Genomic DNA, 72,089 nt, shown 5'->3' on the forward strand with positions numbered 1-72,089 from the left:
TGTCAATCGGAGCTATAGATCTTGAGATATGATCAAAACATTGAAGAGTGGTCAAATTTCTCAGCACCATTTCTTTTCATTCTTTTAACAATTCGTGTCCCATGCTTGTTAGTTGCATTTTTCTTGTTTTTCTTGTGGGTTCTACCCACTTTAGCACTAATTAGTTTCCTACACATAATTTTCAACATTTCATCAAAGTAGTGCCATTCTTTGAAAATTATGCATCAATTCAACATATTTAGTACAATTTATTGTGCTATAAATATAGATCGATCAGATGCAATAGGAGATTCTGAGGTCTCCAACTAAGATTCGGAGTTTCCTGGGTCTAGCGGGTCCGAGATTGCGGTTCCTTTGACCCGACTGACCAAGAAGTCGGTGGCCTTTCGCTGGGGGCCTGAGCAATAGGCAGCCTTCGAGACTCTCAAACAACAGGTTTCGAGAACCAGGTTAGAGCTCCAGTTAGGACTCAAATTCAGTTGAGTTTTAAGTCGAGTGCATGTTCGACCCAGTATGGACAGTGTTGTAAGACTACGGGGGTTGTTGTAGCATTCACAAGCGATCAGATAGTATGGAAAGTGTTGTAAGACTACGGGGGTAGCCGTAGCATTCACTAACAGTCAGTTAGCATGGAAGGTGTTGTAAGACTGCGGGGGTAGTCGTAGCATTCACTAGCGGTTAGATAGTTCTAGGATGTTGTAATTCTACGGGTGTAGTTGTAACATTCACGGGGTTGGCAGATAGTAATATAGTGTTGTAAGTCTGCGGGTGTAGCCGTAGCATTCACTAGGTTGGTAGATAGCATGAGTGCGTTGTTAGGATGCGGAAGAAACAATAGTACCAACCAGTTCGGATGCAGCAGCGAGGATATGAAAATCCACGAATTGGATTTGGAAATTACCCGAATGGATTAGATCTATTTGAACAAGTGATAAGACTGTAGGAGCGTCACTACAGTTATGAGATCAGGGAAGCAATGGACTGCTTAAGGATGTGTGAGATAAGGCTACCATTGGTCAGGTAGCAATCACTATTAGTCTTGGATTTGATGATGACAGGATATGACGCATGAACCTGATTGGTTAGATCATAAAGTTGTTAGAGTCGCAGTGGCATGATAACTAGTGGCAACTAGTTCCAGAGAAGGATTTCGTTCAGAAGTCGTGTGAGGCAACTAAGTGGGGAGTCCTTTGGCTTTGCATCTGGGTCGGAACCCGGTATTTCAAATGGTTGGTGAACGAATTGAGACCAGGGAGGTCTCGGTAGATTTTGGCAAGCAGCCATGTGGCAGCATACTGCTTCAAGAAGTTCAATGTTTGGACAGTTTTAGCGATTGACAGTATTAGTATCTGCGTTTTAGGTTGCAATTTCAGACGAAATAACAGATTGCTTGGGTTATGCTAAATGACCTGCAGGGATAATTGGGTATGTGATTTCAGTTTTCTAGTGGGAGCCTCAGGTTATCAGAAGTTGAGTAGTCAGTTGAGGGATAAACAAACTAGATTCAACGATAATGATTCAGTATGAGTGGTCTGTCAGGGATTCAGAAAATCTCAAGACAACAGATTTCAGACCGAGTAAATGTTATCTTGTTGCGAGGAATTCGTTCATCTACGGATTTTAGGGCTTTGCGAAGATTGGCCACGACTACCCTGGGAAGGCTAGGGCGTGCCGAGGATGTTGACCATGTTACTAGAGTGGTTGGGTGTGTAAGGAATGGTAAAGAATGATTTCGAGGACGAAATCTAATTTAAGTGGGGGAGAGTTGTAACACCCGTTTATTTAATAAATAAATAAAACAAATTAATGAATGAGTCGTAGCCCTAAAATTAATAATTATATAGCAAGGTGCTGGTCTCGACGAGTTAACTGTTATAATTCTAGAAGGCGGGGGTTAAAGTGTAAAATCCGGACTTAATTTGTAAGTAATATTGAAGACAGGGGTTGCTTGGTAACAATTAGGACTTAATATGAGAGGAATTATGGAAGCAAGGGATAAAATGTAAACTCTGGATTTATATTGTAATGATTTTTGGAATCAGGGGTAAAAAAGGTAAATTTTGGACTCATTTCGAAAAGCTTAGGGATGGGAGGGACTGTAAGTGTCAAATCCTCTTGAAGTTTGTATGGGATACGGGTATTAAACTTGTCACCTTGCATCGCCCCCTAAGACTACCCCCATTAGCAACCCAACCCAACCCAACTTTTCTAATAAAAAACTAATTTCTCTTTCTTCCACCTATACAACCCAATCCAATCTAATTTTTTACACCCATTAGCAACCCAATCCAAACCCATTTTTATTTAAAAAAATATAACTTAATCTAAATTTTCTTTTACTAAAAACTACTAGAAATATTAAAAATAAATATTTTATTTTGAAACAAATAAATTATTTATTTTAAACGTAAAATTAAATAATATATATATATATATATATATATATATATATATATATATATATATATATATATATATATATATATATATATTACATTCATTAAACATACTTAATAAAATAGATCAAATAAGTTACAAATATAGAAGATGCAAACTACTAAATTATTCTTCATTGCTGAATTTTTTCCATATATGCACAATCAAATTGTTTTTTAGAGCGTTATGAGCTTCTCTATTGCGTACTTGTGCCCTGTTGGTCATATAATGGGATAGATCTCCAATTCGTTGAGTAGAGTATTCAAATGATTCTTCGTCTTCTGTAGTTATCAATTCTGATGGATCATAATAATGAAGGTATGTGTGTCGTTCATCCCCAACTATCATATTATGAATAATGATTCATGCAAACATAATTTTCCCCATCATATCTTTGTCCCACACAAGACAAGGGCGATGAAGAAAAGCAAAACGAGCTTGTAAAACTCCAAATGCCCGTTCAACATCTTTTCTAGCCGCCCTTGATGTTCAGCAAACAACTTGTGTTTTCGAAGTTGTGGAGAATTTATTGACTTGACAAAGGCAACCCATGAAGGATATATGCCATCAGTGAGATAATAAGCCATATTATTTTCTCGATCATTCACAGTGTAACTCACCTTTGGTGCTCGACCTGCCAAGACATCATCAAAAAGAGGAGATCTTTGGAGGACGTTAATGTCATTGCACGAACCCGGTCTTCCGAAGAATGCATGCCATATCCATAATTCCTACGATGAAACAACTTCCAAAATTATTGTTGTCCTACCGCTTCTACCTGCATATTATCCAGCCCAAGCGGTGGGGCGGTTTTTCCATTCCCAGTGCATGCAATCAATACTGCCTACCATACCTGGAAATCCACGTTCTTCTCCAACATCGAGCAGTCGTGCAAAATCATCTCTATTGGGACTTCTAAGGTACTCTTCACGAAAGCATGAAATGACACCTTCCACAAAATTTACAAGAGCATCCCTTGTCACAGTCTCACTCATTCTCAAGTATTCATCAAGTGCATCTGCTGATGCCCCATATGCCAATACCCTCATAGTTGCAGTACATATATGTATTGGTGAAAAACCTTGTCTACCTGTGGCATCGTGTCCTTGTTGAAAATATCGGTCATTGGCTGTAACAGCTTCCACTACGCGGAGAAATAGTGGTTTTCGCATTCGAAATCTACCACGGAATTTTGCTTCACCATATGTTGGGTTGTCAACAAAGTAGTCTTTCATCAAACGTGCCTCACCCTGCTCACGTTCCCGATCACAATACCTCCTTCTTGCTCTAGGATGATCTCTTACACTCGTGTTTGGCATGCCTATGAGTAACTCACTCATGATAACATCAAGTTGTCGATTTTGTTGAACAACTCGTGCTTCCCATTCATCATATTCATTCACATGCGATGAACCGGAAACATATGATGAGTTTGCATTATGAGACATTTTTCAAAGAGATTAGAAATGAAGAGTGAAATGAAGAATTAGAGGTGGGTGTTAAAATATGTAAGTGTTATACTCTATTAATAGAGGAAGAATATTTATTTTTGTTTGTTTTTTCCAATTTAAAAAAAAGATAATGTTAAAATAGTTTATTTAGATAAAATCCAACGATCCTATAAAAAGACGACACGTCACAAAATCTTATACACATAAGACAATGAAGGATTTTCTCGATGATAAGATTATACTGACAACTCTGTATTCAATAAAGATGACAACTTTGTATTCAATAAAATCATACTGGAAATGAGTGGTGTCTCCGAAAGATGATAATGACAACTGTGCATTCAGAATAAAATATCTTATAAATACATAATACATAATAAAATATCTTACAAATACATAATAAAATATCTTACAAATACATTAAAAGCATGAGATACAAATACAAAATAAAATATCTTACAAATACACTAAAAAATTGTGACAACCCGAAACTTTTACCCTGTACAATCAATCCATATATCCATATTTCACTTGAATCTAGTATCTTTTAGCAGAATTTTGGGTCCGCACGAGTGCTTTAGGCTTAGTATATCATAGATATGGACCTTAAGAAGGGTTAGGAAGGGTGTTGCCTCACAAAATCGAGCTAAACACGCCAAGAGAGGTGTGTGTGGCCGCACACCAAAGTGTGCGGCCAGCCAGCCGCACACCCAACCGTAAACCCCCCCTCCTGCCTCACACCCGACCCTATATATAGTAGAGAACCCCCTTTCATTCACTCTTGGCTGCACCTTCTCTCTCTCTACTTTCTCTCTCTAGAAACATCATCCAAGAACACCTAGAAGGCCTCCAAAACATGAAGAACTTCATCTTTCAGCTTGTTATAGAGGTAAAACACTTGAATCTAAGCTTAAAACTCATAGTGTTCTTCGTGTTCTTCACCCCTTGAAAGAGTGCGGCCGCTCACCTTCATCAGGCCACACACACTCAAAACATCCTCCAAAGTGAGGGTATGGCCTCTATAATCGATCTAAGACCTAGTTTGACACTTGAAACCCCTCACAATCGACATTTTGGGCTCAAACAAGGAGTGTACGGCCGCACACACCCTCTGTACGACCGCACACTCCAGTGTGCAGCCTCACACACAAGTCTGGCCGCATTCCCTAACCACGCACTCACTTTTATGGCCGTACACCCACTCTAGTACCCATATTTGGCCTTAAACTTGTAAAGATCACTAAGTATGGAACATGGGACACTTAGTCTTAGTGATTCCAAGTCCTTAGGGTGATGCCCCATCATGTTTAGTCATGAAACATCCTAGCTCTAACTCGCATATGTGTCACCATATGTATTTGTGTTGGATATAAAAGTCTTCACTACAGTTCAATACCTTTACGCATCAAATACATTCAACTAAACAACTCTATTTAACTATAATAGGTATAGTTAAGGATTACCACTCTATACTATTGTTACTATGATGCGCACTATGGTCAGTACAATTACCAGGCTATACGTGCTATACACTATGCGAAGAGAACACTATACACTATACTAAGGAAACACTATACACTATAAGGAGACACACTATAAACTACATCAAGAGAACACTACATAGTACACTAAAAGAATACTCTATACTATACAAGAGGAAATACTATAATAGAACGTGACGCACTATTTCTCTATACGACACATCGCTATGCGATCATTGGGTAACCAGCGCCTCCTGGAGGGAGAGCGGTCACTACGTGTATAGATCTATGCGGGACAGATTTTCCCCCATCCCGACTGCTAGCTACAGTCCGAGCCTACTAGGCCCAGGGATGACAAAATGCTACTACACTACTTGTGACCTGGAGAGTCAACCGCTATACCACTATCACTCAGTATGGTTACATACGAGCTCAAATTCAAATCTTAATTAAACACACTAATAATTAAAGGCAAAACAGACTTCCCGAGGTGTATACACATTTAATACTATCTGGAGTTTACATTCACTACTACATTTAACCGGCAGTGACGTTGCTGGGGTAAAACTCTATTCTTTCTTTATATGAACGTGCTTAAAACCTATATTTTCATTACTGATATTTTCACGAGAAAACTATTACATTTTCAAAGAATCAAACTTACAGATAACCTAGTCTTGGTATAAGACTACTTTTGCTGGAAAATATGGATTTTCTAGAGAGCAAACCACTTTCAAACTTTGATAACAGCCACTACACTACATGATTGTAAAAACTTTTTATACAAGCAATGACACTAAATACTTATGAAATCACCAGCTTTATGCTGATACTCGTTTTCAAAATAACTTGTATTCTCAGGTCACCACTAGGCAGGTACTGATGCAGCTTTTGCGAAGATGGAGCCATACAAGACTCATCTTTCTATTTGATTATACTTTTGGTGCCTAACAAATTACACAGAACGCGCTTGTATTACAATTACCATATTAATGCAATGGATGTTGTTTCTTGTTTTTACTATTATGCATTGTTATGATACTGTACATGACGTCCTCCACCCCAGAACGTGTTCTGCCGCTCTCGGTTTTGGGGTGTGACAGATTGGTATCAGAGCATTGTTTATAGTGAATCAAGTATATCAACCCATAAAAGATATACGAACTATAAACACTTCGGGACTAAAACACTCTGACCAAGAATATGTACTTTTAAATAATAAAATATTTAACTAAGTGTATATATATATATATATATATATATATATATATATATATATATGAATACAAAGGGTCAGTATCATACTACAACAGAACAAAAGTATTAAGATTGTTGAACAACACAATTGGGCTTAGAGACATATAGTCACATCTGGGCGGATGTAGCCTGATCAACTACATTTTCCTAGGAGTGACTAGCATGTGCCTAAGAGCGGTTGTGGTGTTGCAACAAGTCTAAAAACTTACCAACACTACCACAAGAACACTAACACGAGAATACTATAGGAGTATTCTGCATCTCTATAATTTACATATGTGAGAACTAAAAAGATCATTATTAGTAGAGCAATAGTTGCTAAGTGGATACATTACGGTTACATGTGATTTAGGCGTTATAGACTTAGAATCTATGATCTGTGATTTACTTCCTGTTCCTTGTTTGGTTGTGGATTTAGAGTTAGGGCCACCTATTCGAAGGTCTATTCTGCCCCAGCCGCATGTAATTATTATGCACCGTGCAAGTATTGGTCTGACTCATAATGATCATCTTATAAGTATCTTAGAACGTCTATTAACTATTCTTTCCCCCTTTCTCGCATAGATAGCATGGTTGGTTTCCACCTTCCTGGCGATCTGTACTATCCGAACCAAGGCGTTGGAGAATGGTTTGAAGAGGAGCCAGAAGATGATCACCCAATCCCTTTTGATGATCACCACGCTGAGGGCTTTTCGGATAGCTCCAACTTCGAACCAGAAGTCAATAACCTACCTCTAGTCGCTCCAAACCCTAACCCCCGTCCAGCATTTCCAGGTCCCACTCCCATGTGGGTAATAACCTTGAACCGATGGAGCAATGAATAAGGTCAGCCTTTACCTTTCAACGGGGACCGAAGTTTCTACAACATAAGAGAGGGAGGTTCAGCTGATAGGGTCTTGCCCATAATGGTCCGTAGGATTACTAGGAACATCGAACAGGGTCAAGCAACCATTGGCAGAGTTGTGGAAGTTAACGCCAACTCTCACCTTAACACTGTCCGTATCCGCCAACTAGAAGAAGCCATGAATAGGACGAGGAGGAATAATGAGGCTCTGTAGCAACAGCTAGCTGCATCCCGAACCGAAGTTAAGGAACTCCGAGCACGTCAGAGGGCTCATGAACGACATCTTCAGGAGGTTGTACGCCAACTGGTTGATCTGAGGGTTCGCCCAATGGGTACTCGTCGCCAGTAGAAGATGTCAACTCATCTTTCTCTTTTGTTTAAGGATTAGCCTTCTTATTTCTATGCTCTATAGAGCATTATTCTGTAAACATTCCTAACTCTAAAAGTACTCTAACTAGGCTTCTAGGCTGCCAACATTTTCCCATTATGGTTTGATGTAAGACCTACTACTAGGTCATGTTTCCAGAACTCATTTTACATCATTAATACCAGCAATATTGACAGTTATCTACTTCATGGGAAAGTCTATACTTTCGTATTTCCAAACTCTGTTGCCATGAATCTATCTAATATTGGGACGATGGCAGTTTAGTCTGTGAAACTCTCTCACCACATTACAAATGATTCTTACTATTGTTATCATCTTTATAAATTTTCAGTAAAAGATGCCTCCCCGTAAGCGCCCGAACAAAGGCAGACCTGCGACTCAAACTCCACCTCCACCACTTCCTCCCCCACAGTTCGATCTGGTGATGTTCCAGACAGCTGTGACTGCAGCTATAGCCCAAATAAATTCTGGCGATGCAAGTGGAGCCAGAATGGGCACCAACTCTAGACATGGTGAAATCCACGCACGTACGCAGGGTGCACCTATAAGGATTTCATAAGCTGCAAGCTAGCATTCTTAAATGGAACCAAAGGGGTCATTGCATTGTCCCAATGGATCGAAAGAACTGAAGCCGTCTTCGAGATGTGCTCGTGCCCCGAGGAAAGCAAGATTAAGTTCGCTGTCGCCACCTTTACAAAAAGGGCCCTGACATGGTGGAATGGCCATGTCAAATCACTCTCTTCGGTGACAGCCAATGCCATGGGTTGGGACACACTGAAGGACCTATTGATGAGAGAGTACTACCCTAGGGGCGAAGTTCAGAAACTCGAGGAGGAACTCTAGAACCTCAAAATGAAGGGGACCGACATAGTGGCTTATACGGCCAGGTTCTGTGACCTGGCAACTATGTGTCCCAACATGATCCCCAATGAGGGCAAAAAGATTGAACTATACATCTGGAGTTTAGTGCCCCCGTATCGAGGGAACGTTTTAGCATCTCACCCTACGACCTTTGACAACGCCAAGGAATTGACCCAAAGCCTGATTGATCATGAAACTCCCTCCACTCCATCAACAACCACGACAAATGCCACTACACCAACCAAGACAACCGACAACAAAAGGGAGCGTTGGGACCGAAAGAAGGGCAAGTCGACTCAATCCTCTTCCAAAAACCAATAGATGGTGGTTGTCCATGCTGCCACTACTCCTGCTGCCCCTGCACCAGCCAAAACATATGCAGGAAACCTACCCAAGTGCACCAAGTGCCCTTTTCATCATAACGGCCCCTGCCGTGAATTACACTGCACCAACTGTGACTGGAAAGGCTATACTGTCCGGTTTTGCAAATCTCAACCCAAGCCCCTCTCTCAGGTCCCCAGCTCGGGAGTAAGCCAAGCCTGTTATGGTTGTGGTGAGGTAGGCCACAATGAAGCAGTAGCAGACCCCACAGTAGTCATGGGTACGTTCCTTCTCGATAACTCTTATGCTTGTATCCTCTTCGATAGTGGAGCAGAAAAAAGCTTCGTAAACCAAAACTTTAAACACTTACTTAGACAATCCCCACAACCGCTAAAAGAAACATTCGTCGTAGAAATGGCTAATGGAAAGACAGAGAGTTCTAATAAGACATACATAGGTTGTACCCTCACGCTAGATAATCATTCTTTTCCAATCGACCTCATACCGGTATCGATCAAGAATTTCGATGTCATTGTGGGCATGGACTGGTTGAGTCTCCATCATGCTGACATCATGTGCGCCGACAAAGCCATCCGTCTAAATCTACCGAATAATGAAACTCTGTTCATTTACGGAGACAAACCCAGTACGAGTCTTCATATCATCTCATGTATTCAAGCCCAGAAGTACTTGCGTAAGGAATATCGTGCATTCCTTGCACACGTCGTCGACATGAGCTAGAAAACAAAAGAACTAAAAGACTTCCCCGTAGTATGCGTCTTCCCCGACGTCTTTCCAGAAGAGCTACCAGGTTTACCTCCCCAACGTCAGGTTGAGTTCAGGATCGACTTAATTCCAGGAGCTACCCCCGTAGCCAACTCGCCCTATCGTCTAGCACCTGCGGAAATGCAAGAACTGTCAGGTCAACTTAACGAGTTGCTCAGCAAGGGCTTTATAAGACCAAGCTTCTTGCCCTGGGGAGCGCCGATCTTGTTCGTAAAGAAGAAAGACAGATCGTTTCGTATGTGCATCGATTACAGAGAACTCAACAAACTGACGGTCAAAAATCGTTACCCTCTTCCTCGTATAGACAATCTATTTGACCAACTGCAAGGCACGAGTTACTTCTCCAAGATTGATCTGAGGTCCGGATACCACCAATTGCGAGTGCTGGAGGAGGATATCCCAAAAACAGCCTTCCGAACTCGTTACGGGCACTACGAGTTCATAGTAATGCCATTCGGACTAACCAACGCGCCCGCAGTATTTATGGACTTAATGAATAGGGTCTGCCGTCCTTACTTGGATCAGTTCGTCATCGTCTTCATTGATGACATACTTATCTACTCTCGAAGTAAGGAGGAGCATAACAATCATCTTCGACAAGTCCTGGAAACCCTGCGGTCGGAGAAACTATACATGAAGTTCTCTAAGTGCGAATTTTGGATCCGAAGAGTCGAATACTTAGGACACATGGTTAGCGAAGAAGGAATCCACGTGGACCCATCCAAGATTAAAGCTATCGAGAACTGGTCAGCACCGAAGACGCCTACAGAAATTCGCCAATTTCTAGGCCTCGCTGGCTACTACCGCAGGTTCATTTAGAACTTCTCCCGGATAGCGAAACCCCTTACCACATTGACTCAGAAAGGCGTATCCTTTGACTGGGGAGAGAAAGAAGAGAAGGCATTCCAAACCCTGAAGCGAGCCTTATGCACCGCACCGATACTGTCCCTTCCCGAGGGGACAGATGATTTTGTGGTTTACTGCGATGCGTCCAATCAAGGGCTCGTATGTATTCTAATGCAACGAGGTAATGTCATCGCCTACGCCTCAAGACAGCTGAAGACACACAAAGTTAACTACACCACACACGATCTCGAATTAGGAGCGGTTGTGTCGCCCTAAAGATCTGGAGGCATTTCCTGCACGGTACGAAGAGCACGATATACACCGACCAAAAAAGCCTCCAACACATACTCAACCGGAAGGACCTGAATATGAGACAACGACGGTGGGTTGAGCTACTCAATGATTACGAGTGCGAAATTCGTTATCACCCGGGTAAAGCCAATGTAGTAGCAGACACCCTAAGTCGGAAGGAATATTCTGGTCGAAGGGTCAAATCACTGATAATGACCATCCATTCTCACTTATCCACACAAATCCGAGAAGCCCTGTTGGAAGCCCTAAAACCAGAGAACGTGTTGAACAAAGCCTTGAGGGGAATGGATAAGAATCTTTAGAACAGAGGAGATGGAGTTTATTGTTTCATGGACCGGCTCTGGACCCCAAAGTTCAGTGGTTACAGGGAGGTTGTCATGAACGAAGCTCACAAGACCAAGTACTCCGTTCACCCAGGTTTGGATAAGATGTATCTTGATCTCAAGAAGTTGTATTGGTGGCCAAACATGAAAGCTGAGATCGCTACCTTCGTGGGCAAGTGTCTGACTTGTGCCAAGGTGAAGGTCGAATATCAGAAGCCCTCAGGTCTACTGCACCAGCCCAAGGTACCTGAGTGGAAGTGGGAGATGATTTCCATGGATTTCATTACCAAATTACCCAAATCTCCGAGTGGGTACGACACCATATGGGTAATAGTCGACGGTTAACGAAGTCCGCTCATTTCCTGCCAATCAAAGAAACTTTCAAGATGAAAAGACTTGCACGAATCTACATCCAAGAGATAGTTCGATTGCATGGTGTTCCTATATCTATTATCTCCGATAGAGATAGTAGGCTCATTTCGAGATTCTGGCAGTCACTGCAAAGCGCCTTAGGAACGAGGCAGGACATGAGTACAGCCTACCATCCGCAGACCGACGGAAAAAGTGAGAGGACTATCCAAACTCTGGAAGATATGTTGTGAGCCTGTGTGATCGACTTTGGTAAGGCATGGGATACCCACTTACCCCTTGTCGAGTTTTCCTACAATAACAGTTACCACACGAGCATCAAGGCAACTCCATTCGAAGCCCTCTACGGCCAAAAGTGCAGATCCCCTCTGTGTTGGGCTGAGGTGGGTGACACTCAGTGTGACATCCCCAATTTTCACGGCCAGAAAAGACTGATTTTGTTTATGCTTTATAAAAATCAGAGTACTTCATTTTATAAAAAAAATGTTGCGGAATTTGTTCCCAGAAAAACACGATGAATACGTTATCAAAGCATTTTCAAAGAAATGTATTTTATTCATTTTAAAATGTTTGGGATGTCATCGTCAATACAGAAACATAAGCATAAACGGAACTTACATTTATTTACACTAGTGATCTACATCTATTTAATCTCTTAGTGTAATGTGACTTCGTATCAACACCTGTGATATAAATAAACTGAGTGGGTCAGGTTGGGAAACCCGGTGAGTACATAGGGTTTTCAACCCACAATAATATAATTATTATGTTTAAACAATCAAACAATCAACCCAATTACCCATCCCCATTATCTTCTTTACTCTTAAGGATTTAACCTAAGAGTCATCTATCCTACATTCATTTATTCCGAAGTCCCTTACTTCCAGGGTTATAGGACTGGCACTAAATCCATAGCTGCCAATGTTCGTTCGTAAAGCACTAATTCCATAGCTGCTATAGTCTATTCATCGGGTACTAAATCCATAGCTACCAGTGTTTATCTAATAGGTACTAAGTCCATAGCTACCAATTCCTAACAGGTACTAAATCCATAGCTACCGGTGTTTGTCCAATAGGCACTAAGTCCATAGTTGCCGATGTTTATTAGGCACTAAGTCCATAGCTGCCAATGTTTACTCACATCATCTTTTATCTCTCATCATTCATCTACCCATCTCATACCCAACATATTCGTATATAAAATACGTATATAGTTTAAATCCTTTAAAAACATGTATAAAACGTTTATCCAGCATAGACAACAAGTATTCAGATAATATGCACACATATCACGTAGTTTATATAAAATATTTCATATCTATGTGTAAGATGAAAGGGACTATGCACTCACCTGAAAGGTGGTGACTCAGCACTCGAACAGCGCTTCGATACTCTCAAAACAATTTCCTTCGATAAAACCTAGTACCAATACCAATAGGGTTTAGTCTAACGATATCCGCGACAAATTAATAGTCTGACTATTATTATTATTATTATATAAGCATTAAATAACACTCAATATAACTCGTAATAATAGCCCAAATAATTATTTTAAGGACCTAATAACATTACTATAATTATTTGAAAGCTATATTAAAAGTTGTGTAAGCGTAGCTCACTTACAACGAATTTTATCGAAAACCGGAACTTTATTTGGAGCAGCGTTTCGAAATCGAAAGACTCTTTTTTCTCGGGACTCCGGGAACCTCGGGGCTTCCTTTAGGTGCTAGGTATTTTTCCTAGGGCTTAGGGGGGGGGGGGGGGGTTGGAACTCTAGAGAGAGAAAGAAACTAGAGAGAGAAGTGATTTTGGTGTGAAAATGCAGGCAGCCTCGGCCTCCTTTTATAGCTGCGAGGCCTCGGTTACGCTGGGTGTAATTCCGAGGTACGTTGGGCGTACTCTCGCATCGTACAACACGTGTTGCGGCTTTGGTGGGGCGACGTGGCTTCTTCTGAACCGAGGGAATACAACTATACGCGGGGCGCAATTCTTTCCGACGCGGGGCGTACTCCGGACGCTAGGCGTCTCTTCGCTACACTGGGCGTAACCCTCACACCAGGTGTCACCATCCGAAGCGAGGCTTTCTTCAGCGATGGACGGTTCCGAACGCGCCACGTCATCGATCCATGCATCAGCTTCGCAAATTCACTTTCCAACTTTAAAAATTCACAACTTTTGCGTACGACCTCCATTTTTGACGTTCTTTATATCCACGCGAAGGTGGGAATATACTATACAACTTTCGTTTAGATTCCGTCGGCTAATTTTGAAACGATTTTAAATTTTATATTATTAACAAGCTGTGACAGGATTGGTCCGTTAAACCCTCATAATTTCTTCATCCGACGTCCGTTTTCGCCCATCTTTTTCTTGTTATGCTAATCTTAATGAGATCTTCGATTCTCATTTAGGTCGTGTCGGCTAAAACCGCTCGGTCTATTATTCGAATTTCGGGCTGTACACTGCTAATCCGAAACTTCGAAAAATCATAACTTCTTCATACGAAGTCAGATTTGGGCGTTCTTTTTATCGATGCTCTTAGTTTAACATATTCTACGACTTTCATTTAGATCGCTAAGGCTAAAAAGTCCTTTATCGTAAATCCACTATTTACGCTTCCCGGTGCCGTGCAGGTTCCGTCGCGAAACTTCGACGGGTCATAACTTCTTCGTTATAACTCGGATTTTGACGTTCTTTATATGTACGAAAACCTCGTGACATATTATACAAATTGGTTAAGACTATTTATTATTAATCATCTTTTGTCGAAAAGTCGTTTTCGACCCCTATTGCCTCTAAATTGACGAGCCCGGATCTACGAGCGTTACACTCAGTTAGCTAAAGGACGAGTTCCTGAAAGCACTCTCAAAGGACGAGTTCCTGACAGCACTCTCACAGGCCGCATTCCCTAACCACGCACTCACTTTTATGGCCGTACACCCACTCTAGTACCCATATTTGGCCTTAAACTTGTAAAGATCACTAAGTATGGAACATGGGACACTTAGTCTTAGTGATTCCAAGTCCTTAGGGTGATGCCCCATCATGTTTAGTCATGAAACATCCTAGCTCTAACTCGCATATGTGTCACCATATGTATTTGTGTTGGATATAAAAGTCTTCACTACAGTTCAATACCTTTACGCATCAAATACATTCAACTAAACAACTCTATTTAACTATAATAGGTATAGTTAAGGATTACCACTCTATACTATTGTTACTATGATGCGCACTATGGTCAGTACAATTACCAGGCTATACGTGCTATACACTATGCGAAGAGAACACTATACACTATACTAAGGAAACACTATACACTATACACTATAAGGAGACACACTATAAACTACATCAAGAGAACACTACATAGTACACTAAAAGAATACTCTATACTATACAAGAGGAAATACTATAATAGAATGTGATGCACTATTTCTCTATACGACACATCGCTATGCGATCATCGGGTAACCAGCGTCTCCTAGAGGGAGAGCGATCACTATGTGTATAGATCTATATGGGACGGATTTTCCCCCATCCCGACTGCTAGCTACAGTCCGAGCCTACTAGGCCCAGGGATGACAAAACGCTACTACACTACTTGTGACCTGGAGGGTCAACCGCTATACCACTATCACTCAGTATGGTTACATACGAGCTCAAATTCAAATCTTAATTAAACACACTAATAATTAAAGGCAAAACAGACTTCCCAAGGTGTATACACATTTAATACTATCTGGAGTTTACATTCACTACTACATTTAACCGGCAGTGACGTTGCTGGGGTAAAACTCTATTCTTTCTTTATATGAACGTGCTTAAAACCTATATTTTCATTACTGATATTTTCACGAGAAAACTATTACATTTTCAAAGAATCAAACTTACAGATAACCTAGTCTTGGTATAAGACTACTTTTGTTGGAAAATATGGGATTTTCTAGAGAGCAAACTACTTTCAAACTATGATAACAGCCACTACACTACATGATTGTAAACACTTTTTATACAAGCAATGGCACTAAATACTTATGAACTCACCAGCTTTATGCTGATACTCGTTTTCAAAATAACTTGTATTTTCAGGTCACCACAAGGCAGGTACTGATGCAGCTTTTGCGAAGATGGAGCCCATACAAGACTCATCTTTCTATTTGATTATACTTTTGGTGCCTAACAAATTACACCGAACGCGCTTGTATTACAATTACTATATTAGTGCAATGGATGTTGTTTCTTGTTTTTACTATTATGCATTGTTATGATACTGTACATGACGTCCTCCACCCCAGAACATGTTCTGCCGCTCTCGGTTTTGGGGTGTGACAAACATACACTAAATTGCAATTAGTTTCCATAAAACTTAGACATTAGAAAACATTTCATGTTTTCTTCTTCAGGTGACAAGTGCTCCTTTTGTAGGAGTGTGTTCAAATGCAAACTCTGCATCTTCATTAGCTCCCTTTCATCTGTCTTTTGCTCCCTTTGTTGATCCAAGTCGAGTCTTTTTTCATGACTTCTACTTCACTATCTCTACTACGCCTCATTGCACGAAGTTCTGCAACAACTTTATTAGAAGACTTACTTTTTTCTTTTCTTTTAACAACATCTCTACCCGTTGGACGTTTAGTTGTTGAACCAGTAATATTTTCCCCTTCTATGTTGGATTGCACACAATACTCCCCTTCTTCAGTAGACCTTGATCTTTTTATGCTACCACCACTTTCTTCATCACCCACTTCATATTCAGGACGTGATCGTGTTGCATCATGATCTAGCTGTAAATCTCATTTTCGATGTTTACACATAACCTCATTAAAAACAATTGTGTCATTGAATTTTCTTCCACTTGTCTCATACAATTTATGAGCTTCGTTCTCAACATCTTTCATACTCATTCCACTTCTTCTTTTTCTATATGCTTCTCGGTAAACACCAACCCATTTGCCGGCACTTTCATTAAGTCGTTTATAACGACCTTTCATTTGAGCTATGTTCCTGTTACCAATCTTTCCTAGGTTTTCCGCCTGATTTGCATTAAAGCGATATCTTCATCAGCATCCCATTTATCACCTCTTGGATTTTTTACGGTATTTTGTGAGGTTTGAACATTTTCAGTGATGGGAAATTGATTGGGATTTGCGAAAAACTGTGAGGTTTCATAACTTTGAAAGTTTTGATAATCTTGAGAATCATCAAGATTTAAGACGAAATTTGGATTCATCTTATTAAAGAAATCAAAAGGGTTTAGAAATGAAAAGTTGAGATGAGATATGAAGTATATCAATATTATACTCTATTTATAGAGAAAATAAAAATAAAAAATTTAGTATTTTTTAAATTTTTTTTTATTGAGATAATATTAGATTTTTAGTAGATAATGTTTTTTATCCTAAAATATATAATGTTATCTAAAAAAATATGGGTGTATGTTTCTTACTTCAACACATGTAAAGTAGATTGGTGTGAGCTCTTGTGAACTTATGTTGGAATGCCGACCTAGTTCACCAAATTAACTCAATTTTTTTATCTAATATAGTGTGAGCGCTCGCCAAATAGACCCCAATGGGGGTAGTCTAAACCCCTAACCCTAATACTCTATGCAGCCGTCACTCTCACCTCACCCATCTCCGACGCCGCTGCCACCTCCGACCACTCAGCACCGTCAAACGACTCCTGTCGCCGATAATATCGGACACCGATGGAAACCGTGATCGGGCACTGCATCAGTCGAAGACTGAATAAGGAGATGGCGTCGTGGGTGTCACCGATTCATGGCCTCCAGCCGCCACCATTGTCGGGAACAAGAACCGATAGGTAAACCACCGAGATTTGTCGCCCTGTTGCGCTGAGACGGTGAAGATATAGTCGTCGATGTCTGCCATCTCACGCCACCTCTTTTCTTTATTTCTTGCTGCCGGTGTGGCTTCGTTCATGGTGATCCCCTTTTCTCAGTCACGAACACCGCCGCTGCATGACTCGATTCTATTACTCGAGTCGCTGCTTCAGCCATTGCAGACTGCCGTCGTGGAGCCGCTGTCATCGCAAATCACCGCTGCCTGCCGCCAGTCCTTCTACCTTCTACCGTCGTCGCCCACCATAGGTGGGTGTTTGGTTTATTTTTTCAATGGATTATATTATGAAGTGAGTGTGTGTGAGTTTTGAGTGGCTGGAAAACCTAGGAGGCCACCACCACCACCGTGAGGTGGTGGCTACTACCTCGTGTCATTGCCGGCCACCACTAAGGTGGTTATGTGTGTGTTTAGCTTAATGTGTGTGTGGGTTATTTGAGTTTGAGCATTTTAAATTGTAACCGGAAAGTAGAATAATGGAAAGAAAGTCAAAACCACCACCGGCCGCCGTATCGGGTGGCGGTGTGCCTTGTTTGGTTTGTGGCTCGTTTTGAATGTTTGGACAAAGGGACTAAAACCCTAATGGGCCTAACAAACCCTAATAGGCCCAATGAAACCCTAATGGGCCTAACAAACCCTAATAGGCCCAATAAAACCCTAATGGGCCCAAAGAAGCCCTAATTGACCTATAAGCCCAAACATGTTTAATGGGCCATATGATCCCTAATTGATCAAAAGACCTAGATATTGGGTCTAATGGGATAAGATGGGGTTGGAAACCCTAATTAGGGTTTAGAAAACCCTAATATTGGATTTATGGGCTTGGACTTATCGGGACCCACATTTGGGCCATTGGAATGGAATTGTGTACTAAGCCCAATTACACCATATGATTTATTTAGAAGAGTTATGGACTTAATGGATTAAGCGAGAAACACTTAAACCTAATCGTCATTTTATGTGAAACCCTAATTTCACTTGGCTTTATGTTGGGCCTTTCTATTGGGCTTTGGTGTTTGGGCTAATAATGGGCCATCCAAGATCAACCAATGGATTGAAATATTTAGATGGGCTTTAGGGTAAGGCCCATATGCGGGTGTGGGCCCAATTTTCCACAGATGGGCCATGGTTTGGGCCTTAATGGTTATATGATATTGGGCCATTAGAAATGTCAAATATTTGGACTAGACTAAGTAGTTGGGCTTTAATTATGACCATGTAAAGGTTTGGGCCCAATTTGGAAAATTGGGCAATATGTTGGGCTTTGACTCATAGTTGATTGTTGGGCCTTTAGATTGGATCAAGCTAAGATTGGGGTAAACCAGTGTTTTACCCCTAGCATGGACTTATGGTTATGTAAAGGAACCCAATTATTAATTGGGTGTTTTTTTGATGTTAACAGTTCGGGAACCTGTAATCCAGCAGTTGGGGTTGGGTTTGTGGGACTTCAACAGTGTGAAGTGAGTTACCTTCCAGTAGAAGTGGGTCTAAGGCCACAATGCCAACCCATCAGTAAGACTTATAGTAGAGATAACTGTCTTTGTGATAATTATCTAGTATGTTGCTATTTGTTATGATTATGTGCTAGTATGCTATGATGTTATTGTTGGATTAGTGTCTAAGTCCATAACTATTTTGGTATGTACTTGACCTGATGGTCCATGGTCCTTTTGGGTTGCCTTCACCAAAGCAACTTGATAGGATGAATTATGGAGAGAAATGATTAAATATGATTTATTAATATATTATGAGAATAATATATTAAAGGACAAATCATATTGTTTAATTAATATTAGTCAATAATTAATTGGTAATTAGTTTTGTGACTAAAAGAGATTAATTAAACTTAAGGGACTGGAATTGTAATTATAAGATAATTGTAATTTGGGCCATGGATTGCCTTGTATTAAGGAGTGGATGAATTCTATGGGGAAACCCATAAGGAAATCGTCCAAGGCCTTAAGGAAAGGGATCCATGGGTTGCTTAGGGCTTAAGCATCCAAATTAGGGTTTCCTTGTTAGATAACCCTAATAGCCTCATATATATATATATATATATATATATATATATATATATATATATATATATATATATATATATATATATATATATATAGATCCCTTATGACCTAAAAACGAGGCTAAGCATCCATCTAGGGTTTCACACGTTTTAGGGCAGCCTCCATCCTCTCTCCTCTTCATCCTCTTGCTCATGGTGTTTGTGAACCATTAGAGGAGTGACATTTGTGACTCTAAGCTTTCTAAAGTCAATACAAGGAGGAATTGGGATTGTTATTGCTATATAACAATCAATGAATGATCTAAACCCTAATTATATGTTATACTGATTATCATACTCTAGATCTAGGGTTTATAGTCTTGGATAAATTGCATATACAATAGAGAAACCTAGATCCAAGCATTAGGGTTTGTATGAGCACATAGGATGTTCTTATGACCAAAACCCATCAGTGGTATCAGAGACTAGATTGGTTTCTATTGTATTGATGCCTTCTATGTTGAAAAAAAATCGTTTTTTGTGGTTCTGCTTGCTGAACTCACCGAGTTTCTAGATGAACTCGCCGAGTTCATGCTGACTCGACGAGTCCATGCCTGACTCGACGAGTCGGCTGGTCAGAATGAGGGAAAACCAGGATTTCTTGCTGTTTTTGCTTAAGGATACTTGTCTTATCATATTAGATCAATATAAAACCGATTTTTTGATATATATGACTATATTCTTGATCTAATTGAAGATATTTATCAATTAATAAAATATTTGTTTCCTTATGTGATAATTGATTAATTATTTTGATTAAATTGGTAAATTGTTTTGCAAGAAATCATTAAATAAATCAAATATGGATAATTATGTGATTAAATGTTAATTTAGATTATTTTTTATTTGATCCTTACGTTATGAAATGTTTCATATTTTTCCCTTTAGGTTTTATAGTTTAAATTTGACCTCAAAAGTTTTTGTTGTTTTGAAATTTAAATAGTTGAAACCCTAATATTTTGAAAAAGGTTTCAAAACTTGCCCTCAAGTTTTGGAATTTAAATTTTGATTAATAGTTTAATTTTGATGTATATTTAAATTCTAAACCCTAATATTTTGAAATGTTTCAAAACTTTCCCTCAAGTTTTGGAATTTAAAAGTTGATTAAAAGTTTAATTAGGAATGTTAAATTCTAAAACCCTAATATTGTTTTGAAAAGTTCAAATCACACCCTTATGGTTTTATTAATTAATTAAGGTGTATAATTAAAAGAGGTTTAATAAATCCATAAAGTTTTGGTTTACAATTTAATTGAATTAAAAGTATAATTGTTAAATTAGACCACCTAGTATTTTGAAAAAGTATAAAATACACCCTATACTATATATAACATTAAAAGTCTAACATTATATATATGTATGAGTAAAAGTCAGTCTTACCGTTAGTAGGCCTCATTCACGAAGCTGGTCTATGAGGGGTGTTTAAGGAAATTGCCTATAAAATGGCGATTGAATGGGTATCCACTCTTACCCACTGCACTCTTGACTAGTGGAGGGTCGTTAGCCGAACGGGTATGATATGACGAAACCTTCCATTATAAGTATAATGAATTACAAAAGTAACTAAATGTTTTACGAATTCCCAATCTTAGTTACTTAGGCAAAAGTGAATTGATGCAATTCCATGAAATTACACTTTGTGCCCTTGCGAAGACGTTAGTGGAGCGTGTGTGGTTAACCGGCACACTAAATGGTTCTAAGCAAAGGTAGCAAAGGGTGACTCAATGTTTGTCATAGTTCGGTGGAGCGTGTGTGGTTTACCGGCACATCGAATAGGTGACTGTAACATGTGGGGGCACTATGTAGTTTGCATGGTTATTCACACCTGCTTTGTGATCCTCGGCATCCCAGTCACAAACTAGAGGGCATATCGAGATTTAAACATGTCATTGAAATGTTCAATGAATCTCAAAGGATCTAGGAGTTTTCATAGATTTAAAACTTAAATTTCTTTTTCGTTTTTCATGGTGGAAATTAATGAATCGTCATTCACTTACCTTCAAATGTTCTGCAATTTGGGTTACGGCATCCCTCTCCCGAGTTGTAGAATATTGTGTTGGGTCCTAGCCTTAGTATCTCATTTGGGTGATTTGCTAAGGACTCAAATCAATCAACTAACTTGAATTCGTTTTCTCCCATTTTGTAGATGTCAAAGTTCGACAACTATGGTCTTCCCAAATCCCGTGGAACAAGCATTCCACATGAAGATGGTATTCCACGATTTGATCGAGGAACAAGAAATCATGCTTCACTTCCTCCACCTCCTCTGATTGTTCTCCCTAACCCACAAGTTCAATGGCTTGAAAAGTTCAAAATCACTCAAGCCCTTTTGGCAAGTAAACATAAAGAAGGAAAGTCGGTGTGTGCACACGTCCTAGGGATGAAGTTACACATTGATAGGTTAAGAATGTTGGGATCCGTTGTCTATGAGAAAATGGTTGTTGATTGGGTTCTTCAGTCACTTCCTAATTCATATAGTGAGTTCGTAAGAGAGTACTATATGATGAACTGCGACGTGACCCTTATAGATCTCACCTATATGCTTATTGATGCTGAATCAGAAATGGTTTGGCGCAATAGAGAAGCAAAGTTGATTGGTGAATCTGCCTTCCAGACCTCTATGGATATAGGAAATGGCAACGAAAGACATGCTATGATCGAAAATTTTGATTATAAGAGAAAGGCAATGTCTGAAGTAGTTCCATGTGCTGTTCCAAAAGAGTCGATTTGCTTTTATTGCCAAGAGAAGGGGCATTGGAGACGAAGCTGCACTATTTACCTAAGAGATCTAAGAGATAGGAGAGTCAAAACGTATGGCTCTGCTTTAAGTAAAATCTATTAACTAACTCTTTTAAGCTCCTATTCTAGATTCTTAATACATAATGTGATAAGATTACAATTGATGTTTTGTAGGATCGTAGAAAAGAGAGGAAGCTTAAGGGAAGAAGTGAGCAGAATCTAACCGTGAAGGAATGGATTTCGATCGCATTACTTGAAGATTAGATTCTTGAGCTACTACTTAGAGTTAGAATAAGATTGCTAAGAAAGATGTATTAGCATAGTTTTTCAAAGAATTGCATTGTAAGGACAAATTTTTTTCCGCAATAAAATAAATTTTGATTTTATTTATTTATTTATCCTTGCAATGGCGTGTATGAAAAATTGATGTTTTGAATAATTAGCAATAATGGATTTGATTCTTAGTTATGTTATTTGTGGAAATGTCAAGAATTTACCAAATAGGGAGAGTTTCTCATCGACCAAGTTTCAATTGGACAGAAACTTGGAATCATGCAACTTGGTTGCACGATGAATGAGAAATTTCATATTTGGAAATTAGACTAATTCATTGACAACGTGTCAAATGAAGGACTAGGAGATCGAGTACACAAAGTTGTGTGTTGATCAAAGTCCACCATAAGAGTAACAAGATATTCGTCATGATTTACTAAAAGTTTAGTAAATATGATTATACTTATAAGATTAAGTATAATTCGGAATTGATTAAAAAGGTTTAAATAAATAGCAAAACGAATAAGAAGAATCAAGTAGGCAGAAAGATAAAAGTTTCTCCATTCTAAAAAGAAGGGAGAGTAACTTTTATGCTTTATGATAGGTCTTAATGATTAAGAACCATATCTCAATTGATCCTCTAAGTGAGTCTTAGTACAATTGTGTGTTTAAGAAGAGGAATCAAGGATTGAAGAAATGATTAAATCAAGAGGTCAATCATACTTCATTCCAAAACAAGTCTTAGAGTTAAGATTGTGACATTGAGTGGATAAGTATTAAGAAGGTTTATAACATTCATCAAATGTGGAAAGTTGTGATGTCTTGGATAAGACAAAGACCAACTAGGACCAATTTATGAAATGTTTTGATAAAAGCTACACTAACTCTTGAATTTTTGTTTGTCAAGAAATGTTTATTGACAAGAGAATCTTATATATCAAGGAGTCAGTGGGAGTCTTAATGGTCTTGAAAGGTTTCAAGAACAAATAAAATAAACCTTATCGATCATCACTAGCACACGAGTTGAGGTTTACAACCTATCGTGTTGACATTATTTTGTTTCTATGCCAATCCAATCGAGTTAATTATGCATGTGAGTCCTATGAGTTCTCATTTTGAACGCATAAAAGGCAAGTCATCTTAATAAATGAAAGGTACATTGATAGGAAAGGGTGAGCTGCTTAACTACTTGGAAGACATGGTGGGCAGCTGTGCTACCATAAGGCAAGAAATCAAGATTAAGAAAGTTCGATCCATATGAGTTTGAATTTGTCGTAAACCTTGGTTTTGACAAATTCACATGGATAGGAAAAAATACACCATTTAAATCTAAGTGTCATAAGATTTCCTCCTTCATGAAAATGATTGTGAGGAAATACTTTCACTAAGAAAGATTTTAAGAAGATAGTGATTGTAAAATTGCATTCCCGAATTCGATTATGGTTACGGTATCCCTTTCCATAATTTGAATTGTGAGGTTTGGCAATTGTTTAGACACACATATGAACTATCTAAGGCAAAGGTGTATAAGTTCAAGAAGCCTTGATAAAAGATTATCAAAGCACTAAGTATTAGAAACATGAACTTAAGAAATTCAATAAGTATTGTTTTTCTGAAAGTTAAGCTGTTTTTGAATACATGTCAAAACTAGTGGGAGCATAAGTGTTATGTTTATAATAATCATCATGATAGTGGGAGCATAAAAGTTATGATTGTATGATTATTAAGGAAAGTATTGCAAGTTAGCAATATTAATTATAGAAAACAAGAGTTATACTTTGCAAAGCCGCAAGAGTTGTAAAGTTGTTTTGCTATAATTAAGGGAGAGAATATTATGCTTCATTTCAAATCTAAAGGCTTAGGTTGTGGAATGTTAATAAATTTAGTCAAAGGTACATAGTGTGTTCTTAAAATTTCGATTATGATTACGACATTCCTCTTCACAATTCGAATTTTGAGAACATAGCACATAAAATATTATGGCAGAAGATTGATAAAGTATCAAATCTTTATATAAGACATTATGCATTGTGTCCCATACGCTTCGGGTATAGGATCGATTGCAAATGCTATAATATTTGACCATTCTAAAATTTTCCAAATGTCTAGCGCATTTAGAGGGAAAAGGACAAGAATCGGTTTTGACTAAGATAATTAAACAACTATCAAAGGACAATCCAAAGTTCGTCGAGGATTGGTCGCTTGTGAGTAGTTGGAAGTATAGTATTGGAAAATATGGAAATGTTTCCATATTTGATGGACCATATCGACATTATTATGAATAGATAAGATTCTATTAAGAATGAGTTGTCATATGGAAATTATGGAAACGTGTCCATATTGGGAATTGAATATTGAAAATATATGACTAGATTAGAAACTTTTATGCAAAAGAATGTTCAAAGGAATGTACTTTGAGTGAGAGACATCATATCTAAGGAATTGTATTGTAACAATTTCCGATAGAGGACTTTGTAATTTCATTGGCAATAGTCTTTGTGACTTTGGTGCAGTGATATTACGAAAGGATCATTGCATAAAATGTTAGAATCTAACATATTCTATAAGTAGCAAGAATTTGATATTCTTTCACTTATGGAAAAAGGATTTGGAGTTGTGAAATGAGTATAATTGGAAATGTGTTCAATGTGATCTAGTTCACCAAGTAAGAACCATAGGTAAACATTGTGTGGATGCTAGGAGCATGGGACAAGTGTTGTAATTCAAGTAAGAAGTTGATTAACCGAAACAACAAATAATGAGTAATCAATATGGTGATAAATAAAAGGTGTTTTATTTATGCTCAAAGGGTTGAGGCCATATGGGATTAGTATTATTCTTGTGTTTCAGTTTGCATGTTTTGACTTCCTGAATAATTTAATTGGTTAAGAACAGTCAAATTATTCGAACGGGCCACATTCGTTCATATGTTGGAAGGAGGTATGAATGAAGACTGTCGTGAATTGGTGTGTGGATTGTCTAAAAGAGTATTAGACATAAGCAAATGTTTGCTGCAACGTTCAAGAGTGCTTATGAATATGATTTGAGCATTGGATCAAACCCACGCTCACTTGGATCACTCCATGGATTGTATCACGAGTGATTGGTGAGACGATAACATCTTATATTCTTGAAACCGAGATGTGTGAGTTGTATCTTGCAAATCGGTTGCACATTGATAATATGTAAACGCACTAGTAACTTGGTGTTATAAAACATATTGTTGTGTGTGATTTGGTGAGTAAGTGCAAGCAAGCATTGTATCAAAGTTTATCCGTTCCTTTTATCCAAAGTAGGATAAAAGCGATATCTTTGGGCCCCTCGATGATTTAGTGAAGACAAACGTAAATGCTCGGTTGGGCTAGGGCTAATTTGATTTGTTCAATTAGTCAGTCGTCATTAATCGGAAGTCGAGAAATAGTACAAAGAGAATGATTTGAAATCATGTCTTATACGATATCTAGAATGGAGGAATATATGATCCCTTATCTAAAGGACACGCGTATCTGATATGATCAGAGTTGACAGCGGCTTTGGAAAGCTACGATTGCAGATCAGGATCTGAAGTCATACGCATAATAGTTATTAGACTTATCCAAGTGGGAGACTGTTGGATTAGTGTCTAAGTCCATAACTATTTTGGTATGTACTTGACCCGATGGTGCATGGTCCTTTTGGGTTGCCTTCACCAAAGCAACTTGATAGGATGAATTATGGAGAGAAAGGATTAAATATGATTTATTAATATATTATGAGAATAATATATTAAATGAGAAATCATATTGTTTAATTAATATTAGTCAATAATTAATTGGTAATTAGTTTTGTGACTAAAAGGGATTAATTAAACTTAAGGGACTGGAGTTGTAATTATAAGATAGTTGCAATTTGGGCCATGGATTGCCTTATATTATAAGGTGGACGAATTCTATGGGGGAAGCCCATATGAAATCGCCCAAGGCCTTATGGAAAGGGCTCCATGGGTTGCTTAGGGCTTAAGCATCCAAATTAGGGTTTCCTTGTTAGATAACCCTAATAGCCTCCTATATATATATATAGATCCCTTATGACCTAAAAACGAGGCTAAGCATCCTTCTAGGGTTTCACACGTTTTAGGGAAGCCTCCATCCTCTCTCCTCTTCATCCTCTTGCTCTTGGTGTTTGTGAACCATTAGAGGAGTGACATTTGTGACTCTAAGCTTTCTAAAGTCAATACAAGGAGGAATTGGGATTGTTATTGCTATATAACAATCAAGGTATGATCTAAACCCTAATTATATGTTATATTGATTATCATACTCTAGATCTAGGGTTTATAGTCTTGGATAAATTGCATGTACAATAGAGAAACCTAGATCCAAGCATTAGGGTTTGTATGAGCACATAGGATGTTCTTATGACCAAAACCCATCAGTTATGTGTTATGTGATAGGAGGGGGTAGGTTAGAACCCCAGTACCAGTCGAAAGGACCGAAGGGGTAGTTTGTACCCAGTTATGTTAGACAGTTTATGATATATGTGTTATGTTATTATGTGGTAGTGGTATGAGGTGAAATAGTCCCCAGTTACCGGTTGAAAGATACCGAAGGGGAGGCCAGCACCCATATATGCTAGGCAGTTACCGGTTGAAAGATATTGAAGGGGAGGCCAGCACCCAAATATGCTAGGCAGTTACTGGTTGAAAGATACCGAAGGGGAGGACAACACTCAGATGTGCTAGGCAGTTATCGATTGAAAGATACTGAAGGGGAGGCTAGCACCCAGATATGCTAGGCAGTTACCGGTTGAAAGATACTGAAGGGGAGACCAGCACCCAGATATGCTAGGCAGTTACCGGTTGAAAGATACTGAAGGGGAGGCCAACACCCAGATATGCTACGCATTATGTGTTTATATGGTATGCGGTATGATAGGGAACTCACTAAGCTTTGTGCTTACGGTTTTCAGTTTTGGTTTCAGGCACTTCGTTTTCAAAGGTTAGGAGTCGGCTCGATCGCAGCGCATCACACTATATTTGCGCATATGAGATCTTTGGGATTACACTCTGATATTGTTTTATGGCAACATGTTTTGATTATTTCTACTTTGGTTTTTGACATGAGATGTTGTTATGGATGTTTTATTATTTATGGTTTTATAATAACTTATTTAAAATTGAAATTTTCAGCTTTGAATTTTGGGATGTTTCACATTGTTATTTTTCAAGGGAAATCTTCAGAAAAATCCCAATATTTATGGAAAAGTTATACTTTAGTCCCAAGATTTTTTTTTTGAACGAAAAGTCCTGAAAACCGACAAAAATTTACAGTTTGACCATTTTTGTTTGTAGAAAAGTCATAATAATAATAATAATAATAAAATAACAACAACAACAACAAGAACAACAACAACAACAACAATAATAATAATAATAATAATAATAATAGTAGTAATAATAATAATAATAATAATAATAATAATAATAATAATAATAATAATAATAATAATAATAGTAATAAGGGTTTTGTTTGTAGAAAAGACATAATATTTTTGTTTACAAAAAAGTCCTAATATTTTTTTTACAGAAAAGTCTCACTATTTTGGATTAGTTTACGAAATAGTCCAAAATTAAATTGGTACCGGTTTCAACCGGTCAAAAAAGGTAAAACTGCAAATTTTTGCCGGTTTTTGAGACTTTTTCGTTAAAAAAAATCTTGGGACTAAAGTGTAACTTTTCCATAAATATTGGGACTTTTCTGAAGATTTTCCTATTTTTCAATGTTTTTTATTTGTATTTTTATTCACCTATTTATTATTAGGTAATAAGAATATAAAATAAATAGACTTTTTTTACCCAAAGATGACAATAACTTCAAAAGGAAAACTATCCATCTTTAATATTGATTTTTGTGTAGGTCTTGCCAAATGTGAACTCTAACACTATTCAACTTAATTAGCACAAAATGTAAATTTCACATGAGATTAAAAGGAAACATGACATGTGATACTATGTATTTCTTTCATTCAAGTTGTGGTTTTAAGAATATCTAGCTGTGAGTTAAGCTTTTCGAATTGTTTTTCCTTAAAATTAGATTTTTTATAAGAAAATAATATTTATCCATGATCTTTTAATTTAATCTTAACTTACTAATTATTTACTCGGTTATATGAGATATAAAAGATAGGCAAAATTACATGGAAGTTATTAACCATAAATAACTAAAGGTGCAAAGGATCTCTTTATGAAAATAAATGTTGGTTTAATAGAAGGAAAATAGGTTTTTCTTGTGATATAATCCATTTTATTTTTCCTCATTTAGTAAGATCAAATTCAAAAAAATCATATTAGAAATTTTTTATGTTTCTCATTTTTTTTATTTAATTTTTCTTTTTAGTTTGCAGATCCATATAGTACACGAGTTATTATAAAAAAAATATAATAAAGTTTTATAAATATTTTACCTGGTTTCCCACTAGTTGTAATCTAGTTCATAATAAGACAAAAAAAATTGATAACCCAATACACTTTCTTAACTAGCTTTTCAAAATTAGACAACCAATACAACCGGTTTATAACCGAGTTTTGCTTAACATTTAAAGAAAAATGGCTTAAAATTGCAACCAATAAAACAAAATTTTTTAGGTCATGAAATTTTTAATTTTATCTAATAAGGAAACCACTTTTTATTTTGGTTTTAAAATATCAACGATTACGATTTTTATCAATTAAAATGACAATAAACACCGTCATTGTACTTACAACGTCCAACTAATAGTCTATTATAGTCATTTTTCTCAAACTACAACTTCAACTACATATATTTTTACCGATTAAAATGATAATGTCACAAAACAATATGACTTTGCTAATGATTATTGGTTGTGTTTTGAGAAAAATGATTACAAAAGGCATTCAGTTAGATGTGGTAAAGACAATAATGATGTTTGTTGTCATTTTAATCAATAGAAATCGTAATCACTGGTATTTTAAAACCAAAATAAATAGTTGGTTTTCTTATTGGATACAATTAAAAGTTAAGACGAGGTCCCTAGGGTAAATTACTCGTGATGAACTAAATACATATTATATTTTATGTTGTATCATTTTTTATTATGTTTTTAATTTTTTTCGATCAATATTTATTTGGAAAGGGTAATTTCGCGGTAAAGATTAAAAGTTTTATGTTATAAGTTTATTAATAAATAATATATTAACTATTTAATATAATAATTACTTTATTAGTCATTGTATTTTATATATTATTATAAACTTAAAACATGATTATTTTAATTTTATACTAAACGTTTCTTATAATAAAAGTTAAATGAAAATATATTTTATAGTATAATATACTTTATAGCATAAAATATATTTTTATAAAATACAAAAGTTAATTAAAATTACATTTTATAGCACTCTTGAAAAGAATATTATGCGAATTAATAGGATTTAATTGCTTAGTATAAATTTTAAGCTATGCCATTAAATCATATTAATCGGCATAATAGTCATAATAGTCATTTCAAGAGTGATAAAATAAATATTTAAAAATATAAAAAAAAATAAATTAAAAACATAGAGAGGTCATTTCAATATTGATAAAGGTCAAAACCACAATGGAGCTTTGTTAAAAAAAAAAAAAGGACATTTGCAAGCTGTATGTTTTTTAAACTCCATCTAAAGAATATTGCAAATCATAGGACCATTTTTACCGTTTACTATGATATAATGTAATAGTTGGAGAGGATCTTGTGTTTATATTATTTTTTCACTATTTTTATCAATTTAGTTGTAAGGGGGTGTTTGTTTTATCTTTTAAAACATCTTTTAGCTTTTAGGAAAAGATAAAAAGGAAAAGATGTTTGATAATCTTGTAAAAGCTACTTTTTTACATAAGGAAAAATGAACTTTTTGGAAAAGTTAGAGAATCCTGACTTTTTGCAACTTTTCCTAAAAGGACTTTTGTCTTTCAAAAGCTTAGCCAAACACGCCCTAAAAGACAAAGCGAAGGGAATAAGGGTTGATAATATAACATAACATAAAGACCAACAACTACATGACCAAGCATAAAAGATAGCATTTAAAAATGATGAAGATTTTTTATTATCTATTAAAGTGTTCATGTTTATAAGTGACCTAATGCTTTAACCTGCATTGACCCCATTAGATTTATACCCACTCCTGCACCAAAATCAATCCTTTATAATTTTCATTATCCTAATAATCTTCCACTTTGGTTTCATATGTACTACTTTTGCCTTTGTGTTCATTGATAGCAGCTGTCATACACAAATACATATCACCCTAAGAAGAAACAAATAGAAAGATAATTCTAATAAACCCTTACGTCACAAAACTAAACCAAATTCATTCTAAACCTTACAATCATTAAGCTTTTTCAAACAAATTATAATATATTGTTTTTTTAATCTAAAAAAGTGTTAACCATATCGACAACCATACATTTGTATCCTTATGACAAAGTACAATCTAACAATAAATACAACCAACTTACGTTGGAAATGAACCATGTCAAAAAGTTAATGTAAAGAAATCTTTTCTATGAATACAAAACTTCTGAAAATCAAATTGAACCACCATAACAAACTCATCATGCTAACAAAAGATAATCTAGATGTAATGCACTAAAGAGTAAAAAAACAATTCTTGACATAAATCTAATTAAGAAACACAACATGACCATGCAAAGTAGTTCTAATAAAAGAAAAGAAACAAATGCTGATTTTTGTATCCCTTTTGATCATTCACCATTCTACTGATGCTTCTTTTCAGATATGCAATCAAGAGATGCTCTGGTCTCACATTCACCAGGTGCTACCCAAACAAGGCTGTCCACATAATTAACAATTTTAGCTACACCTAAAACCTTAAACCAGGCAATCTTGAAGGTTTTAACCGTTGCTGCATTTGGATCATACAAAGCTAGATGACTTTTGTAAGCATTAAAAAGAAACTCGTTGTGTAATGTGAATCCATATGGATCAATATCACCACTAAACTGAGAAAAAACATGATGTTTGACCCATGATTCAGCCACCCCATACTCATCCATCACCCACACCTCACATTCACCATCTTCAACACATGACATCACACAAAGCTTTCCACCCAAAACTCCTAAAGCATTAAAGCGTTTATACAAGCTGAAATCCCGTACAAAATCTGGAACAGGAATCTCACAGAATGTCTCCAAACCCAAATCAAATGCCACTATAGTTTGTTCTTTGCCCTCATCAACAGAACAAAGCCAATGAATATGCCCATCATGTTCTTGTAATCCCCGTGACTTGAGATGGAAACCTTTCTGTGATTACCTTCCATGAACCCTTTCTCATGCTATAAACTTCAACTTGCAGCCACTCTTTAACTACAAAAAAATTAGTACCTAGTATGGCTGCCACTATCGGGTCCATGAAGCTGGGTGGTTGAAGAAAGCTTGCAAGCTTAACAACTTTGTAGTCGTCAGTTTTGGGATCAAAACCAAACCGGAAAAGGATACGGATCGGATCATCACAAATGGAAGGCATAGAATATCGGGGGAGAGTTGAAACATCAGATATGGAAGGGTTCCAAATGTGCACCACAAAACGATTACGTAATCCGTAAGACCATCCGTTATACCCACCACATACCACATATGTGGTGGGTGCCACATCAGCACCACATTTCATTACCACTAACATGGGATACTTACCACTAACACACCACTCCACATCATTATTTTTATTTTTTTTTTAATTCAAAAATACAATAAAATAACTTTTTTTTTAATTCAAAAATACAATAACATTACTTTTTTTTTTTAATCCAAAAATTAAAATAAAATTACAATTTTTAAAAGTAAAAAGCATTTATTTTTTTAAAACTATTTTTTCATTAATTATAAAAATAAAATAACAACTTTAAACTACATTACTTAGTTAATCTAGAAAACAAACATTACATTAATAAGAAAACGAACAAACATACATATAAAAATCCTAATCGTCGTTCATGCTATGTTGGTACAAATGTTCCGCGACATCTTCTCGAAGATTGAAACACATTTCACTGTTATGGATTTTGACAACTCGCTCCAAAAAAGCATTCGTTCCGGGTACGAACTCCTCAATTGGAACGACAACGTCGTTCGGATCATATGTGCAAATCGCTCGACCTTCATTTTCAATAATCATATTATGCATTATAATACATGCTAGGACCATTCGCTTAATTCTTTCTTTATCCCAAAGCCGTGTAGCATATTTCACTACATGCCATGTTTGCTTAAGGACTCCAAATGCTCTCTCGATATCATTTCTCGCTGATTCCTGTTTTTTTGTAAACAATTTTGCTTTTTCACTTCGAGGAACTGAGTATGCCTTCATCAATGTAGAATAATCCGGGTATATCCCATCACCAAGGTAGTAACCATATTTGTACGCGTGCCCGTTTACCGTGAACGTCATATCAGGTGCTTTGCCGGTCCAAATATCGTTGAAAAGTGGAGACTGACCAAGAACATTAAGGTCGTTGTTGGACCCCGCTACTCCAAAAAAGGCATGCCATATCCACAAATCTTGAGATGCAACAGCTTCTAGGATGATAGTTGGTTCACCTATATCTCCTCGAGTGAACTGACCACGCCATGCAGTTGGACATTTTTCCCAAGTCACATGCGTACAATCTAGACTGCCAAGCATACCGGGAAATCCATGCCTCTCTTCATGAGCCAAATATAATCTCTCAATATCACGTTGAGTAGGTTTACGCAAATATTCTTCGTGAAAAACCTCATAAACACATGCAGAAAACCAATCTACACATTCAACCGTGGTCCTCTCGGATATTTTCAAGTATTCGTCAGATGCATCAAATGCTATACCGTATCCCAAATACCTAAGAGCAGCCGCACATTTTTGTATACTACTAAAACCCATTCTTCCTCTAGCGTCGGGTTTTTGTTTGAAAAAATCATAACGAGATTCTAAAGCATTACTAATACGTAAAAATATAGCCTTATTCAGACGAAAACGACGTTCGAACGAGTCGTCATTATAAAGACAATTATCGGCAAAGTAATCACGTACCAATAAGTCGTGTGCGGCTTGGCGATCACGATTGACGACCGTCCTTGTACGCGCTGCATTCGAACTTTCTTCGGCGTGAACGTGTTGCACAACATTGAAGAATGTCTCGACGAATTCTACATCGTCATCCGAGTCAAAACTTTTTAAAAATTCCATATTTATCGAGGGATCCATAGGTGTAATTGAGTGTAGAATGTATATGTATGTGTATGTGTTTTGTAATTGGATTTTTATAATTGAGTTTGAAAAAAAAAAAAAAGGAACGGCCACAAAATAGCCGTTCAACGGCTCAAAATATTCGACCAATAGCAATCCTCGTTTCATTTCGTTGTCCCGAGCACATTTTGCAACGACCACGGTCGACCACGAACCACCGGGACGGTGTGCACGTCTGTGGTTCGTGGCCAACTAGACCACGGACGTATTCGTGATACCCACACCGGTTGGCCTAATACAAACAGATTAAGCCATTAACGGACCCAATAACATTGGCGCCTCTAGACTGGAGAGTAGCTGGGAGTTTGATAAAATCAGTGAGTTCCACATGGGGAGATGTAGACGGGTGTGCTGTAAATGGTTCAGAGTCTAACTGTAATGTTTCACAATTCTCATAGAACAAGAGAAATTCATGATTGTTATGGACAGAACGATGGACGTGGGATTTTATGAAAGAGGATTGAGATAACAGAGCATTCCAAGATTTACAAACAGACCTCATTTGAGCAAGCTGTTTGGCCAATAATCTGATGAATATGTCTGATAAAACATCGCCAGAAAGTTTCTCCATAGTCGCAAAGTGTTGTGTTGAAGCCATTTTCGCGTTATCATAAGTTAATACAGGAAACCAAAGGTCACACCCGTTAAATCCAATGCATTTGTATTAAATGCAATGATAATTGTGTTTATACTTGGTGCAAATAGCCAAATACCATTAGCAGTTACCAAGACAGACAACTGAGATTCCACAAATTAAACATGGCTAACCTTTATTTTCCTCCAATAGTACTCCAAAGCCCCTAATTGACGCTTTGTTTGCCACTTTTCTTTCAGAAACTTTATGTATAGTGTATATTAATTGGGTTTTTAAACATGATCTGTAAGAATTAAGATCACAGGCGTGGTTTAAAACTGGTTACAAAGTTACCGGATAAAAGATTAGATCATAAAGAAGACCATCCAACTTAAACAGGGCCAGTTATGGCTTCCAATTCGGTGTAATTTAGCTTATAACCGAATCTTTATACATGATTATAACCGATTTGAAAAGTAATATTATACTTCCATTAGTCATTAGTTTATAAAATTGTTAAAGAAAATTATTCATATCATATAGATATTTACTTATTTAAATATAAAACATTAATATAAATAATTATGAACTCAAAATTATGCTCAACCAATTCACTCACCGTGTTTATAAATGTCCAGAAAAGGCAAGAGGGTCAAAGACAAAATGTGCTAAAAAACCTCTAAAAAGGTACTTGGCTTTTTCAACATACCCCGTAAACTAGAGGTGTTCATTGTTCAAACAGAAATTCTAATCCAAACTAGATGGATTTGAAAACCGATTCCGGTTTGTTCCTAATGAAGACAAACCGGTTTTCACAAAACCAAGATCGGTCCAAAACCATTTTCTATCTAAAAAGTTGAACCTGTCTAACAGGTTTGTAAGAAGACCAGGTTTTTGGGAACAAGTTTGGAAAACCCATAGCTTCACCATTTTGTTAAATTTGATTTTGTTGTAAGAATTTAATGAAATTTGCATGGCTGTTTTTTGAGTAACATGCTAACACATACCCGACACAAGTAAATTGGATTAAAAATTAGTATGCCCCGAAATGACATAAATGTAATTGGGTCGGGTCACCCGATTGTCTAGTTTTAGTTGTCTTGATATCTATAAATTTTTACTATTAACTTATTGTGTGTATTCAAACACCAACAACATGCAAAGACCCCAGAAGTTGTATGGTTCACACATGGTAATGGTGTTATGTCTACCTCCAAACTAAAGAGATTCTATTGATTTCGTAATCATGTTTACAGACTTTGAGACTCAATGATAAACCTATTATGTCAAGGGCTTGTCAATCCAATAAATCCAAGGGTGTTGATGTGGACACTCCACTCTAATCTAGTCTAATACATTTAAAAAAGTTAAAGAAGTCAAAATAGCTTGTATAGGGTGGAGTGTTTAGAGAGTGGAGTGTAAAAATAATAAGCCTAAATCCAAATCATCATATTTCTTCTTCTCATGTTTATGTTATGAAAGAAGTTTATCTAGTTTTTTGGTACATATAATCTTTCCATTTGCATCTTCCAAAAAGGTAAAGTAATGGTCATCAAACCTGCCAATGTTCATATTCTCGTATTCGTCCATAACTCAGATAAGAGTGGTTAGGTGTTCGGTCAACATACACAATACAGGATGTGATGACAAGTGAAGAATACGCATAAATTACATGTTCATACGATTAAGATAATCGTATTATATACATAGTCGAACTAACGATTCTATTGATTTTGTAATGATAAAGCGTTAAAGTTCCATATCACAAACTAAATTGGTATAACCTTATTATCATGGGAAAACTTACTTTTAATGAACTTGTTGTCATGATGTTCTTTTACGGTATCATGGGATAAGTTATTCTTGGGAAATGTAATTTCAAGATCAATATTTTTAAATGTCTACATTGACATAGAAGGCAAATGTGTAACAATTTATAACCATAACCTTTTCTGGATTGTAAAATTGTTTTTATTTTATTATTATTATTATTATTTTTTAACTAGATCTTAGGATCAATATGTAAAAATTATGCTATAAATTTATAATCAAATAATATATAAACTATTAAAAATAGAAATTGATTTATTACTCACTAGATTTTACATATTATTATAAACTTACAAACATAATCGTTTAAATGTTATTCTAAACATTTTTTTATGATAAAAGTGAACTGAAAACACATATTGTTTACTATGTAATTATATCTATGAAACGGTTGATCGATGATGACTTTAGAATATTAAGTCATTATCGATGGTGGGAGATTCTTCATAAGTGGATGCACGCAAAAGAAAGAAAAGAGAATAAAGTTGGATATATTAAAAGTTTTCTTTAACCATTATTCATGGTAAATTATAAATGGAAAAGATCTTTTTTATTATTATTTTAAAATATTATTAAATAAATGTTTAAAGGTATGTATGACTTATTTAATTTACAATCAAATAAGAATACAGACTTTCCGTTAAAATTACGTGTGAACTAATAGAAAAGCGATCCTTTTACATATAATTTGCACTTTAATGTATATTGTTTATTATACGGGTTAACTATAACAAAATATTAAATACGAAGGTTTAAACTATAAATTTATTTAAAATTGAAATTAAAGTTTGAAATTTGAAATTAATATAATTATTATGGTATGTTTAATTATGGAAACTAAATAAATGAAATGAAAAATAAATATTTTAAAATTATGACAAAATAACATGTCTCATAATGCATGAGAGAATAACATATAACAAAATTATTTTTATTTATTAAAGAAAAAAAAAAAAAAAAATTAAATATAATTGCAATTTATTTTAGGTATCTTTATTCTAGAAACCATAAATGTTACAAGCTACTAGTAGTTTCTGTCGCATGGTCAAATATAATGGTCAGTCTATTTTTCTTTTCCTTTCACAAAGTCTATTGAGTACAGTAAACAGTGTTGAAGACAAATTACATCCGAGACCAGCGAGGAAAGAAAATCTAAGTGGAGATAAATTTAAATATAAATGTATTTATGTTAATATATAAGTCGTGTAATAAAAAAAGTTACTTATTATTATTTTTATTATTTTTTATATATGAAATGCTTGAAAAGTTCTTGTAATTTTTATATAAAAGAACAAATTACAGTTTAATTTCAAATTATTTTTTTTTATAAAAAATGATAGATTATTGGTTTTTTTTTTTTTTTCAGTTTCGTAGATTTAGACATAATCTTTTTCGTTAATTTGGTTAAAATATCGAGACTTTTCTTAAGATTATATTATTTTAGTCAATAACAAAAATATTAAAACTTTTCTGAAAAAAACCTATAAATTATTGTATATTATTATTAATAAATTCTTTATAAACATACCCTTTTTTATATTATAAACAAAAAAATATGATAGTTATTATACAAATAGATGAAGCATACATCTTATATTTGATGAATAAAAATCTTAAATAGAAGAATGATCTTTATATTTATTGAATTAAAATCTTAAATCGAAGAATCATCTCCCATTACTTATTACTTATAAGTTATAAATCAATGTGAAAAAAGAAAACACAACTTAAAATAAAAGAATTACTTGTACGCCTTCTTAAGATATGATTAAATCATTTTCTACTATTTATGTAACTAGTTGTGAAACCCGTATATTATACGGGTTGATTAAAACAAAATGTTAAATAGAAACGATTAAATGAGAAATTTATTTGAAATTGAAATTTGAAATAAATAAAAATTATGAGAAAAAAAAACATGCAAAAAATAAATAAATTAAAATTATTGTTTAGTTAGCATACATGTATACTAAACAGGTTAATTATAACAAAATGTTAAACACAAAGGTTTAAATTGTAAATTTATTTGAAATTGAAATTTAAAATTTAAAATTTGAAATTAATATCATTATGGTAGGTGTTAATTTATGGAAACTAATTAATAATATATTAGAAATGGAAAATGAAATAAATGACAAGTGGAAAATAAATATATATCTTTAAATTATGACAAAATGACATGTGACAAATTGAATGAGAGAAGGACATGTGGTAAAATTGAATGAGAGAAGGACATGTGGCAAAATCATTCTTATTTAAGTTGATGTCGTTGAAAGCTAATATTTAAAAATAGTTTATTTAAAGTTAAACGACCTTCTATATTCTTGTTTCCTTTCGTATTTCTTTTTGTTTTATATACTTTCTTTTTATAAGAATAATTAGGGGGCGTCGTACAAAGCTACGCATGTAGTGCCTTTTCTTTAGTTTTCATATTTCAACGGCGCATCCCCATTGTTTGTTGACACCAGGTTGATCACAGAGACATATTTGAGAAGAAGAGGGTCCAAAAATGGCAGATACCCTGAATCACAACCCCTGCAAAAACCCAGTTCGTTGGTGAAGAAAAAACAGAGAGAAAATCAACTGCGTAAAAACAGAGCAACCCCTTTTTGCAGAAATGGGATCAGATTATGGACTCCCCAGAGACCTTTCAACTCTTCAAAAGGCTCGATCTTTTTACAAACCGTTGCTTCCTCCTTGCCTTCAGGTTTCCCTTTCACTTTCATAAGTTCCAAACTGTTTTTTGCACTTATTCTGATGATTTCCATTTATATATGCATCATGTAATGGTATTTGATGTGTTTCGATTTCAGGTTGAATTGGCTTTTGAATCGTTTTACTAATTGACAGTTATGCACTTATTTCTATTGTTACTTTTACCATTTAGTAAAAGTGTAAAACATACCAGACTTTGTTGTTGATCATTTTTACTTGATTTCGCTTTTATGAACAAATTTTATCGATCTTTACAGTTTTACCTGCTTCATCCTACGATTGGTTTAATGGTAGCTTCACCTAGAACATGATTCGATGATCATATCTAACGACCTCTGTCACAGGGAACTACTGTGCGAGTAGAATTTGGTGATGCGACTACTGCAGCAGATCCTTCTGGTGCTCAGGCCATTAGTCAATCGTTTCCTCACACTTATGGTCAACCTTTGGCTCATTTTCTTAAACCTACATCCATTGTTCCCGATGCACAGATTATCAACGACCACCCTGCAATCAAGTATGAATTCTTTCTCTCCCTTTTCCTCTTTTGTAATCTCTTCCATGGAGGGGTAAAACGGGGTTTACATGAATGTTGTTTCAGGGTCGGAGTGGTTTTCTGTGGTAGACAATCTCCTGGAGGACATAATGTTGTTTGGGGTTTACATGAAGCTCTCAAAATCCACAACTCTTCAAGTACTTTGCTTGGATTTCTAGGTAAAGCTTTTTATTTTTGTTATCATATATGTAAATATTATTAAAGATTCAAGAGAATTGTTCCATGGATGTGATTAGGTGGTTCGGAAGGTTTATTTGCTCAAAAAACCCTTGAGATCACAGACGATGTTCTTGCAACCTACAAAAATCAAGGTGGTTATGATCTTTTGGGAAGATCGAGAGATCAAATAAGAACATCAGAACAAGTTAATGCCGCCATGGCTGCATGTAATGCTTTGAAGTTAGATGGCTTGATCATTGTCGGAGGTATGCATGTATATTATATATTTATATAGAATCAAGTTTATTTTAGAACCCATTTTCGTGAAGAAAAAAGAGAATCTTGTTTTATTATCTATTAATCCCTGTTTTTTGTTCTATAAATCAAAGGTGTAACATCAAACACCGATGCAGCCCACCTCGCTGAGACTTTTTCTCAAGCAAAATGCTCTACAAAGGTAGCTAAGCTATCATACACCATGATTACAATAACATATCCCACATAGACATAAACAAGAAGTTTAAACACCTTACAAGTTACAAGCCATAAACTGTGAGGCTATTATTCTTTAAAAAAATTGAATTTTGCAGGTGGTTGGAGTACCTGTTACTTTAAATGGAGATCTCAAGAACCAGTTTGTGGAAGCTAATGTTGGTTTTGATACAGTTTGCAAGGTATCAATATTCATCCCACAATTCACTTTAAAGATATATATATAGCATCATTATAGACATGTCACCTTTCTTGACTATTTTCTAGGTTGACTCTCAACTCATTAGCAACCTATGCACAGATGCTCTTTCTGCTGAGAAGGTAATTAATCCACAAATTTCAAAACAAAGTTTCATTTCTTTTCTTACTTTTTAGCAAAAATTAAGCAATCAAGAAACAATTTTTCTTCCTTGATCAGTATTATTATTTTGTTCGACTCATGGGTCAGAAGGCCTCACATGTTGCCTTGGAATGCACTCTTCAATCACATCCTAACATGGTAATTGTTACACCTCATTTCTTATTAAACTGAGTCATTTATGTACATATATTTACATAGTTTTAACCTTTTTTTTTTGTAGGTTATTCTTGGTGAGGAAGTTGTTGCTTCAAAACTTACAATTTTTGACTTAACAAAACAGATATGTGATGCTGTGCAAGCTCGTGCAGAAAAAGGTCTGTTATGGGAATGTCTCAATTATAGATTTATAGTTATTATCATCAGTTTATCTTTTAAAATATATTTCTTTAACAGAAAAATACCATGGTGTTGTTCTACTTCCAGAAGGGCTTATAGAAAGCATCCCTGAAGTTTACGGGTTGTTAAAGGTGATTAAGGGGATGTTTCTTTTCCTTTTTTTTCTCTCACTTAACTCATTAAGTGCATCCGTTTTATATCAATTCACATCTATTTCTTTCAGGAAATCCATCGATTTCTTCGACAAGGTGTTTCCATTGATAAAATATCATCACAATTGTCACCTTGGGCATCTGCATTATTTCACTTTTTGCCACCATTTATTAGAGAAGAGCTTCTTCTTTATCCAGAATCAGATGACTCAGCACAATTGTCACAGATAGAAACAGAAAAGCTTCTTGCTGTACTTGTAGAAGCAGAAATGAGCAAAAGACTGGTACAATGCAAACCATGATTATTAATTCTTATTCTAGTTTCTATGTCATCATGCTTATTAAAGATTTAATTATCTATGAAATATGTTAACAGAAAGAAGGAACATACAAAGGGAAGAAATTTACAGCTATCTGCCACTTTTTGGGATATCAAGCTCGGGGTTCTCTACCTTCAAAATTCGACTGTGACTATGCTTATGTATGTTTTCTTTTTATATATATTTTTTGTTTAAATTACATATTCTATGATAAATGTGCTTGTTAACTAACATGGGACAATATATATATATAACATAGGTTCTTGGACATATTTGTTACCATATTTTGGCAGCTGGTTTGAATGGTTATATGGCCACAGTAACTAACTTGAAGAATTCTTTAAGCAAGTGGCGTTGTGGTGCTGCTCCAATAACGGTTGGTTTTTTTTTTTTTGGTATATAATGATTGATAAATTTGTGACTATTTGAATATTTTTGAAATTTGTAGGCTATGATGGCTGTAAAGGATTATGGTAGTGCTTCGGGATCCATAACTATTGGAAGACCCGTTGTCCATCCTGCTATTGTGGACTTGAGAGGAAAAGTATACGAGTATGTCACTTTATCATGATTCTGAATTTCTGATTCCTGACTTTCTGTATTAAGTCGTTCTTTCTATATTAAGTTAAAAAGAAACACTAAGCATTTATATGTTATTGGTTTAAGTCGTGATTGTGATTGTGTAGGGTGCTTAGACAAAATGCAACAAAGTTCTTAATGGATGATGTTTATAGAAACCCTGGGCCTCTTCAATATGATGGTCCAGGGGCTGAATCTAGGACTGTAAGCTTGTGTATTGAGGACCTGGATTATATGGGCCGTATAAAGGAACTGAATGTATATCTTGACAAGGTACTTTTGAATTTCTTTTATATAATATTTTATAAATTGGAATATGGTATTTTTTTTTAATGATTTTAATTATATTTATGAAGGTACGAAGCATTGTGAAACCGGGTTGTTCTCAGGATATTCTGAAAGCTGCTCTGAGTGCCATGTCTTCTGTGACGGATATTCTTTCTGTTATGTCATCTCCTTCAAATGGCAACATTTAGTTAGAGTCATACGTTTGAGTTTTAGTATCCTGATATTTGATCAATTGGGAGGCTGAATAATGAGAAATAACCGTGTTTCTGTAGTGAAATGCTGCCATTTTGTGAAGTCTTTGTGGGTTGTGCAAAGGTATATAGATTATAGAGTAGTGTATTTGTATTAGATAAACATAAATGACACTATTTTAAAGTTTGAAAATAAAGTTGGATCTTGATTCCAAACCAAACGGAAGTGAATGGATTATAAAAGTATATATATAATCAAAAACTGGTTTTTCTAAAATTATGGAACCAATAGCCGAAACTATTTAGGTAGGTGTTTAGTTTGGTCCGTGTTGAGTTATGGGGTGTTTGGATGTAAGTTTTCAAAGTCGTTATATAGTATGAAATAATCAGAATAAGATAATTAGTTGTAACAAACGATAAATGATTTCACACACAAAATAATAATGCAAACAGAAAATAAGAACATAGAATTTAACGTGGTTCACATGACCACATGATCAGAGTGATTACATATGTGATATGTCCATGGACAAACAAGAGAGAGCGACTGATTTTATTAATAATTGTTGAATTACTATCTTGTTTAGCTTAGGTTACATGAATTCAAAGGTGTCTATTAAGAGAAATTGATCCAAAATCTGTTAATAAGATCAAGTCCAAAAAACTCAGCTTGACAACTTATAAGGTCAAATGAAGAATCAGGTTCCACAACTCAACATTTTTGCTGGTTGAAGTTGTAATAATAGAATAATGAGTGTTTGATAAAATTTAATTAAAGAGAAAAACCAAAATGGATATCATTATATATTTATGAATTATTTCAACTTGAAACATGAAAAAAAAATTCTATCAATTACAATAATATCTTTGCATATTATTCATGGATAAATCCTTAGAAAAGTTCTCTCACATATAACCACAACAATCCTTTTCTTCCTAATAGAAATATTAATGCATTTACAAAAAAAACTATAGTGTATGGTTAGAAAGAGTTAATATATTAGTTTTTTTTTTCTTCTTATATAATTAATTTTGTTTCAGTTATTACTAAATTAATTTATTGACCTCCAAATAATCAAACAGACAAAGATGTGATCGCTTTAGCTTAAAACATTAAATTTATCTATTACTGCTTGTTAATTTATTACTCCCATTTGGCTTTGTCGGTATGGACGAGTTTTGTATATTAGAGAAACTGTAGGGGGAAATACGAAAATACAGAAAGGATTCCCAATTCGAAATTCGAAAACTAGTTGCCGTTAGACAACGTCACAACGGGAGAGCGTTCCCTCAACGTCTCTATAAAATTCAAATCCTCTCTTCTCCTTCTTCATTTGAAACCCTCTTTGATTCAGACAAGTTTTTGAGAGAGAAAATGGAGTCCACTAAGACGGCAATGGAAGCTTTCGAGAAGCTAGAGAAGGTTGGAGAAGGAACTTACGGCAAAGTGTACAGAGCGAGAGACAGAGCCACCGGAAAAATCGTCGCTCTTAAGAAAACCAGGCTTCACGAAGACGATGAAGGAGTCCCCCCTACAACACTTCGAGAGATCTCGATTTTGAGAATGCTCTCCCGTGATCCTCATGTCGTCAAGTACGTGAAATCGTTATCTCATAATTTGCAATTACTTTACCAGGATTTCATGAATTAACTTCTTGTTCTGCGTTGTCACGAATAAGTAGTCCTATTAGGGTTTTATCGATGAACACATTTCTATTGCTCAATTTTCTGGTTTGTGATTTGCCATGGTTTGTGATTTCTTGGGATTGCCCTTTCTTTACAAGAATCAAATTTAGATACAATTTCTACGGTTTTAACTGATCCGATCTCATTTGATTTGCCGATTCGCCAAACAACAATTGCCATATCTATTGTAATCAAATTGAAATTGTATTCACTAAATCTTGATCTGACTTCAATCATCAACACCAAACAGGCTGATGGATGTGAAGCAAGGTGTGAACAAAACCGGAAACACAGTTCTCTACTTGGTATTTGAGTATATGGAGACTGATCTGAAGAAATTCATCAGATCATATCGACAAACTGGAGAAAACATTCCACCCCAAGTTGTCAAGGTACGAATTTTCCATCTTCCATCTTGTAATTTTCTCAATAAACATACTCCTATGTGTTATATTCATCAAATCTATTTTCCTATGTGTTATTCCACACAGAGCTTGATGTACCAGCTTTGCAAGGGTGTTGCTTTCTGTCACGCCCATGGTGTTCTACACAGAGATCTTAAACCCCACAATCTTTTGATGGACAAAAAGACATTGATGCTCAAAATAGCAGATCTTGGACTCGCCAGAGCCTTTACTCTACCAATCAAGAAATACACTCATGAGGTATAACTGTGAAAAAGCTCATTTACATTGCTTAATTAAGTCAATCAACAGTCATCTAATTCTTTCTATTATTACAGATTTTGACCCTTTGGTATAGGGCTCCTGAAGTCCTTTTGGGTGCCACCCATTACTCAACAGCTGTTGACATTTGGTCTGTTGGCTGCATATTTGGTACGAATTAAATCTTGAAATAGCAGATCAAGTTTATGACCATTTGAAACTGCCAGAAACTGATAATCTTGTTCAAATTTGTAGCTGAACTAGTCATGAAGACAGCCATATTTGCTGGAGATTCTGAGCTTCAACAGTTGCTGCATATTTTCAGGTCTATAACCATAACCATATAAACACATAATCATTTCTCAATTCTTGTATTCTTGATTATTGTTTTTTAATATTATTAATCTATTCAGGTTGTTGGGTACTCCAAATGAAGAAATGTGGCCAGGAGTTAGCAAGCTTAAGGATTGGCATGAGTATCCCCAATGGAAACCGAAGATGATTTCAACATCTGTGACTAATCTTGATGAAGTTGGGCTTGATCTTCTTGCTAAAATGTTTGAGTATGAACCATCGAAAAGGATATCAGCTAAGAAAGCAATGGAGCATCCGTATTTTGATGATCTGGACAAGACTTATCTTTGAAACTGCTACATGTGATGTGGTGATGCTTGTCTCGAGCAAAATTGACCTTGACCTTGACGTTGACCTTATTTTGTATGCTAGATTTGGTGATTATTGTGTGTTGGTGATAGCACTTTTATATGCTTCACAATGGTTTTATTAACTTCTTACTTGTTGAAATTTGGTGATTTATGTAAGTTGAAATTTGGGGTTTACTTTTATAAAAATGGATCTAATCTATCAAAGTCAATTTTATAAAAATGGATCTCAATTGATAAAAAGGTTGTTGATTTGAAAGTTTATGTTGAAATTTTAATCAAGTTTAATTAATCTTGAAAATAAACGATTTTTTCACAATGTGACAAATGAAACCATATATGTTTGAAGAGGGAGAGATGGAGACCAAGTTAAAACTTTTTTATAAATATGAAAAAAAATGACAAAAAGTAATTAAGGAACTTCAAGTATTTTTAATGAAATTTAGAACCTATTCGTCCATTAGACATGAAAGGAAGAAAAAAAATGTAAATTGGGTTGAGGTACGAATCGGATTGGTTTCTGATGTGCCTCCATGTCGTTTCTTCTTGTCTACCAGAATCCTGGAGGAGATGTTTTCACAACAAGAGAAACAGATCGTCAGTGTAACATCCTGTTTCAAATTATTCCCATTTTGAATTGGTGAACAAGGATAAAGTATTATCAAGCTACGGATACCTGAGGGATCAGGTTTCAGACCTAGGTTTCAGACCTAGTTGGAGTTGGATAAGGTGCCTTGGATTGCTCGGGTATTCAGTTTAAGATTTTGGGTCAAAGGGTAGTTCGATAATTTGTTAGCTCAGGTCTTATGGGAAGTAGACTTTGGTTCGGGACATTTTATGGCAGGCAAGAATTGATAATAGTGTTGAGTGTCTCGATACCTTTCTATGGATATATGAATGGTTGGAATCGGAGTTGTATCGAGTAAGTTATAGCCTTTGGAAGAATTGGGGTTTTGGGAAAAGCCCTGGTACGCGGGGCGTACCAAGGTGGTACACACGCGAGGCGTAGCATATAAGCGAGAACTGGATCGAGATGTGCGGCCTCGTACGCGGGGAGTACGAGAAGGTATGTTGGGCGTACGAGGGTCAGATTGAAAACCCTAATCTTAGAGTTGTACCCTATATAAGCACAATGTTGAGCCTCCTTCTTCTTTATAAGTCAGCCCCCGCCCTCTAAAACCCTAGAATTCGTCTCTAATCATTCATGGTTGCATTTTGAGCTTATAGAGTCCATTTTTGGAGTGTTTGGCCCATTTCAAGAAGGTTATGGATCTGGTTTTTGTGACTCATTGTCAGCTTGATGAAGGTATAAAGCTCTGAACTTGACCATTGATATTTTAGATCTTTCATTTGTGAGTTTTAGTTCATTTTGGTCCCAAGGATGAAGCTCTTATTGGATTAGGTGTCTAAGCTCATAACTATTTTGGTATGTACTTGACCTGATTATGAGCATGGTCCTTTTGGGTTGCCTTCACCATAGCAACTGATAGGATGAATTATGGAGAAAGAGGATTAATTATGATTTATTAATATATTATAAGAATAATATATTAATTGAGAAATCATATTGTTTAATTAGTATTGATCATAGATTAATTTGGAATTAATTTGGTGATTAAAAGAGACTGATTAAATTAACGGGGACTGATTATGTAAATCGGTAATATTTATAGTTTGGGCTCATGGACCTTATTAGTATAAGGTGGACGAAATCTCTATGAGAGTCCATAAAGATTTCGTCTAAGGCTTGTCCAATGGGAGTCCATATGTTGCTTAGGGCCTAAGCAAGGGAATTAGGGTTTCCAGGTTGATAACCCTAGAAACCTAAACTATAAAAGGAACCCCAAGGCTCCCCAAAAATCGTGCCAATGCATTCTAAGAGAACCCTAGACATTTTTGAAGCCTCTTCCTCTCTCTCTTTTTCTTCCTTGTTGCTAGTGGTGTTTGTGACTCCATTAGAGATGCAACACTTGGGACACTAAGCTTTCAAGAGTCAAGGACTTTGTGGATTGTTCTTGTTATTGCTATATAATGAGTAAGGAAAGATTCCAAACCCTTATTTACACATGATTTTCGTTCTTGGACATGTTAGATTAGGGTTTGTGCTTTGGAAGTTTGTTTGCATGTATAACATTAGGGTTGCATGTACACCATAGGAATGATGTTATGCTCAAAACCCATCAGCTTTATGGTTCCAAATCTGTTTTTAGGCTTAGGGTTGCCACCCTTGGTGCTAACTGAGTCCCTAAGGCAGAAAGTTGTCATCTTGGAGGTCTTAATGGGTTCATGCAAGAGTTATGATCATTTTCATGGAAGTGGATTGCTATACTTTGAGTTTAGGTTCATGTGGGTCATATAAAGTCAACAAGTCAGTGACTTTATGGATTAAGACGTTAAGTAGAGCTCAAATCTGTAATTTGGTCCCTTGGTTTGAAGCATTAAGTGTTTAATTAGTCACGAACCTAGTACACGCTGCGTACAGCTGAGTAAGCCCTACGTACTCAGTTAGAATGGGTTTCACTTATTGGGCTTCAGTATGGGCTAGTTGTTGGGATTGTTTATCTTAGGCTCATTAGGCCATCAGGTTGTGGGCTATTAGTACACGCTGCGTACACGCTCTAAGTCTAATAACTATTTTCCGTACGACTTCAAAACCTGATCAACAATCGTAGCTTTCAAAAGCCGCTGTCAACTCTGATCTTATCAGATAGCGTGTCCTCTAGATAAGGGATTATATATTCCTCCATTCTCAAGATATCGTATAGACATAAGACATGAATTTCAATCATTCTCTCTATACTATTTCCCGACTTCCGATTTATGACGACTGACAACAGACTACAATTGAACACATCAACTTAGTCTCGGCTTGGCCAAGCTCTTAGGTGTCATCACTAAATCATCGAGAGGCCCATAGATATCGCTTTTATCCCACTTTGGGTAAAAGGAATGGATAAACTTCGACTCAAATGCTCGCTTCCATTTATTGATCGAATCACACACAACGATAAGTTTTATAACACCAAGTTACTGGTGCGTTTACTTATTATCAATGTGTAACCGACCAACAAATAACAACTCACACGTCTCGGTTTCAAGAATATACAATATTATCGTCTCACTAATCACTCGTGATAAATCCATGAAGTGATCAAAGTGAGCGTGGGTTTAATCCAATACTCTAATCTTATCAAAACACTCATGAATTCTGCAGCAAACTTGTGCCATGTCTCAACGCTTCAGACAATCTACAGACAGATTCATGACAGTCTTTATTCATACCTACTCCCAACGTATGACCGACTGTGGATGTTTGAATAACCTAGTTATTCTGGAAGTCAAAACATGCAAACTGAAACATGACAATAATACTTAATCCTATATGGCCCCAAACTTGTGAGAGTAAATAAAACACTTCTATTTATCCACCATATTGATCACTCATTATTTATCATTTAATGTTTCGAATAATCAACTCATTACTTGAATTACAACAACAATTGTCCCATGCTCTAAGCATGCACACTTTGTTTCCTATGGTCCATGCTCTAACATTTTACGCAACGATCCTTTTGTAAAGTCATAGCACAAAAGTCACCAAGACTTGTCTAATGAAATTACAAAGTACTTTCTTAGAAATTGTTACAAGACAATTCCATAGACGTGAAGTCTCACATTCAAAGTACATTCCTTTGAACATCCTTCTTGCATAAAGTTTTCTAATCTAGACACAGAATCTCAATATCCAACTCCCAATATGGAAACATTTCCACATTTTCCATATGACAACTCATTCTTAATAGAATCTTATCTATTCATAATAATGTCGATATGGTCCATCCAATACCATACTTCCAACTACTCGCAAGCGACCAATCCTCAGCGAACTTTGGATCGTCCTTTGATAATTGTTTAATAATTTTAGTTAAAATCCATTCTAGTCCTTTTTCCCTCTTAATGTGCTAGACATTTGAAAAATTTTAGAATGGTAAATATTATAGCATTTGCAATCGATCCTATACCCGAAGCGTATGGGACACGATGCATAATGTCTTACATAAAGATATGATACTTTACCAATCTTTTGCCATAATATTTTATGTGTCATGTTCTCACAATTCGAACTATGAAGAGGGATGCCGTAATCATAATCGAATTTTAAGAACACACAATGTATCCTTTGACTGAAAATGTTAAAATTTCTCAATCTAAGCTTTAGATTTTGAAATGAAGTATAATATTCTCCCCCTTAATTATATTAAAACAACTTTTCAACCCATGCAACTTTGCAAATTGAATCTTTGTTTTTCTATAATTAATATTGCTAACTTGCAATACTCGCCATAATAATCATACAAGCATAACACTTATGCTCCCACTATCATGATGATTATTATCATATAAGCATAACACTTATGCTCCCACTAGCTTTGACGTGTATTCAGAAAACAAATGAACTTTCAGAAAACAATGCCTATTGAATTTCTGAAATTCATATTTCTAATACCAGATGCTTCGATAAGCCTTTATCTAGGCTTCTTAACCTTATACACCTTTGTCTTAGATAGCTCATATGTGTGTTTAAACAATTCAGAACTTATGTTACTAAGTTCCAAATGTTGAAACTAATTGCCAAATCTCATAATTCGAACTATGGAAAGGGATGCCGTAACCATAATCAAATTTGAGAATACAATTTTCACAATTGCTATCTTCTTAAGATTTCTCTTAGTGAAAGCATTTCCTCACAGTCATTTTCATGAAGGAGGGAATCTTATGACACTTAGATTTTATGGTGTATGAGTTCCTATCCATGTGACTTTGCCAAAACCAAGGTTTGCGACAAATCCAAACTCATATGGACTGAACTTTCTTAATCTTGATTTCTTGCCCTATGGTAACACGAGTGCCCACCATGTCTTCCAAGTAGTTTAGTAACTTGTCCTTACATATCAATATGTTGGATTAGTGTCTAAGTCCATAACTATTTTGGTATGTACTTGACCCGATTATGAGCATGGTCCTTTTGGGTTGCCTTCACCATAGCAATATGTAGGATGATTTAAGGAGAGAAAGGTTTAAATATGATTTATTAATATATTATGAGAATAATATATTAAAGGAGAAATCATATTGTTTAATTAATATTAGTCAAGAATTAATTGATAATTAATTTTGTGGCTAAAAGGGATTAATTAAACTTAGGGGACTGAAGTTGTAATTATAAGATAATTATAATTGGGCTATGGATCACCTAATAATATATAGGTTGGACGAATTCTATGGGAAGCCCATTAGAAATCGTCCAAGGGATATGTTTAAGGAGTCCATGGGCTGCTTAGGGCCTAAGCAGTCATATTAGGGTTTCCTAGTTGTAAACCCTAATAGCCTACATGTATATAAAGGGCCCCTATGCCCCAAAAACGTGTACAAGTCTTCCATTAGGGTTTCCAGCCGTTTTTGGGCAGCCTCTCTTCTTCTCCTCTTCATCCAAGTTGCATATGGTGTTTGTGACTCCATTAGAGGTGCAGCACTTGAGGCACTAAGCTATTTAAGGCCAATCCAAGCCAGGAATTGATTGTTATTGCTATATAACAATCAAAGGTGATTCTATAAACCCTAATTCAGTTTATAATATGTTAGATCTAAGTTTATTAGTCTTGGATTCAAAGCATATACAATAGAGAAACCTAGATCCAAGCATTAGGGTTTGTATGAGCACATAGGACTGTTTCTTATGCATAAAACCCATCAGTGGTATCAGAGCCTTGATTGGTTTCAGTTGTATTTGATGCTTATATGTTTTATGAATTTGACAAATTAGGGTTTATGGCATGTAAACCCTAAGGCATGGTGTTTTTCGCAAATTAGGGTTGCAAAACCCTAGTTAGCGATTTTTGATAGGGTTCTTAAATTTTTTTTTTTTTTTTGCCTAGCCTCCAAATTTTGAAATTAGGGTTAGGAAACCCTAGGGATTTCGAAAATCCCTTGCCCCCCAAGATAAGATCCCAAGATTTTAAGGATTTGGATATTGCTATCTTTGTGATTATCAATTTAATTGTTTAAACTGGATAATTGAAGATCTTGTATTATCCTTTCCATACATTTAAAAAATAAAATGAGATTAAGTCAAATGTAGATATCTCCAAATTAATTGTTTAATTTGAATTATTTGTCATTTGATCCCTTATGTTTTGAAATGTTTCAAAACTTGCCCTCAAGTTTTGGAATTTTTAAATTTGATTAAAAGTTTAATTTTGAAATGTTAAGTTCTAAAACCCTAGTAATTTGAAAAGTTCAAATCACACCCTTATGGTTTTATTAATTAATTAAAGTGTATAATTAAAAGTGATTTAATAAACCCATAAAGTTTCTGGTTTACATTTAATTAAATTAAAAGTATAATTTACTAAGTTAAACCACCTAGTATTTTAAAAGTGTAAAATACACCCTATACGATATATAACATTAAAAGCCTAATATTATATATGTATGAGTAACCAGTCAGTCTTACCGTTAGTAGGCCTCATTCACGAAGCTGGTCTATAAGGGGTGTTTAAGGAAATTGCCTATAAAATGGCGATTGAATGGGTATCCACTCTTACCCACCGCACTCTTGACTAGTGGAGGGTCGTTAGCCGAACGGGTAGGATAGGACAGAATGATGGGTTTTGAGCATTCTAACACTTCCTAAGTGTACATGCAACCCTAATAACCTTGGATCTATGTTTGTCTAATTATCATGCAAAGTTGAATTCCAAGGTTATATTCCTATCTAGCATACATGGGGAACAATTTTAACTTGAATAATAGATAGAATAACTTACCTTGTTGTTGCTTGTGTTCCTTGAAACCTTGTGAGCCTAGCACCCCAAGTGTGATGCCTCAAATGCTTCACACAACACCAAATGCTCTTGGAAAGACTCTTGAGATAACACACACTTCTCAAAATCGGCCAAGCCCTTTAGTTTCTTAGTCTAGCCGATTTTGGTGGAGAATATGCTTCTTATATAGTGTTGACACATCTAGGGTTACACCATGTAAACCCTAATGTGTCATGACTCTTCATTTCCATGACCCATGGGTTTGTAACTCCCATGGAGCATCCTATGGGTAGAACCCAACTTGATAATCCATGGAGCCTCTTAGCCCACTATACAAGATATGGATGATTTACATAATCAACCCATATATTTAATTAGTTATCCTTTGATCACTTAATTAATAATATTATTAATATATTAGAACTTATAATATATTAATAATCTCCAAGTGTTATTTCTCTCATTTAGTCTATCCAATTGCATGGTGCCATGCAACCCAAATGGACCATGCCGGGTCGGGTCAAGTACACACCTGAAATAGTTATGGACTTAGACACCTTATCCAACAGTCTCCCACTTGGATAAGTCTAATAACTATATCTCTAGTACTTCAGGAACCGACCGGCAATCGTAGCTCTTTCAAGGTCTCTCGGAACTGAGAAGATGATGGTACGCCATTTAAGATAAGTGATCATATAATCCTCCGTTCTAGATATCAGCCGGACAAATACATGGAACATTGTCTTGCTTATTGTCCAGCATTTGTTTCCCGATTTCCGATTTGTTTGACATAGAACTTAATTGAACACATCAACTTAGTTCTGACCGGGCCCGGTACATGGGTCAAAAAAAAATCATCGAGGGGCCCAGATATCGGCTTCTAATCCAAGAAGGAACAGATAAACTTCGACTCATATGTTTGTTCTACCACTCATTGAATTACACACAAAAGTACGTTTTATAACATCGAGTTACCAATGCGGTTTCGTACAGTCAATGCATAACCAACTTGTAAGTAACAAATCATATCTCTAGGTTTGAAGACTTATATGATATTACCATCTCACGATCACTCGAGATAGAATTCCATGAAGTGATTCCAGTGAGCGTGGGTTGAGTCCAATGCTCAGAACTTATGAGCACTCATGATTGTTGTAGCCTTGTCCAACACCTTAGACCTCTGCAACCAATCATGACAGTCTTGATTCATACCTACTTCCGACATATGACCGACTGTGGAGGTTTGAATAATATGTTATATCAAATAAAATTATTCTGGAAGTCAAAACATGCAAACGAAATATAGTAAACGATCAACAAGAGATAGCAACACTTTACTCATAAATAAAATACCTTTTATTCATCATCTAATGTCAATTACACTTTACAAATTTCTGGGTTATCTAACTACTAAATCTAATATCATCCTTCAGCCCTATGCTCCGAGCATGCTGAAGATGCTTAACCCGAGTCAGTCCCTTTGTGAGAGGATCTGCCGGATTCTCATCTGATGATACCCTCTTTGCCACGAGGTGTCCTTCTTCGATCCGATGTCTAATGAAATGGTATTTTCTGTCGATGTGTCTGGATCTCCTATGATCCCTTGGTTCCTTGGCTAAGGCAACAACACTTTCACTATCACAGAAAATTTCCATTGGCTCTTTAATAGCTGGTACAACTCCAAGATCTCCAATGAAGTTCTTCAGCCATATCGCCTCCTTTGCTGCTTCACTAGCTGCAATATACTCTGATTCACAAGTAGAATCTGCCACTGTCTCTTGCTTGGAACTCTTCCACGAAATTGCTCCTCCGTTTAGGGTAAAGACCCAGCCCGACTGAGAGCGGAAATTATCCCTATCAGTCTGGAAGCTAGCATCAATATACCCTACAACTCTCAAGTCATCACTCCCACCGAGGGTAAGAACCCAATCCTTAGTCCTCCGTAGGTACTTGAGGATATTCTTTACCGCAGTCCAGTGTGCCTTGCCAGGGTTCGCCTGATACCTGCTAACCATGCTCAAGGCAAAAGCTACATCGGGTCGAGTACACGTCATAGCATACATGATCGATCCTACAACCGAAGCGTAAGGTGTTCGACTCATTTCTGCTATCTCAGCCTCAGTGCTAGGGCTTTGTGTCTTACTCAATCTGGTGTTACTCTGGATGGGTAACTCTCCTTTCTTGGAATCCTGCATGCTGAATCTCTTCAGCACCTTATCCAAGTAGGTACTCTGACTAAGTCCAATTAGTCTTTTACTCCGATCTCTCAAGATTCTTATCCCTAAAATATAGGCAGCTTCACCAAGGTCCTTCATAGCGAAACACTTCCCAAGCCAAGATTTTACTTCCTGCAGGGTTGGAATGTCGTTTCCTATGAGTAGTATGTCATCCACATACAATACCAAAAAGCTAACTATACTCCCACTAGCCTTGACATACACACAAGATTCATCTTCACTCCTAGAAAAGCCAAATTCCTTGACCTTTTCATCAAAGCAAAGATTCCATCTGCGAGGTGCTTGCTTCAATCCATAAATGGATTTCTCAAGCTTACACACTCTATTAGGGTACTCGTTGCTGACAAAACCCTCTGGCTGACTCATGTAAACATCTTCAGCCAACTTTCCATTAAGAAAAGCGGTTTTGACATCCATTTGCCATATTTCCTAGTCATGAAATGCAGCTATGGCTAACAGAACCCGAATAGACTTAATCTTGGCTACCGGAGAAAAGGTCTCATCATAATCCACTCCAGGAATTTGAGAGAAGCCCTTTGCAACCAGTCTAGCCTTATAAGTGTGTACTTTACCATCCATGTCGGTCTTCTTCTTGAAGACCCATTTGCACCCTACTGTCTTACGACCTGGTACATTCTCAACCAAGTTCCAAACTTGATTGTCATACATGGATTGTATCTCGCTATCCATAGCCTCTTTCCATTTAGCAGACTCGGGGCCTGCCATGGCTTCCTCGTAGCTGTTAGGGTCATCTTGACTTACTAGTGTCCCGTCACTAATAAGTGTCTCACCTTCTGTAGTAATATGGAATCCATAGTAATGCTCAGGTGCACTCCTAACTCTCGTGGAACGTCTCAGAGGTACAGATTTGTCAATTGGCTCAACAGGAGTTTCCTCCTCAAGTTGAGGGCTAGAGTTTGAAGTTCCTTCACCGCTTGATTCTTGAATTTCTTCAAGATCAATTTGCCTCCCACTGTCTCCTTGGCTTATAAACTCTCTTTCTCGAAAGACTCCTCTTCTTGCTACAAAGACCACATTGTCACTAGGTCTGTAGAAGAGGTAACCAAAGGATCGCTGTGGGTAACCGATGAAAATACACCTCTCGCTTCGAGGTTCGAGCTTATCATGAGTCTCGCGTCTCACAAAAGCCTCGCAACCCCAAATCTTGATGTGGTCTAGTTTAGGTACTTTACCAGTCCATATCTCGTGAGGAGTTTTGACAACTTTCTTTGTAGGGACTAGATTAAGAATATGGGCGGCAGTCTCTAAGGCATACCCCCAGAATGAGATTGGTAGCGTAGCTCGACTCATCATGGAACGAACCATATCTAACAAGGTTCGATTGCGCCTCTCAGCCACACCATTCAACTGTGGTGTCCTGGGAGGTGTCAATTGTGAGACTATCCCACATTCCCTTAGATAGTCGAGGAGCTCTGAACTAAGATACTCACCACCACGATCGGATCGAAGCATCTTAATGTTCCCGCCCAATTGATTCTCGACTTCCTGTTTAAATTCCTTAAACCTCTCGAAAGTCTCTGACTTATGCTTGATCAAGTAGACATATCCATATCTACTATAATCGTCAGTAAAAGTCAAATAATAACGATTAGCATCCCTTGTGGCATGTTTGAATGGTCCACACACATCCGTGTGTATAAGGTCCAACAAACCTTCACCCCTCTCACACGAACCTGTGAAGGGTGACTTTGTCATTTTTCCAAGTAAGCATGATTCGCAACTATCATCTGACTTTAGGTCAAACGACTCCAAGACTCCATCCTTTTGGAGTTGGCCTATGCGTTTCTTGCTTATATGTCCAAGACGATAATGCCATAAAGATGCTTTATCCAAGTTATTATTAGTAGAATCAATACACAAAACATTATTTCCTAAGTTATCTACAACAGATACAGCTTCATACACACCATCACAAGGTAATGCTTTAAAATAAAGAACATTATTAAAGAAAGCATCAATAGAACCAACTTCATTATTAAATGAAAAGGTAAACCCTTGTTTGTACAAAGCATGAAAGGAAATAATATTTCTTGCCATTCCTGGAGAGTAACAACACTTATTCAAATCTAAACTAAACCCACTACTTAGCGATAAAGTATAAACTCCAATCTTGGTAACAGGTATAGCTTTCCTATTCCCCATGATCAAGTTTATCCTTCCTTGCTCCACATTCTCACTTCTTCTTAGTCCCTGCAAGTCACAACAAATATGAATACCACACCCGGTATCAAGGACCCAAGAATTAGAATGGGGTGAGTTATTAGAAATGATAGTGTAAATACCTGCATGGTTGGGTTTAACTTTCCCATCCTTCACATCTTGCTCGTATTTTGGGCAGTTCCGCTTCCAATGAGATTTTTCATGGCAATAGAAGCATTCAGCCTCTTTTGGGTCAGAAGAAGGAGTAATGAAACCTTTCTTGGTTCCACTTGAAGAAGAGCCATCAAGGGTCCGAACCTTGGTACCCTTAGAAGAGCTCTTTCTCTTCCTCTGTAACACCCAGGATTTTGAAAGCCAAGAAAGTAAAGGAAACCCTAAATTTAAGAGGGACTCGACGAGTCAAAGGAAGGACTCGGCGAGTCGGAGCGGGATCCGGGTCGATAAGAAAGTGATCAACTCGACGAGTCGGCCAAGTGGACTCGGCGAGTCTGGTCTGTGCGAGGAAAACCCTAAATCCGGGGCTTGGAGCCTATTTAAGCATCTTAATCTTCTTCCTAGGGCTCCTTTACAGCCTCTTGCACCCAGAACGCCGCACCTTAAGCCCCCATTGTGTTCATTCAAGCTTCTAGCCATTTTTGAGTGGGTTTAAGGAAGAAGAAGGAGTGGGAATCCTTGAAGCATCAGGGAGTGGCTTTGGATCTGAAGTTTGGGAAGCATTTCAGAGCATTGGAAGGTATCAATTCGTTTCTCTCCTCCATATTTTTCCTTGGTTATGAGTTTTGGGGCTTTTAAGCCATGTTTAAGACCAATCTTGAGCTTGAGGTCCAGATCTGAGGTTGCTACCTCAGATCCATGTTTATTTTGGTATGTAATCCCATAAAGTATCAGCCATTGGGTGGAAATTGGAGTCTCTTGGTCCTAAACCCTAGCTATGGATGTATTTTGCCTAGATCTCACTCTCTATACGTAAAGGTTGCAACTTTACGTGGGAAATAGGCTTGGGGAGGGTGGATCTATAGTTTGAAGCTCATGCATGACTCGGAAGTCCTCTGCATGTAAGTGGATCTTAGTGGACTCGACGAGTCCTTCGAGTGGACTCGGCGAGTAGTTTGGAGATGAGGAGGAACTCGACGAGTGGGATGAACAGCTCGTCGAGTCGGATGAAGATGGGCATGAACTCGGCGAGTTGGATGAACAACTCGTCGAGTTGGATGAAGTTTGTCGTGTGCTCGGCGAGTCTGTTCTTAGACTCGGCGAGTCAAGTCGAGTGGTCCTAAACCCTTCGAGTTAAGACTCGAGTCAGCGAGTCGAGCCAGGACTCAGTGAGTTGGTCAGGACAGGAATCGAGAACCAGTAAACTCGGCGAGTCAGGGGCTGACTCGGCGAGTAGAGTCGCGAGTGGAAGGACTTCGGATTTATGGACTCGGCGAGTCAGCAGGGTGACTCGGCGAGTAGGGTTGACCTGGAGGATTGACTTTGACCAGGACATCGACTTTGACCAGAGTTGACTTGGTTAACCTTTGGAGGTCAGTTAGACTAAGTGTTGGGTTGTTGTTGGTAGCTCAGGGAGCTAGCGGGGCAGCAATTCGGAGTTAGCGGTCAGGTAGCGGTCGAAGGGGTTAGCAGCGGCAGTTCGGCAATATCAGGTGAGTTACCTTCCAGTAGCGGTGGGTCTAAGGCCACAATGCCGACCCACCAGTAGGAGTTGTATGATAGATGATTGTCTTTGTGATATCATCTAAGTTCGCTAGTACCTGATATGTTATATGCTAGCATGATATGTTGTATGTGTTAGTAGCCGAGTGTTCGGTTGTTAGGACCGAAGGGTAGTCAGACACCCCAGATACGTCTGACAGTATGTGATGATATGTTTGCATGCTGGCTTGTTATGTTATATGCGATAGAGGTAGTATGAGGGGACCAGTCCCCGTGTTCGGTTGTTAGGACCGAAGAGTAGTTCAGGCACCCCATATATGTCTGATAGTATGTTTATGTTATGATATATGTGATAGTAGCAGTAGGGGGTGGAATAGTCCCCGAGGGTCGGTTGTTAGGACCGACGGGTTGGTCAGCACCCCAGAATGGCTTGACATGGGTTGGTCAGCACCCCAGAATGGCTTGACATGGGTTGGTCAGCACCCCAGAATGGCTTGACACGGGTAGGTCAGCACCCCAGAATGGCTTGACACGGGTAGGTCGGGCACCCCAGAATTGCCCGACAGTATGTATGCTATGTGATTGTATGGTATATGGTATGATGGGGGAACTCACTAAGCTTCGTGCTTACGGTTTTCAGTTTTGGTTTCAGGTACTCGGTTTGCGAAAGAGGAGCTCGGGAAGATTGCAGAGCACACACCATAGTCAGTTAGCCTGGGAATGTTTGACTCTGATAATGATATTACGTTTTGAATTTAATACTCAAAGGTTATGTTTGACTTATGATACGTTGTTACAAATCTATTTTTAGTAATGTTTAAAAGAAATTTTTAGTCATGATTTTTGGGTCGTTACAAGTTGGTATCAGAGCCTTGGTTTGAGGGATTCGGGCATACTCTCGGGTGTGCCTGAACTCAAACTGAGGGGTCGGATAAAAAAAAAAGTTTTCAAAATGTGAAAAGACAGTTTTTGTAAAAAGAATTTTGGAGAATGAAAAACAGTTTTAGAAAAGCAAAAAGAATCCAGAAAGAAAAGAACTTTGAAAAGAGAAAAAGGTGTGGTGCATGCAATCAACCGAGCTCAAGTGAGTACTCCCAATTTACCCACACAAGTTATGTTATTATTTTCAATATCAGTTTCAGTTTCAGTTCAGTTTCAGTTCCAGCTCCAGTAGAACAGCATGCTAGAATAGGACTAAGGATCTAGGATGATGCCTTATGTGCCTGCTTTATGTGTTCCAGCTTGATGAGAATTGCATGCTAGTAATGAGTAGACGGTAATAGGATAGCCTGTGTAGGTTATGCCTGATAGTATGAGCTTAGCATTATGTGTTAGTGTAGTTTCTTGTTATAAGAATAGTTTTGCCTGAGTATGTTTCCTTTATCCGAATGTTGCTTGCTTTGTGCTTTGTGGGACTCTGAGTGATGGGAGTTAGCTATTAGGTGAATACGTCACATCACATGTGATCAGGGTTGAATAATCTCAGAGTGCTGGATTTGGCCCTACTGCGCAGCTCTCGTCTGAGTCTAACCGTTGTAGGGACGAGACTTTTACTCGAAGGATTATCCGAGCCTCATTGCATGTGATGGTATTCAGGTGGTGGCTAATTGGCATTACAAGGAGGCCTTCAGCAGCTGAGGACTGGGTTGGGGTGGAGTCAGAAGTTCCCTAGGGCAAGCCTAGGATGAGAGTAGCAGAGATCAGTAGTAGAGAAAAGGGGATTTGGTGGAGTTGAGGTAACTCTTGAGGAAAGTACGGATAGATGTGGAAGGTAGTAGGGGCCCATACTACTGAAAGCAGAGGATCCGTACTCGATTCAAGAGGGGCCAAGACGAAACCAGGGAATGGTAGAGTGTGCGAGAGGTCCCTCAGCAGTAGTATGTAAATTGATCAGGATTTTGTTATATTTTCAGCATGGTGACATTGCGCGAGCTACCAGTTAGCAGTTCAGGCGTCGATGAGGGATCTGGCTCAGGTTTTGGAGTTGGGCAGCTTGACGATCAGATGAGGGATTTCATTTCTGCAGAGATCATGTGTAATATCATCGATCAGACTCCAGTGATTTTCGGTTCAGTTAGAGAGGCCATTGTGGAGCTCATGGACAGTCATCTTGAGGCCTTTAGGGCCGGGATAGTTTCAGGGCAGTTTGGGGCTCGTCTAGAGCCCGGTTCTTATGGAGATCGGGGATCCATCAGAGAGGGGGATTCCATTTCTGACTTTTACCATCAGGGGTCAGGAGTGAGTGGGGCACCCTGCCTCCGGGAGAGACCCTTGCATGATTGGGTAGCTAATGAGGTTTCGCTAGTCATTCGTGAGGAGTTACCCAACATCATTGAGCGGGTCACTGATCGTTTGGCCGTTAAGTTCCAGGGACAACCAACTGCTCTTCATACGGTTGATGGAGTAGTCGGGGTCACTCAGGAGCAGGAGATTGGTTTGGATGGGCAACTCGGGAAAAGGAAGCGAGTATGTGTCGCAGGGAGATTGGGAAGAAGTGTGGAGTCCTACTCAGCTGACTCGGGCGCTGGAGGTCGGGAGGACCTAGAGGTGTGTGGTAAGTGTGGAGGAACTCATGGGTTTGCTTGTCACAAGTTCAGGTGTTTCAAGTGCGGGAAAAGGGGGCATGTGTATCGGGATTGTAAGCAGGATCAGAGATGTTTTCATTGTCATCAGCCAGGTCATTTCAGGTCTCGCTGTCCCGTCTTGGTGGTGGAGAGAGTTCAGGGTCAGGCACCCATCGTTCCACAGGAAGTCAAGATTGAGCCGCACTAGATCTCAGGTATGTTGTTGAATTCCTTCCTTTGTAGTAACTTTATGGTTATGGTATTGCATCGATGTTAGTAAGCAAGTATCTATGAGTATTATGTTGCCTGCTTGTGAATGAGTTATATGCCATTTGCATACCTTGGTTTTAGATTGATAGTCAGCGGTTGCTCCCCAATAGAGCAGGTTATCTAGGTTGCGGAAATTGTAGCATGCTTGGGAGGGATTTGGTGCGTCACGCTAGTTCGGAGTGGCATAGTGTTAAGAGATGGATTGGTTAGATCCCTAGCTATGGCAGGCTTGGGTTCCTTAGCAGAATGATTATGGAATGGCAGCAAAGATCGGGATCTCTTTTGAGTGTGAAGCAGCAAGGGGTAAGCAGGATCGAAGTGGGGGAGAACCCTCCGGGTGTATATGGATAAGAGTCTCGCAGACTCAGAATGAGTGTGCGACCTTTTTAAAAAAAAAAATGGTAGTAGCACAGTGATGGATGGATTGAGGAGTTCAGAATTAGGAGTTCGAGAATTTTTCCCAGCAGTTAGTTCATGTAATCGAGATGGTTAGAAGCTGGTTGGGAATCCAAGATTGGAGGACCACCTGTCGGACGCATGAGAGTCGGAATGAAGATCCTGAGAACGGGTAACAAGAGATGTTTTCGTATTAGTAGCCAGTGTCTGAGGCAGCATGCAGGTTGCTTAGATTCAGGACTTGGGAGGTTGGAAACTTCCCAACAATAGCTTCTTGTATCCGGATTAGTAGACGGTTGGTTTGGGAACCAAGCCGAAGGATTCCTCGACGAAGCGCTTAGTTTATCAAGGATATAAGATGTCGAGGATGATGCAGAATTCAAAGTCTAAGGACTGTTTTTTTTAGAAATCGGGATGAGGAATCACTAGCGGGACTAGGGATAGTCAGGATGTTCTCGAGATAGTGGTAGTGTTGTAAGTCTGCGGGGGGGTAGCCGTAGCATTCACTAGCAGTCAGATGGTAGTGGTAGTGGTGTTGTAAGTCTGCGGGGGTAGCCGTAGCATCCACTAGCAGCCAGATAGTATTAGGGAGTTGTAAGTCCGCGAGCGTAGTCGCAACCTTTTATCAGATTGGTAGGTAGCATGAGCGCATGTTAGACGCGGGAAAGCAGTTGTACCCACCAGTTCGGGTGCAGCAGTGAGGATATGGGAATCCACGGGTTAGCTTTCGGATTTCCCAAAGGGATCAGTTATGGCTAAGTCAGCAATTTGGGCTATAGATCGTCACATCAGTTATGAGATCAGAGTCGCAGTGGACCGTTGGGGTTCGGGTATGTTGTGGGCTACCGTCAGTCTGGGAGCCACCATGTTGTTAGTCGTGGAACTGAGGATGTCAGGATGTGACATATGAACCCGATCGGTTGGATCGGAAGGTTGCTAGAGCCACAGTGACAGGATAACTAGTGGAAACTAGTCCTAGAGGAAGATTTCGTTCAGGAGTCGTGGAAGTGACTAAGTGAGGAGTCCCTTGACTCCACAGTTGGGTTGGAGTTCAGTGTTTCAGGCAGCTCAGTGTTTCAGTCAGTTCAGTGTTTCAGGCCGTTCAGCGTTTCAGGCAGTTTAGTGTTTCAGGCATGTTCATTATTGCAGGCAGTTCAGTGTTTGGAAGGTTTCAGGGTTTCGGGTCAGTATTAGTTTTGTGTTGGAATGCAAGTGCTGTCGGTATAGTTGGTTGATTTGGAAATGGCAAGTCTTTCTCAGCAGGATCAGTTGAACCTTCTGCCAAGTGTAAGTGATCTGTAAGGATAGCTAGGCAGGTAGCCTTTCTTTCAGGATGGAAGGCTCGAGTTAGTAGGAGTTGAGTAATCAGATGGGATATAAGCAAGCTGTTCCAGCAGCATCGTTTCAGTATGAGCGGCATAATAGATATAACAATTATAGATAGTCGAAGTATCTTCAGGAGTCGCTGGAAGAGACTAGGAGTTTGCGATGGAGTGTAGTGACCGGTGGGGGTCCGGTAACTCAGATATAGGGAGATTGGTTAGACCAGAGTAGTCTCAGTGCATCCGGTAGGCAAATGGGAGGCAGCAGGATTTTCAGTCGGAGGAAGTATCGTTGAGGAAATTATGGAAAAGAGAGGGATTCAGCATGTTCCAATGGTAATGATCGGCATGGTGAGTGGCTGGAGTGTCGGACAAAAGGGGTGTTAGTTTTCCAGACAGAGAATTGGGGGCAGTTCGCAGGCAGTTGATCATAGCAAACTTCGAGGACGAAGTTTAGTTTAAGTGGGGGAGAGTTGTAACACCCAGGATTTTGAAAGCCAAGAAAGTAAAGGAAACCCTAAATTTAAGAGGGACTCGACGAGTCAAAGGAAGGACTCGGCGAGTCGGAGCGGGATCCGGGTCGATAAGAAAGTGATCAACTCGACGAGTCGGCCAAGTGGACTCGGCGAGTCTGGTCTGTGCGAGGAAAACCCTAAATCCGGGGCTTGGAGCCTATTTAAGCATCTTAATCTTCTTCCTAGGGCTCCTTTACAGCCTCTTGCACCCAGAACGCCGCACCTTAAGCCCCCATTGTGTTCATTCAAGCTTCTAGCCATTTTTGAGTGGGTTTAAGGAAGAAGGAGTGGGAATCCTTGAAGCATCAGGGAGTGGCTTTGGATCTGAAGTTTGGGAAGCATTTCAGAGCATTGGAAGGTATCAATTCGTTTCTCTCCTCCATATTTTTCCTTGGTTATGAGTTTTGGGGCTTTTAAGCCATGTTTAAGACCAATCTTGAGCTTGAGGTCCAGATCTGAGGTTGCTACCTCAGATCCATGTTTATTTTGGTATGTAATCCCATAAAGTATCAGCCATTGGGTGGAAATTGGAGTCTCTTGGTCCTAAACCCTAGCTATGGATGTATTTTGCCTAGATCTCACTCTCTATACGTAAAGGTTGCAACTTTACGTGGGAAATAGGCTTGGGGAGGGTGGATCTATAGTTTGAAGCTCATGCATGACTCGGAAGTCCTCTGCATGTAAGTGGATCTTAGTGGACTCGACGAGTCCTTCGAGTGGACTCGGCGAGTAGTTTGGAGATGAGGAGGAACTCGACGAGTGGGATGAACAGCTCGTCGAGTCGGATGAAGATGGGCATGAACTCGGCGAGTTGGATGAACAACTCGTCGAGTTGGATGAAGTTTGTCGTGTGCTCGGCGAGTCTGTTCTTAGACTCGGCGAGTCAAGTCGAGTGGTCCTAAACCCTTCGAGTTAAGACTCGAGTCAGCGAGTCGAGCCAGGACTCAGTGAGTTGGTCAGGACAGGAATCGAGAACCAGTAAACTCGGCGAGTCAGGGGCTGACTCGGCGAGTAGAGTCGCGAGTGGAAGGACTTCGGATTTATGGACTCGGCGAGTCAGCAGGGTGACTCGGCGAGTAGGGTTGACCTGGAGGATTGACTTTGACCAAGACATCGACTTTGACCAGAGTTGACTTGGTTAACCTTTGGAGGTCAGTTAGACTAAGTGTTGGGTTGTTGTTGGTAGCTCAGGGAGCTAGCGGGGCAGCAATTCGGAGTTAGCGGTCAGGTAGCGGTCGAAGGGGTTAGCAGCGGCAGTTCGGCAATATCAGGTGAGTTACCTTCCAGTAGCGGTGGGTCTAAGGCCACAATGCCGACCCACCAGTAGGAGTTGTATGATAGATGATTGTCTTTGTGATATCATCTAAGTTCGCTAGTACCTGATATGTTATATGCTAGCATGATATGTTGTATGTGTTAGTAGCCGAGTGTTCGGTTGTTAGGACCGAAGGGTAGTCAGACACCCCAGATACGTCTGACAGTATGTGATGATATGTTTGCATGCTGGCTTGTTATGTTATATGCGATAGAGGTAGTATGAGGGGACCAGTCCCCGTGTTCGGTTGTTAGGACCGAAGAGTAGTTCAGGCACCCCATATATGTCTGATAGTATGTTTATGTTATGATATATGTGATAGTAGCAGTAGGGGGTGGAATAGTCCCCGAGGGTCGGTTGTTAGGACCGACGGGTTGGTCAGCACCCCAGAATGGCTTGACATGGGTTGGTCAGCACCCCAGAATGGCTTGACATGGGTTGGTCAGCACCCCAGAATGGCTTGACACGGGTAGGTCAGCACCCCAGAATGGCTTGACACGGGTAGGTCGGGCACCCCAGAATTGCCCGACAGTATGTATGCTATGTGATTGTATGGTATATGGTATGATGGGGGAACTCACTAAGCTTCGTGCTTACGGTTTTCAGTTTTGGTTTCAGGTACTCGGTTTGCGAAAGAGGAGCTCGGGAAGATTGCAGAGCACACACCATAGTCAGTTAGCCTGGGAATGTTTGACTCTGATAATGATATTACGTTTTGAATTTAATACTCAAAGGTTATGTTTGACTTATGATACGTTGTTACAAATCTATTTTTAGTAATGTTTAAAAGAAATTTTTAGTCATGATTTTTGGGTCGTTACATCCTCCCTCGACTTTTCCCGATTGCCAAAACCGGAGTAGAGTTTTGAGTAGGAGTGATAGCAACCGACTTCCCCTTAAGACCTGATTCTGCGGTCTTGAGAAGTCCCTGAAGTTTGCTGAGGGTGACTTCTTCCTTGTTCATGTGATATGTCATGCGGAATTGATCATAGCACGATGGTAAGGAATGCAAAATAATATCTATTGCAAGATCCTCCGGGAAGTTCACATTAAGCTTCAGCAAACGATCCACATACCTTTGCATTTTCTGCATGTGGCTCGTGACGGATTCCCCGTCCTTCATCATGGTTGTTATCATGGAGCAGATGATTTCATACCTCTTTTGTCGTGCACTTTGATGGTATCTTTCCATCAAATCTTGGTGCATTTCATAAGGGTAGAAATCCTCATAAGATTTTTGGAGATTCGCTGTCATCGTGGCCATCATGATGCAAGCCACTTTCGTAGCATCCCTTTCATGTGCCCGAAAGTCAGCGATCTCCTGAGGAGTTGCAGTGGTCTCATCAATCTCCTTAAGCTCCTTGTCAAGGACATATTCTTTGTCCTCGTAGCGGGTAATCATCCTGATGTTTCTGATCCACTCATTGAAGTTGGATCCATCAAAGGTAACTTTCCCACACAAGTTCATAAGGGTAAAGGAGCCATTAGGATTAGAGCCAGAAGCATTGTTGAAAGACATCTGAAGAAAAGAGAACAAGATTAGTTTAGATATAAGAGAGTCCTTAATAAAACACCCAAATGTAATATTAAGGCTAGGATCCAATCACAATATAATATAACTTAGAAGAGGTATGCCGTAATCTAAGCTATATCATATTTGAAAGGTAGGTGAATGACGATTCACCAATTTCCACCACGAAAACCGCAATATTTTAGTATTAGGTTTTTGAATGGTTCTTAGAAATTCCTAGATTCTTTGAGATTCAATGAACTTTTCAAAGGCATGTTTCAATCTCGAGTGTGCCCTCCAAGTTTTTTGACTGGGATACCGAGGATCACAAAATGAGGTGTGAAGTAACCATGCAAATCACTTGGTACCCTTAAAGTTTATCACTCAATCGATGTGCCAATTAACCACACACGCTCCATCGATACTATAATAAACCCTAAGTCACCCTTTACCTACCTTGTTAAGTCCAAGTTAGTGTGCCGGTTAACCACACACGCTCCACCAACGACTTAATCAAAGTGTAAAGTGTAATTTCATGGAATAGCACCTTATTCACATTTTTCCTAAAGTAACTAAGATTGGGAATTTAATAAAACATTTAGTTACTTTATAATATTCATCATACTTTGAATGAGAATTAATAAGTCCTTGTCTTACCCGTTCGGCTAACGACCCTCCACCGATCAAGCAAGCGGTGGGTGAGAGTGGACGCCCATTAAGTCACCATTTTATAGGCAACAACCTTATACCCACCTTATAGATCGGCTTCGTGAATGAGGCGTACTAGCGGTAAGACGACTTTGTTCTTATATATATATATATATATATATATATATATATATATATATATATATATATATATATATATAATTATTAAATCATAATAATATAAGTATAAGGGTTGAATTTTAACTTTTAAAATTCTAGGGGTTGGAACTAAAGTTTTAACTTAACTTTACTTGTTCCAAAAACTTGAGGGCAAGTTTTGTAAACTTTCAAAACTTTTCATTTCTTGTAACTTATGAGTTTAATAGAGTAATAGAATGAGGACTTTTCATTTTTCCTAACTCTTGTGTTCTTTTAATGGTTTTTAATCCAAGAGACTTTTGGTTTTCCATAACTTGAGGACAAGTTATGGACTCCATTAAAACACATTATGATCATGAATTAATCTACCACAAAGGTTACAAATAATTCCTATGATCATCTAAACATCATAAGAACAAGAATATGAATATGAACACTTTCAAGAATCAAAATCACATTTAATCTTTGTAATTTTGATAACTAGTTGTTGTAAATGAGTTAGAAAAGACATTACACCTTCTAAAACAAGTTTTCAAGTACCAAAACAATTTAGGGTAATGTTTCTAATCCATTTCCAGCAACTAAAGTCGAAATTCTGCACTCTGTCGACCCTACTCGTCGAGTGCATAAACCTACTCGCCGAGTAGGTTGAAGATACACATGAACTCGACGAGTCCTCCCCATGGACTCGCCGAGTCCATCAGTCAGACAGCAGAATTTTTGACTTTCTTCAACTTTTAAGCACAAATAACAAACAAACAAACCTGTCTCTGATACCACTGATGGGTTTTGAGCATTCTAGCACTTCCTAAGTGTACATGCAACCCTAATAACCTTGGATCTATGTTTGTCTAATTATCATGCAAAGTTGAATTCCAAGGTTATATTCCTATCTAGCATACATGGGGAACAATTTTAACTTGAATAATAGATAGAATAACTTACCTTGTTGTTGCTTGTGTTCCTTGAAACCTTGTGAGCCTAGCACCCCAAGTGTGATGCCTCAAATGCTTCACACAACACCAAATGCTCTTGGAAAGACTCTTGAGATAACACACACTTCTCAAAATCGGCCAAGCCCTTTAGTTTCTTAGTCTAGCCGATTTTGGTGGAGAATATGCTTCTTATATAGTGTTGACACATCTAGGGTTACACCATGTAAACCCTAATGTGTCATGACTCTTCATTTCCATGACCCATGGGTTTGTAACTCCCATGGAGCATCCTATGGGTAGAACCCAACTTGATAATCCATGGAGCCTCTTAGCCCACTATACAAGATATGGATGATTTACATAATCAACCCATATATTTAATTAGTTATCCTTTGATCACTTAATTAATTCCAAATTAATTTTTTGATCAACTAATCAAATAATATTATTAATATATTAGAACTTATAATATATTAATAATCTCCAAGTGTTATTTCTCTCATTTAGTCTATCCAATTGCATGGTGCCATGCAACCCAAATGGACCATGCCGGGTCGGGTCAAGTACACACCTGAAATAGTTATGGACTTAGACACCTTATCCAACACAGAAACCTTCAATTATAAGTATAATGAAGTACAAAGTAACTAAATGCTTTTTCAAATTCCCAAATCATAGTTACTTTAGGCAAAATGTGAAATTGTATGCTAACCCATGGAATTACACTTCGTACCCTTGTCAAACGTTAGTGGAGCGTGTGTGGTTAACCGACACACTAATTTAGGGATGACATTGGTAGCGAAGGGTGACTCGATGTTTGTCATAGATCAATGGAGCGTGTGTGGCTAACCGGCACATTGATTAGGTGATTGTAGCATTGGGTGCACCACGTGATTCGTATGGTTATTCACACCTGGTTTGTGATCCTCGGCATCCCAGTCACAAATAGTAGGGCATAATCGAGATTAAACATGCCATTGAAATGTTCAATGAATCTCAAAAGATCTAGGAGTTTCAATTCATTTAAAACTTAATCTTCCTTTTCGTTTTTCATGGTGGAAATTGGTAAATCGTCATTTACCTACCTTCAAATATTCTGCAACTAGATTACGGCATCCCTCTTCTAGGTTGTAGAGTATTGTGTTGGATCCTAGCTTGATGTTTCATTTGGGTGTTACATCAAGAATTCTAATCAACATAACTTGAATTTTCTCCCGTTTTGTAGATGTCTGAATCTTACAATGGTCTTCCCAAATCCCATGGAACAAGTTTTCCAAATGAAGATGATGTTCCGAGATACGATCAAGGAAATGAGAGTCATGCTTCACTTCCTCCACCTCCTCAAATTGTTATCCCTGACCCACAAGTTCAAAGGCTTGAAAAGTTCAAGCTCACTCAAGCCCTTTTGGCAAGTAAACACGAAGATGGGAAACCTGTGTGTGCGCACGTCTTAGAGATGAAAACACACATTGATAGGTTAAACATGTTGGGTGTCGAGATTTCAAGTGAGTTGGCTGTTGACTGGGTTCTTCAGTCACTTCCTGAATCATATAGTGATTTCGTTAGAGAGTACTATATGATGGAACACGACGTGACCCTTATTGATCTCACCTATTTGCTTATAGCTGCTGAATCAGCAATGATTTGGCGTGCTAATCAAGCAAATTTGTCTGGTGAATCAAACTCCCAAACTTCAATGGACACTGGCAACATTGGAAGTCCAGAAAGAACTAAGTCTGTGATTGTCCGATGTGCTGTGCCAAAGGAGTCCATTTGCTTTTATTGCCAAGAGAAGGGGCATTGGAGACGAAGTTGCCCTAACTACCTGAGAGATCTAAGAGATGGGAGAGTCAAAAAGTATGGCTCTGCTTCAGGTAAAATCCATTATCTAACTCTTTTAAGTTCCTATTCTAGATTCTTAATACATGATGTAATAAGATTACATTTTGATGTTTTATAGGATCAAAGAAAAGCGAGGAAGCTTAAGGGAAGAAGTGAGCTGAATCTAATCGTGATGAAATGGATTTCGATCGCATTACTTGAAGAATGGATTCTTGAGCTACTACTTGGAGTTAGAATAGATTGTTAAGAAATATGTAATAACATAGTTTTTAAATTGAATTGCATTGTAAGGACAAAATTTTTCCGCAATAAAATGAATTTTGATTTTATCTTATTTATTTATCCTTGCAATGGCATGTATGAAAAATTGATGTTTGAATGTTTCTATTATTAGTAATAATGGATTTGATTCTTAATTATGTTATTTGTGGACATATCAAAAGTTTACCAAATAGGGAGAGTTTCTCATCGCCCAAGTTTCAATTGGACAGAAACTTGGAATCATGCAATGTGTATTGTATGATGAATGAAAAACTTTCACATTTGGGAAACTTAGACTAATTCTTTAACAAAGTGTCAATTGAAGGACTAGGAGATCGAGTACACTAGGTCGTACATTGATCAAGTCTACCACAAGAGTGACAAAGATATTCATCATGATTTACTAAAGTTTAGTAAATATGGTTATACTTATAAGATTGAGTATAATTCTGAGTTAACTGAAATAGTTTCAATCAATAGCAGAACGAATAAGAAGAATCAGGAAGGCAGAAAGATAAAAGTTTCTCCATTCTAAGAAGAAGGGAGAGTACCTTTTATTGTGTTTTATGATGAAGTCTTAATGATTAAGAACCATATCTCAATTGATCCTCTAAGTGAGTCTTAGTGCATTTGCATGTCTAAGAAGAGGAATCGAGAATTGCAGAAATGGTTAAATCAAAGAGCCAATCATACTTTGTTCCAATATCAAGTCTTAGAGTCATACTCCAAGATTGTGACATTGAGTGACAAGTCTTAAGTTGGTTTATAACACTCATCAAATGTGGAATTTGGAAATGTTTTCTTATTCTTGCACATTTGAAATTGGTAAGTTATGCTGTCTTGGATAAGACAAAGACCAACTAGGACCAATTATGTGAAGTGTTTTGTCTTCATAAGAACTACACTAACTCTTGAATATTTGCTTTGTCAAGAAATGTTTCTTGACAAGAGAATCTTATATGTCAAGGAGTCAGTGGGAGTCTTAATAGTCTTGAAAGGTTTCAAGAACAAATCAAGAATATACCTTATCGATCATCACTAGCACACGACTTGAGGTTTACAACCTATCGTGCTGACATTATTTTGTTTTTGTGCCATTCCAATTGAGTTAATTGCGTATGTGAGTTCTATGAGTTCTCATTTGAATGCATCAAGTAGTTTAGTAACTTGTCCTTACATATCAATATGTTGGATTAGTGTCTAAGTCCATAACTATTTTGGTATGTACTTGACCCGATTATGAGCATGGTCCTTTTGGGTTGCCTTCACCATAGCAATATGTAGGATGATTTAAGGAGAGAAAGGTTTAAATATGATTTATTAATATATTATGAGAATAATATATTAAAGGAGAAATCATATTGTTTAATTAATATTAGTCAAGAATTAATTGATAATTAATTTTGTGGCTAAAAGGGATTAATTAAACTTAGGGGACTGAAGTTGTAATTATAAGATAATTATAATTGGGCTATGGATCACCTAATAATATATAGGTTGGACGAATTCTATGGGAAGCCCATTAGAAATCGTCCAAGGGATATGTTTAAGGAGTCCATGGGCTGCTTAGGGCCTAAGCAGTCATATTAGGGTTTCCTAGTTGTAAACCCTAATAGCCTACATGTATATAAAGGGCCCCTATGCCCCAAAAACGTGTACAAGTCTTCCATTAGGGTTTCCAGCCGTTTTTGGGCAGCCTCTCTTCTTCTCCTCTTCATCCAAGTTGCATATGGTGTTTGTGACTCCATTAGAGGTGCAGCACTTGAGGCACTAAGCTATTTAAGGCCAATCCAAGCCAGGAATTGATTGTTATTGCTATATAACAATCAAAGGTGATTCTATAAACCCTAATTCAGTTTATAATATGTTAGATCTAAGTTTATTAGTCTTGGATTCAAAGCATATACAATAGAGAAACCTAGATCCAAGCATTAGGGTTTGTATGAGCACATAGGACTGTTTCTTATGCATAAAACCCATCAGGAAAAGGCCCCGGAAA

The 72,089-nt window shown here is 37.6% G+C and overlaps 6 protein-coding genes across 6 annotated transcripts; 2 read left to right on the forward strand and 4 right to left on the reverse strand.

Annotated features, from left to right (window-relative positions):
• Window positions 1-2,822: 2,822 nt before the first annotated feature.
• On the reverse strand, window positions 2,823-3,884 carry LOC111878414 (uncharacterized). Its single transcript, XM_023874916.1, has 2 exons — window positions 3,290-3,884; window positions 2,823-3,070 (listed from the first exon to the last, which is right to left on the reverse strand). Exons 1-2 carry the CDS (start codon window positions 3,882-3,884, stop codon window positions 2,823-2,825), a joined length of 843 nt encoding a protein of 280 aa, XP_023730684.1.
• Window positions 3,885-31,356: 27,472 nt separating this feature from the next.
• On the reverse strand, window positions 31,357-32,275 carry LOC111878416 (F-box/kelch-repeat protein At3g06240). Its single transcript, XM_023874917.1, has 2 exons — window positions 31,919-32,275; window positions 31,357-31,833 (listed from the first exon to the last, which is right to left on the reverse strand). The coding sequence occupies exons 1-2, from the start codon at window positions 32,273-32,275 to the stop codon at window positions 31,357-31,359; spliced, it is 834 nt and encodes a 277-aa protein (XP_023730685.1).
• Window positions 32,276-32,584: 309 nt separating this feature from the next.
• LOC111878417 (uncharacterized) lies at window positions 32,585-33,829 on the reverse strand. The gene has a single exon (XM_023874918.2). The coding sequence runs from the start codon at window positions 33,827-33,829 to the stop codon at window positions 32,585-32,587; it is 1,245 nt and encodes a 414-aa protein (XP_023730686.2).
• A 292-nt stretch (window positions 33,830-34,121) lies between these two features.
• On the reverse strand, window positions 34,122-34,487 carry LOC111878418 (putative F-box protein At3g17480). Its single transcript, XM_023874919.1, has one exon. It carries the CDS (start codon window positions 34,485-34,487, stop codon window positions 34,122-34,124), a length of 366 nt encoding a protein of 121 aa, XP_023730687.1.
• A 4,189-nt stretch (window positions 34,488-38,676) lies between these two features.
• Window positions 38,677-42,639, forward strand: LOC111878426 (pyrophosphate--fructose 6-phosphate 1-phosphotransferase subunit alpha). Its single transcript, XM_023874926.3, has 16 exons — window positions 38,677-39,000; window positions 39,353-39,525; window positions 39,610-39,722; window positions 39,801-39,989; window positions 40,113-40,180; window positions 40,314-40,397; window positions 40,483-40,536; window positions 40,634-40,714; window positions 40,797-40,890; window positions 40,970-41,043; window positions 41,136-41,348; window positions 41,441-41,545; window positions 41,644-41,760; window positions 41,833-41,936; window positions 42,071-42,236; window positions 42,320-42,639. Exons 1-16 carry the CDS (start codon window positions 38,911-38,913, stop codon window positions 42,437-42,439), a joined length of 1,845 nt encoding a protein of 614 aa, XP_023730694.1. The 5' UTR covers window positions 38,677-38,910; the 3' UTR covers window positions 42,440-42,639.
• A 1,120-nt stretch (window positions 42,640-43,759) lies between these two features.
• On the forward strand, window positions 43,760-45,678 carry LOC111878453 (cyclin-dependent kinase B2-2). The gene is made up of 6 exons (XM_023874953.3): window positions 43,760-44,035; window positions 44,379-44,520; window positions 44,620-44,793; window positions 44,871-44,964; window positions 45,049-45,118; window positions 45,207-45,678. Exons 1-6 carry the CDS (start codon window positions 43,818-43,820, stop codon window positions 45,436-45,438), a joined length of 930 nt encoding a protein of 309 aa, XP_023730721.1. The 5' UTR covers window positions 43,760-43,817; the 3' UTR covers window positions 45,439-45,678.
• Window positions 45,679-72,089: the final 26,411 nt, after the last annotated feature.

Source organism: Lactuca sativa, chromosome 8 (assembly GCF_002870075.4).
Source record: "Lactuca sativa cultivar Salinas chromosome 8, Lsat_Salinas_v11, whole genome shotgun sequence".
Taxonomy (NCBI): Eukaryota; Viridiplantae; Streptophyta; class Magnoliopsida; order Asterales; family Asteraceae; genus Lactuca; species Lactuca sativa.

What these genes read in the sequence shown, in the direction of transcription:
- LOC111878414 (XM_023874916.1), bottom strand. Translation starts at nt 3,884, where the DNA reads ATGTCTCATAATGCAAACTCATCATATGTTTCCGGTTCATCGCATGTG. An exon ending in AGAAGAACGTGGATTTCCAG is followed by an intron (nt 3,071 to 3,289) that starts GTATGGTAGGCA and finishes ATGTCTTGGCAG; the next exon opens with GTCGAGCACCAAAGGTGAGT.
- LOC111878416 (XM_023874917.1), bottom strand. Translation starts at nt 32,275, where the DNA reads ATGAAATGTGGTGCTGATGTGGCACCCACCACATATGTGGTATGTGGT. An exon ending in TGAGAAAGGGTTCATGGAAG is followed by an intron (nt 31,834 to 31,918) that starts GTAATCACAGAA and finishes TCTGTTGATGAG; the next exon opens with GGCAAAGAACAAACTATAGT.
- LOC111878417 (XM_023874918.2), bottom strand. Translation starts at nt 33,829, where the DNA reads ATGGAATTTTTAAAAAGTTTTGACTCGGATGACGATGTAGAATTCGTC.
- LOC111878418 (XM_023874919.1), bottom strand. Translation starts at nt 34,487, where the DNA reads ATGGCTTCAACACAACACTTTGCGACTATGGAGAAACTTTCTGGCGAT.
- LOC111878426 (XM_023874926.3), top strand. Translation starts at nt 38,911, where the DNA reads ATGGGATCAGATTATGGACTCCCCAGAGACCTTTCAACTCTTCAAAAG. An exon ending in GTTTTGATACAGTTTGCAAG is followed by an intron (nt 40,398 to 40,482) that starts GTATCAATATTC and finishes ACTATTTTCTAG; the next exon opens with GTTGACTCTCAACTCATTAG. An exon ending in TTGAGAGGAAAAGTATACGA is followed by an intron (nt 41,937 to 42,070) that starts GTATGTCACTTT and finishes GTGATTGTGTAG; the next exon opens with GGTGCTTAGACAAAATGCAA.
- LOC111878453 (XM_023874953.3), top strand. Translation starts at nt 43,818, where the DNA reads ATGGAGTCCACTAAGACGGCAATGGAAGCTTTCGAGAAGCTAGAGAAG. An exon ending in GTCTGTTGGCTGCATATTTG is followed by an intron (nt 44,965 to 45,048) that starts GTACGAATTAAA and finishes TCAAATTTGTAG; the next exon opens with CTGAACTAGTCATGAAGACA. An exon ending in CAGTTGCTGCATATTTTCAG is followed by an intron (nt 45,119 to 45,206) that starts GTCTATAACCAT and finishes TAATCTATTCAG; the next exon opens with GTTGTTGGGTACTCCAAATG.